The sequence below is a fragment of the Adiantum capillus-veneris genome, chromosome 1 (genome assembly GCF_014529385.1).
Source record: "Adiantum capillus-veneris isolate H3 chromosome 1, ASM1452938v2, whole genome shotgun sequence".
In the NCBI taxonomy this organism is placed as follows: domain Eukaryota; kingdom Viridiplantae; phylum Streptophyta; class Polypodiopsida; order Polypodiales; family Pteridaceae; genus Adiantum; species Adiantum capillus-veneris.
The window spans coordinates 132,617,173-132,689,261 of NC_140931.1; the positions used below are offsets into that span (position 1 = coordinate 132,617,173).

Genomic DNA, 72,089 nt, shown 5'->3' on the forward strand with positions numbered 1-72,089 from the left:
ATGGCTAATTTGGGTGTTGGAATGGACACTGCCAACACTATCTACACTAACAGTCAGAGCGCATTGGCAGGTGCGAGGAACCCAGTTTTTCATGCTCGCACAAAGCACATTGAGGTGCATTACCACTATGTCAGGGAGAGGCTCTCAGCAGGAGAGATCAGCTTGGCTTATGTGCCAACATAGGACAACCTTGCAGATCTTTTCACAAAGGCATTGTCTCGTGAGAAGCTTGAAGCTTTCCGCAAAGCTTTGGGCTTACTCCCTTTTGTGGACTGATCATGTCCTTAGGGCATGGCAGTTCCCTTTTCTCATGTGCCAGCTCTCGTTCACCGCATCACTCGAGGGGGGATTTGTTACCATATACATGTGGTAGTGATGTGTGTGAACACACTAGGACCGTCGGGGCATTTTTTCCCTCTTTAGGAGGTTTTTTCCCACGTGCATTGTATATACGCCCATCACTCTAGGGCTATCCATCTTTCCATTGCACACCAAGTAACACACTCTCTATTGTGTGCCTTGAGCTTCCTTCGTCTTCTCCAAGCTGTGTGTGTTTCTTTGCAACCCTAATTCCAACACATTGGACCACTTTGTCTCCTGGCCAATAGGAATTAGGCAAGCCATTGGGCTGTTGAATGCTTATTGGATCCCTTGGGAGACTGTCCAATAGTCTTCTAAAGAGCTTAATTCTCATTGGTTCTTTTATTAATTGTTTTTAAATTAATTAAACTAGATTTACTCTAGCCTAATTCTCATTGGTCCACCTCCAAGGCCATCCAATAGGTATTGGGTACACCTTGCAGGCATCTGGGCTAGGGAGCTGACATGCGTCCCTCATTCCCTTTGTGTAAAGGGAGCTTGTGTGTGTGTGTGTGTGTGTGTGTGTGTGTGTGTGTGTGTGAGAGAGAGAGAGAGAGAGAGTTTCTCTCTCAAACCCTACTCCCAAGGCTCGCCCCCTCCTATGTAGGGATTGATAAAGACTTTTGGGACACACAGAAAGCATCCAATTCCCCCCATGCTTGACCTTTGGACACAACCTTTGAATTTTGGAACCTTAGCATTTTGGAAGTCTTAATGGGCTTAACCTTAGGGTATTTTAAGCCCATTGTTGCACATGGCTCTTTTGCAAATGGCCCCCCCTTTGGATCCCTATTGTGGCCGGTCTGCTAGCTTAACCAGTATTCTAGCTTTTTCTCCCCTGGCACTTCCCCATATTAAATGATCAGTTTAACATGAGAAAATCATTTAGGAGAATTAGATATGATTATTATGATAGGCTTGCACCCTTAAGTGAATTAAACATGGAGATAATTGAATAAAAATATATATCTTTTGTATTGCGCATAGTATAGGAGGTGGAGCTCACCCGTCAAGCACAAAGTGAGTCTAAGAGCTGAACATTTTTGTCCATGTCCACATGCATATACTTTCAAAGTAGATTTTAGTTTTGATTTCTACGACACCATACTTGTCATCGAAAATAATCCCATCAAGCGGCCTAAGGTTTTACTCTCCCTTTCAAAATTCCTTTCACCCTCAGAATCTCTATTTGAGAAGCACATCAAAAGATAACCTTTTGATGGCTATTTTGGAGCTTGGATGAGCCTACTTAGCAAGTGGCGAAGACAAGTTCTTGGCACGAGTGCACATACACACATAATTTATATATATATATATATATATATATATATATATATAGAGAGAGAGAGAGAGAGAGAGAGAGAGAGGAGCTTGTTTGGGCACGCAGAATAGTATGCTTTGTGGAGCAATTCTTTGGTGATATTCCCCATCATTTTTGATAAAAAAGCATTAATTACTCAGTTTGACCATAGTCCAACCTACTGAGGGCCATGGTGAGGCTTTATTTAGTGGGGGGATTCTCGAATGTTGAGATCCCTTTGATAATACGAGTTTGTTGGAGAACCTCTTTTTGAAGCCTCACCGTAGGTTATGTATAGAGAGGACTAGGTGCTTTTGACACCGTGTCGAAGGTCTATTTGGGTTAGTTCAGAGATTAGTTTATGGACACAGTGCGTTAGTCATACTCTTTATGTGTTAGTCTTTGATTTTGATCATTTTCTTTCTTTTTTAGTTGGAGCCATTGTTTGCGCCAAGAGGATGATGGCTACACAAATACACATTGGAAAGTTCTTGATGCCAAAGCTAGATTCATTATTCCTCTACACCTTGTAGCATTAGTGGATTTCACTATTGTTAGTAAAGCTACTTCTAAAGCTTTATGGGATAAATTGTGTAGTATGCATGACAGCAAGAGCTCCACGAATAATGTTTACTTGATGACGAATCTATTTGAGCTTTGTATGAAAGAAGGTGACACAATTTGTAGACATTTAAATGAGTTTAGTATAGTTTTTAGTCCATTGATGGCACAAAGACTCAATTTTGATAAAGAGGTGCAATGTATTTTCTTGTTATGCTCTCTACCTTTCTCATGGGACACTTTCTACACAGTCATAAGTAACTATGTGCCAATGGCAAGTTGGTCTACAATGATGTAGACGGTAGCCTACTCACTTAAGAGATTCACAGGAAATCCATTGAGCCTACCAAGGGTTGTGATGCATATGTTGCTAGCTCACACAAGCAACGAGGTCGCACTTGGGATCGTGCAAAGTAAAAATTCATATAGAAAATCTTGTGATTCCATGCGCAATGTAGAATGTTATTGTTGCCATAAGAAAGGGCATGTGAAGAAGGGTTGTAGATCATGTAGAGAGACAAGAAGAAGAGTCACAAAAAGAGCAAAGCTAAGCTTGAGGAGGTTAATGTGGTTGAGTTTCCCAAGACCAATGTTTTAGATATTTTGATATTCATAGAAAATCTTAACGTGGATGCTCTATAGATTTGGGTCATTGATTCTAGTGTGAGCTTCCACGTTGCACCACATAGAGATTGGCATGTATCTTATGTAGAAGAAGATTTTATTTGTATAGCCCGAGCTACCGTCTATTGAGTTGTAGGATAGCCGGCTAAGCCATACGAGCCATAAGGGAATAAAGTCTCTAGCATGTTTTTGTTACTTACATGTGTTGAGTTTCAATGACTTTTTCGTATGTAAGTATTGTATTAATGGCAAACATACTATGTCAGTACACTTGTCATTGGGTAGAAAGCATGTTTGAGTCAGTAGAACTTGTACTTAGTGACATATTCGACTCTATGTCGACCAAGTTTCTAAGTGGTTAGCTATTTTATGACATTCAAAGATGATTCTATTAGGAAGGTGTGCGTATATCGTTTGAAACATAAGACGAGGTCTTCTTTGCATTTCATAAGTTTCTCACATTAGTCAAAATTCCTTCAAGCAACTCAAAAGCTTAAGGCGGAGGAGAATATGTTACCAAGGAGTTTACAAACTTCTATGTTGCATGAGGGACGGCAAGTTACTGCATTTTACACACCTGCCCAAAATGAAGTCGATGAAAGAATGAATTGCATGATTTAGGAAAGGGTCACAGCTATGATTCCTATGGCAGACTTGACTTAAGATTTTTGGGTCGAGACTGTATTGAAAGTGGTTCACATTGTAAATAGATTACCTAGTACGCCATTGCATTACCTAATTCTAGATTTGTGGTCAAACAAGAAACCACCCTGTGATTATGCTTCTTTTGTTGCAAGGCATATCTACATGTGACAAAAGAGCTTAGAAGGAAGCTTGAACCAAAGCCACCAAATGTAGCTTCATTAGTTATGGTGCAAATGGAGGGATGGGCTATCGTCTCTGGCACTCACACTCTCGCAAGATCGTTAGAAGTTTAGATGTCATATTCAATGAGTCCAAGATGCATAAGAAGCCTATCAAAGGAGGTAGAGTACAGGAGAGTCACATTCAAAGATGTTACCTCAAATTTGGTCAAATCTTATAAGTCTAGCGAGGAGCCTTCCACTAGCAACGCTTCAGAGAGTTATGACAGCAACAGTCAGGGATGGAAATTGTTGGGGTATAAAGCCCAATGTGGTCGCCCAGGTAAGTGGACGGGCCGCTAGGTATGTACACATATTCTTTTGTAAAAACCTAATAAGAACTCACTATGCTCTACACATTACAGTAGAGCGAGTTCACCATATCGTCGTGCTCTTCTTCTCGCACTCTCTCTTGCGTCGCACTTTCGCTCGTACTCCGGAAGTGTGACGCGAGAGAGAGTGCGAGAATAAGAGCACGACGATATTGTGAACTCGCTCTACTCTAATGTGTAGAGCATAGTGAGTTCTTATTAGGTTTTTACAAAAGAATATGTGTACATACTTGGCGGCCCCGCCCACTTACCTGGGCGACCACATTGGGCTTTATACCCCAACAACCTCCCACTTAAAGTCCAATGTGGTACTTTAAGTGTGAGAGAAGCTACTATACAAGCTAATATACAAAAGATGTAGAGAAGTGATGTACTACCCTACACCTAACTGCTTGCGAAAATGCGCAAAGATCTCTGAGGGAAGTCCTTTTGTAAGTAGATCAACAGGATTTTCTGTGGTGTGAACTTTGACAACCTGAAGTTGCTTATCCTCGAGCATTTCCCTGATGAAATGATACTTCACATCCACATGATTTGTCTTTGAGTGATAAACTGGATTGCGAGCCAATTGTATAGCACTTTGACTATCACAATACAACACATGTATCTCTTCTTTGATTCCCAAATCTATTACTAGTCGATTAAGCCAAATTGATTCTTTGCATGCCTTTGATGCTGCAACATATTCAGCCTCTGTAGTAGATTGAGTAACACAATCTTGTAATCTAGAACTCCATGATACTGCTCCACCAGCCAATGTAAAGACATACCCTGAGGTAGACCTTCGGTTGTCTAAGTCACCTGCATAATCTGAGTCTGTAAAACCCTTTACACTTAGCTCCTGACTCCCGTAGCATATGCGCATACTCTTTGTAGCTTTCAGGTATCTCAATATTCCTTTCACTGCCTCCCAATGTTTCTTGCCTGGGTTTGACATGTATCGACTTACTACTCCCACTGCAAATGCAATGTCTGGGCGAGTAGCAATCATTGCATACATCAAACTACCCACTGCAGATGCATATGGAATCTTATCCATTTCATCCTGTTCTTCCTCAGACACAGGACAATCTTGTTTGCTAAGTTTCACATATGGTGGCAATGGAACACTCAAAGTCTTTCCCTTCTCCATATTGAAACATTGCAAAATTTTGTCAATATACTCTGTTTGAGATAACCAAATCAACTTCTTTGATTTGTCTCTCTCAATGCGCATACCAAGTATATGACTTGCCTCACCCATGTCTTTCATGTCAAACGATTTTGCCATCTTTGACTTCAAAGCTGAAATTTCTTCCAAGTGCTTGCTAGCAATCAACATGTCATCCACATACAAAATAAGGATCAACCAACTGCCATCTTTAGCCTTCTTTGTATATAGACAGTGATTGAACTCACTATGTTTGTAGCCTTGAGAAAGCATAAACTTGTGGAACTTATGGTACCATGCCCTCGGTGATTGTTTTAAGCCATAAAGACTCTTTAACAAGTGGCATACCAAATCTTCCTTGCCTTTCTCAACAAACCCTTATGGCTGCTGCATGTAAATTTCCACATCTAAATCACCATGCAAGAACGCTGTCTTGACATCCATTTGGTGCAACACCAAATCTAATATGGCAACCAATGCAAGAAAGCATCTCAATGTAGTCATCTTGACCACCGGAGAGAAGACTTCATCAAAGTCAATGCCTTGTTCTTGCTTAAAGCCCTTGGCAACAAGCCTTGCTTTGTACTTTGACTGAATATCATGAGCGGTGATCTTATACCTGTAAACCCATTTACAAGGTAGAGCCTTTTTGCCCTATGGTAATTTAACTAGCTTCCATGTCTGGTTTTTATGCAGATCTGTCATCTCTAACTGCATGGCCAATTGCCAATTCTTGGTGTCCTTCATTTGCACTGCTTCCTTGTAACATGAAGGCTCATTGCAATCAGTCAACATGACATAGTTCATACATGGAACAAACCTATCAAGAGGTCGCGTGATACGTCCAGATCTACGCACAATAGGTGGCTCTGGCTCAGCCACAACCTGTGGTTCCACTCTATCCTGTCCTTGCTCCTCTTGATCCCTGACATTTTGTCTTGCACGTGCAGGTCCATCTTCTTGGAAGACAACTCTTCTAATCTCCTCAACTCTCGGGTTTAGAATGATATTTGGCTTCATTAAAGTGAACATCATTGCTGCGGATAACCTTTCTGGATTCGGGATCCAAAGTCTGTACCCCATCTCACCAGAATTACCATAGCCTAGAAAGATGCACTTTCTACTCTTTGGCTCAAGTTTGTTCCTAAATTCCTTTGGAACATGAGTATATGCCTCACAGCCAAAGACTCTGAGATGCTTGTATGAGGGCATTTTGCCTGACAATACCATCTCTGCCACTGAATCCTTCTGCAAAACCTTGCTAGGAGATCTATTTATAAGATGAACAGCTGTTGATATAGCTTCAGCCCACAACCCATTTGGCAGTTGTGCATTAGACAACATACTTCTGACCTTCTGTTGTATGGTCCTATTCATCCTCTCAGCAACACGATTATGAGGAGGATTGTACGGAGCAGTAAGTTCACGTTTTATACCTTTTGACTCACAAAAGTCCTGAAAGGCCTTTGAAACATACTCTCCACCATTGTCAGTGCGTAAGCATTTAAGCTCCTTGCCACTCTGATTCTAGAACCCTTGGAGTAAATTCTGGAGGACTTTACATGATTTATGTATCAAATGGCTTAGTACTGACACTACTTGGTATACTCTACATATACTTGCAAAATTAGAGATCTCACAACTAAATTATTTATTGTGCAAGGTAGGAAATATAACTACAATTAGATGTAAATAGCTTGTTCACTTGGCAACACTAGATAGATTGAATGGAGATGAATTTTTCATTACTTTGCTTAACCCAAATGATGTTGGGAATTTACGTACAACACAACTTCAACAACTAGGCTACAATCCTGGTAACAAAAAACTACTTGTAGTCTTTCCCACTTACAAAGCACACAAAGATAAATTTAGATGGATCTCAGATGCCTCAAATGGAATTTATACAAAAATTACAGATTTCATGACTAAATGTCTTAATTTAATCCTCATAGAACTAGAACACCATTGTGCTTGATATTAATTACAATCCATTTTTGATCATCAAGCATAGTATCGAGTTATTCTTAAACCTCCCATAACAAATTACGCATGTCTATACAACAGACGTTACGCAATGCTATGAAAATATTCTCATTTTTGGACCTATAGGATTGCTCTTTATTTTAGAAGAGCTGATTGGTCTCGCCTTTAAATATAGAGCAAAAAAGAATTATTTTGCTATTTCACTCATTAAGGAACCAACCTAGGTTAGAAAATACACACACACACAAACCCGTTTCACTTTAACCAAATAGAATCAATACTACATCTCCATTGGCTTCTCAACAATAGCATTATTTGGAGTGGAATGTTTTAAACAACAAAAGGGAATTCCTTTGGGATTCTCATGTTCACCGGTATTGTGTAATTTGGCTTACTTTGAATAGAAATGGTATATCAGACAGTTGCATAACTTTGAAACACAAAAAATAACTCACACAATTCATGCATACCCCAAGATATATGGGATTCTCTTGTTCACCGGTACTGTGTAATCCGGCTTACTTTGAATACAAATGGTATATCAGACAATTACATAATTGTGAAACATAGAAAAAATTGACACAATTCATGCATACCGCAAGATATATGGATGATATTATTAGCTTAAACAATAGACTTTATAAAGAAAAACTTATGGACATTTATCCCCTTCATGTGCTTAAAATTGAAGATATTGCTAACACAATTATTTCTTTAAATGAGGAACCCTTTACAGCTAGTACAATAAAAATTACGGTACTAGAACCATATACAAGGGACTTTACAACAAGATATAGTTGGAAAAGAGATAAATTTCAATTCACTACTATTGAATTTCTTAAAGAAAAGTAATCTCCTTTATAAAAATGAGATAAATACTTGGTTGGAAATTCTATACCTCATAATGTACTCAACTAGTGACTCCTTCATAGCATTTGAAGAAATCTCTAAATTGATAAACAAGTTTATACACAATGGGTTTCTAAAACCTAAAATAATGAACACCATTATTCAATCTCTTAATAACAATGAATGGCCTAGAACTAAAGCCAACACAAATACAATCATCACTCTGATGAGGCAATAGGCTCCACTTTATGGGTCTACTATCTCATAGAGTGAGTTGGGCAGGAACACACACACACACACACACACATACACACACACACACACACACACACACACACACACACACACACACACACACACACACACACACACACACACACTCTTGTCACTGTTGTAGTGGCTTACTCATAGATCAATGTCCCTAACTATTCATATACCCTATACTGGGATACTCCTATCTTAGACCTTTAAACCGGATACCCTATAGTTGGATACTCCCATCTCAAACCTTTAAATTTTAGCACTAATTGTGACTTGACCCTATCTTCTGGGTGGCCATCCACTTGATGCTTAAAAAATCTCCAAATCTCTCCCCTCCTATGGGCCAAACCCCTTCCTATACCGTCTCAACATAAATACAATGCTATGGTTTATATTCAGCAATGGGAACTCACCCCTAAACTCACTTTGTGAGTTGCTATTTGTCTTGGGTAGGAACTCACCCTAAAAACCCATTTTCAAAGGGTAAATTACCCTTGGCATATTATGTACACACTTTAAGGACGATCCTTATCCCAAGAAATGAAAAACTTGGTTCCTCCAAAAAATAACTCATTTTTTGTACCCACTCCCTGCATACCCCGCCCCACGTCGTGGCTGTGTTGTCTCCTTCCCCCTTTGTGCATATCTCTGTCTCCTTGCATGGTAGCATCTATGCTCTGTACCCGAGTTGGTCTTGCATGCTGGTGATCCCCCCTATGCCAATGCTATGGCAACACACACAACTTCATGCCTTTGTCTACATACCCTTGAGCTCTTGTATACTTTACAGATTCTCTAGCTGGAGTCTCTACAGAGCTTGAGGTGCTCTTGCTGGCAAGGGCTTTGTTGGTCTCAATGGTGATGAACTAGACTCCACTGGCTAATGAGTCCCCTACTTAACCAAGGTGAGGATTCTCCAATACCCTCACTTAGCCTTGGTATACATATTGCTGTCTATATCCTTGAAGAGATGATTGTTGACTCGCAGCCAGCTATAAGTGCTAATGTCGATATGCATCTACCCATCAGATAAGTGAGAGCCAATCATCATACCCCTAGCTAGGAAGAGACCATATCAGAAAGGATACTAGAGAGGTGAGCTAATATTCAATATCAAGCATCAGGTCATAGCCAGGCAAAAAAGTTGCAGCCATAGCCTTGTGTATAGCTAAAGTCAAAAATAGTTCAAGATTTCATTCTTATGAGTAAGAAGCTCAATCCATAATGAAATCAGAGCTAAGACCAACTTAAGCCATTAATTAGAAGGTTACATCAGCAGGAAGGCCAAACATCAACATTATTACCCGTAAGGGAGTAAGTGTATTTAAAAAACCTGAAACCAACCATAGGGTAGAGCATGTCAAACCTTTATACTTTAATAGAATAAACTATAAAGGTGTAGAATGTATTCAATTTAAAAGGGCTAGTGCAAGTTTTTGGTAATAAAAGAAGATCCCAATAGTCAATATAAATAAATTCCATCAGTAATTTCAACATTTTATACTACGTCATACTCAAAAGTGTCCGGCCACAATCAACATTATACATAGTTTCAATGGTTTCTATTAATAATTTATTGAGCAACATAGTTATAAAGAACCAATTTTTTTTAAAAACGAGAAAGGTCGGTTGATATCAATAATCCCATCCAGGATTAGCATCTCATATTACCAGGTTTTCAAAATCATCGAGCGTAGGTATTGACCCATAGGAAATCGAGGCCACATTTGAGGCATAAATATCCCAATAAAGTCAATAAACATTGTATGCTCATAGCCATCAGGCATCATCATCTTATGCCCATCATCATCTTCTGAAAAAGATGCCCCTATATTTGGTTAGATTAATTTTGTACAACAAAAATAGACTAGAAAGAAATGCGGAGAATTTTTTTAATCCATCAGTTAAATGTCCCACTGTCTCAATAGTAAAAACTGATAAAATACCAATATTGATTTTATAACATCATATCATTAAAGTATTATGCATACTCAGCTACAATGAAATCAACAAGATGTATCCTGCATTTCTTTAGAAAATTGCAGTTCTCCGCTACCATATCATTCATCTTAGTAAACCAAAACCTTAAATTTCCTTCTACATCAACAATAAGAAAATGGCTACCCAAATCAATCAACAATTACTTGGAGCAAGAGTTGTAGATCACAACATACTTATCAAGAGCATCTCTTATCTTCAAGGGCGACGACAAAAATCCCATAAAAAAATGGGACAACAACAACACTTCATCAAAATGGAAAATTAAAGAATGGCCTACAACAACAAGCAAGCGAGCTATCCACAACAATCATACGTAGCTCACACCGTGCTTCAACATTGGCTACCTATTGCAATCAACTCAAATTAAGGTAGATCACATTTGTGCTGGTTATGGTCTAAAAATTTGAAATGCTATCGATTCCTACTAGCCTTTTGAAGTCTTTATATTGAGAGCATTTCTAATGGATAGAGCCCCATATTTGTGAAAGTCTGGTGGTATCTATTGATAATGATTACTAATAGTTTCTTTGTATTGTTATGTTCCAAGCATAGGAACTCCCACATTTGTAGGAGTTGTTGATTTATAAAAATATTCTACAAAATTGGTAGATTTTAATGACATTCAATGAAGCTTTCAATATGGATTGCCTAGTTAATCAAGGCTAGTGCACCTGAATTTTACATGGCTATGCTAAGATTTCTTAAAAATTGACATAAATGATAGTCTTTTATGAGGTGCATGGCTATACTTTAAGCCCTAATTTAAGCATATTGATCGTACAAAAGCACTTACAATAAGATTTTTGGCTTAATACACTATAGTGTAATAATGATTCTACTCAGTTTAATATATGGATTAGCTACCTGGGCTGTATATAGAAATGATGCCACTACCTACTGGCCTTTGATGTCGATACTTGCTGAGCTTTTTTTACTGCGAGTTGAGAAAGACCAATGATACTTATGGTTACAAATGACTTTTTGAGCTATAGAACTCCCAGAATTGTATAAGTGATGCTTTTTAGAATTGGTTTATAAGTGCTTAATGAAATCCAACACCATAATGAAAGATCACTCAAAATAGAATTCAATAGACTTAATTTATTTGGTAATGGTTTTACCACTTAAATAAGAAGGCGGTTATGACTTTCTGATCCGCATAAAGAGTAAAATATATATTGTTTTGTAGTAAGAAAGTTGCATAACTTACCTGGTGGTTCTTTCTGACACTTTGATTAGAAGGGGTGGTGGCCTTCTTATCACAATGAATAATATTTAAAAATTAAGGCACTTTTGACACTTGAATCAAAAGGGATGGTGGCCTTCTTATCATTATCAAAACATATGGATTACATTTTTTTAGATTATATACTTAAATTCTTTTAAGGGATCTTTCAGACACTTGGATAAGAAGACGTGGTGGCCTTTGTGATCATGTTGAATAACTCTAAAATCAAGGGGAACTTTTGACACTTGGATCATAAGGGGTTGTGGCCTTTTGATCACTATCAAAACATATGGATATACACTTCATCTGGATGATATATTTACTCTTTGATGAGTTGTTAGTCTCCTAAATACTTTGCACTATTTGTTACTCTTAAAATGATAGTAGGTTTAAGTAAAAAAGTTTTCAAGTAGGACTGGATAGCAGCTGATAGGTTCATTGACATCTCTAATACGTATTCAAGGCTAAAAAGTATGTTGACTTGTTTATATGGATGTAGGTGTGGACTCTATCTTTACTTAGGAGCATTTTGGCTTAGCTGCTATTCGGCACTAAAGAACTTGGCTTCCCTTACTTCAAAACTATATTTCTTTATCTCATGTATAAAGGAATGATACTTCATTCTCACTTTGATGTAAAAAAATGAATTTGAGAATGAGTCATTTTGTTACCATATACATGTGGTAGTGATGTGTGTGAACACACTAGGACCGCCGAGGCATTTTTTCCCTCTTTAGGAGGTTTTTTCCCCCGTTGTTTGTATATACGCCCATCACTCTAGGGCTATCTATCTTTTCATTGCACACTAAGTAATACACTCTCTATTGTGTGCCTTGAGCTTCCTTCATCTTCTCCAAGATGTGTGCATTTCTCTGCAACCCTAATTCCAACAATTGGTATCAGAGTAGGTTGCGTCCTCTCGGGCGTAGTCGCCAGAAGCTCCAGCACACGCCTGCTCATTTTATCCGATTTTAGTGAGCTTTGGCGAGCGTTCTCAAATATCTGATTCGGGCTCATTTCGGCCTCCGTTTCTAATACAGGCAGTTTTGCACAGGCTATTTTGTCATTTTGTGCAAAATTTCTGTCAATGCCGTTTTTTGCATAACAGGTGCCTTACAGTCTTCTATGGTTTGTGCTATATAGCACATGTTGTTCCCGCTTTGTTTCTCCTATTTTCAGGCAGTCTTCATATCAGGTGCAACATTTACCATGGCTGACAACAACATAGATGTGTTCAAGATGTTTGTTGCTGAGGACAGGTTGGATGGGGACAATTACCCTTTGTGGCCTTATATGATGCAACATGTTCTTGTAATAAAGACAAGCCACCCAAGGGACAAGTGTGAAAGAAAAGGAATCAAATGTGCTAAAGTGTTCATCCACTTTGTATACAAGTGATTATTACAATCATTTTACATCTTTAATTCACTTCAATTTCTATTGAGCATTAACTTTTATATTGTATATTGATTCCATTTTATTCTATCAACTACAGTTATAGTTTTCTTCTTCCCTGTAGTTTGGTTTGTTTATTACTATTTTTAAATCAAGTTTTTTGTGAAAGCAGCTTGCAATTTTTAAGAGAAACATTTTTTGTAGCACTTCTCCACTTTTATACAATTATCTTTGGGATGTCACTCTTGATGATGGAACTTTTTTGAAGAGGCATCTCTAAAATTCTTCTTTAAAATCCCCTTTGAGGTCCGAGTTACATTTCCTGTTTTCTTTGATTTAAACATTTCGTTCCTCAACAAAAAAATAAGAATATCTAAAATCTCTTTCTAATAATGTAATATTAGTGGTACAACTTTTTCAAAACTATGTTTACAACTATGATTTCTAAACATCCAAAGTGATGGTCTAAAGGTTCCTACCTTAATATGTTTTCATGCCAACATAATTCCATTACTTTCTTGGATATCGAGCAAGGGTGTAAGCACACTTCCTCTTTTCTCAGCCCTCCCTGTTGTTTCCAATAGAATAAGCAATAGCAGTTAGCCTAGGTGCTTCATGTAGCAACTCTAGGGATCATACTTCTATTATCCAACAATCCAAAGGAAATTGTGTCAAAGTCACCGAATGTACTACCTAGTCCATCAAGGCATTGCAAATATCCACCACAAAATACGCACACATCTTTATATTATTACCAAGCCACCCTAATCGAAAACTTTGTGAAAGAAAATCATGTGCCAAGAGTAGCCAGAGGATACATCCACTTTTGGATCGTTCTTGTCTCTTGATAAAGAAATGCGCCAAGTCGCTTAGACATCCTCGACAACTCATTTCAAAGACATACTTGACAACCTACTCTACTAATCTAACTTCCAAAAACAATTCCTAGCATTATAGATATCACCAACGCTTATTTTTGGCACGCTAAAGGCCTTAGTGCACTATGCGTGAAGGTAGTTCAATTTTCATTGCTTGAGAAGTGTCCCAAGGAGGCTTAAAAGTTTGTAAATCAAAAAAATCATGGTCTTTTAAATCTTATTTTCTAAAGTTGCATTCACCTTTTTGGATTAAAAAGTATATCCATAAGAGTTTGATCCCATGATCCATGATGTAAAGTATTGATAAAGGGTCCTTTGATTTTCGGACTTCATTAAGATTTATTTCACTAATTAGTTTTTTTTGGTTTAATAAATTTATCGTTTCCTATAAAAAAACATTAAAATTATTTTTTCGTTTTTATTTTACCTCCTTATTTTGATTTGTTTCAAAATGTTGATGTGCAATCTGCCCTTTTCACATTATTTAAGTGGGACCCTTTGTAATATACAAACCGTTTGTGATCATATATGTATAATAGATAATAAATTTTATATTAAAACACAATAAAAATTCCATGTGATTGTAGGCACATTTTAAACTTAGTCCTGAGAGAAAAAACAGTCACTTACGGAAATCGCAAGATGTATGGTCAAAAGTTAAGCTTTGCCGCATTCTTTTTGGCTTCAGGCCATCATGTGTGCCACTTATGTACTAAACAGGTGTCCTACGTAAGCTTTGCAACCTATTACTGATGCAGATGTACATGATGTACTTGATGAGGAAAGGGCTGAAAATGAGCAGGCTAAAGGTATGCCAAATGGCTAGTGCACACTTTGCGTGACGGTAAATTGGATGCACCTTTATCTAGTCGTACTCATTCAAGCTCTCGCCATCCATCTTATGCATCAGATTCTTATGCTTTGGCTGTGTCTAGCTTACATGATGTTGAGGAGCCTCTGTGTTTTGATGAAGCACAAAATTCAAAAAATTGGATAGCTGCCATGCAATCAGAATATGATGCACTTATAGAAAATGACACATGGACTTTATGTGATTTGCCTCCTGGCAAAAAGGCCATTGGTACGAAGTGGGTTTACAAGTTGAAACACAAGCCGGATGGTGGAGATCGATCACCATAAGGCTCGACTTGTTGCAAAGGGTTATGCACAGCAAAAAGGCATAGATTATGAAGAGACTTTTTCTCCCACTTGTCGTATGACTACTGTGCGTTTTCTTTTTGCATTGGTAGCTCATTTTGGTTGGAATGTACATCAATCAAACATTGTTACTGCTTTCTTGAATGGTGACACATTTGAGGAAGTTTATGTAACGCAGCCTCGCGGTTTTGTCATAAAAGGACAACAGGACAAAGTGTGCAATTGTAAGAAGGCTTTGTATGGGTTGAAGCAATCTCCTCGTGCTTGGTATGAGAAAGATGACACTCATTTGGTCAAACGAGGTTTTCGTAACAGTCCAACAGAAAGCACATTGTATGTAAAGCATGAGGGTGATGTACTTCTCATTGTGGTTCTTTATGTCGATGATTTTTTTATCACTGGACCAAATGAGAGACATATTGTTGAATTTAAGGCTGATTTGAATGCTACTTTCAAGATGAAAGATTTGGGCTGTTGCATCATTACTTGGGTATACAGTTTAAGCAGTGTAATGGTGGTATTGCCTCGTGTCAGAAAAGTTACATAGAGACATTGCTATGTAAGTTTGGACTTGAGGATTGCAAACCTATTGCCGCTCCCATGGAAACACATTTGAAGTTGAGTCTACAAGATGTTGGCGATCCTGATGATGTCACTCTTTACCAAACTGCTCTTGGCTGCCTCATTTATGTATGCAACACGAGGCCGGATATTCAGTTTGCAGTCTCACAGGTCAGCAGATTTATGGATAGCCCAGGGTCTAAGCATTGGCAGGCTGTCAAGAGGATTTTCCACTACCTTAGTGGCACTTTACATCTTGGCTTGTTTTATCTCAAGGGGGGATCATTGTCGCCCGACTTACATGCTTTTTTGGACTCAGATTGGGCTGGTTGTTTTGACACGCGAGTGTCCACAAGTGGTTTTTGTTTCATGCTTGGCAGTTCATGTATATCATGGTTGAGCATAAAGCAACCTACTGTGGCCACTTCGAGTTGTGAGGTTGAGTACAGGGCAGTCTTCATAGCTACGGTTAAGTGTGTATGGCTGAGATGCCTTATTGGTTGATTTGGGTGTTGGACAAGTACAATTGGGGGCCACAACTATATTGGCCCCCTTACCTTAAGAGAATAATTGCGTGTGTGTTGTTTGCTTTCTTGTTGTTTTTTTGTAAGGCGGGGGGGGGGGGGGGGGGGGGGGGGGGACATAAAGTTAGACCTTGTTCTTTTCTTTTTTCTTAATAGCATAACTCACAATTGTGAGTGACTTATATTGAGCAGCCAAAAAAATTACAAGGTTTTGTCATGCTCATGTTAAGCCATGACGAATCAAATTACAATGGCTATTAGGGTAGCCACTCCTACCGATGGCCAAGGTTTGCCCCCTTCCTGGGTATTCCGTCTGCTGACAACAAGGCACAAGTAGTCCTAGACCAATCCTCCGAGTGATGCTTGTGCCCAAGTGCCCATATTAGCACTTTGCTTTCCTGTATAATTTTTGCGAAGCTTGCCACCTCAAATCCTCCTTCAAAAACACGGCGGTTCCTTGTTTGCCATACATTATGAAAGAAGAAGTATCTGACAACGTGGGTGCCGATGAGGAGTGGAGGACTACCCGAGTTTGTACCTCCAAAGCATAGGTCAGTCTTGAAAAACCTAATTTTCCATGTTCTCTGGACCCACTTGCATACTTTCCCTGCGAGGCCTTTTATAGCTGGGTAGTCCATGAAAAGATGGGCCAGATCCTCGCTAGTCAACCGGCACCCCAAGCATAGATTTGACCCAATCCCTCTCTCCTGAATCTTCACCCCCGTCGGTAGAGCACCCCAAATAATCTTCCATAAGAAAGCCTTCATGTACTGTGGAACCTTTGGCTTCCATATGTTCTCCATGACGTGCTCCCACCTTTCCTCCGACCTTGGTTCTTCTTAACCGTGACATTGCGCAAGTCGCGTACTAGAGGGAAAGAATAGAGAGCCCTTCAAATCATAACACTAGTGGCAGTCCCTCCCTTCCACCATCATATGTCAATATAATTAAAGGAAATCGTTTCATTTTTAATACAGAGGGGTGCTCACTTTTATAATTGCGTCTCAAGTAGTCCTATTTTTTAAGTTCTTCCATTTCTTTACTTTAGCCGTTTGTTTATTTTGGCTTGCTAAAATATTCCTTAAGGAGAGGGGATAAGCTGTCAATGCGAGTTCTAGCAAACAAGGTGAGGGCTTTTCTTTAAGCACACCACACCCATTATGCTTCAACCCCTGCAATGTGCCAGTGTGTGCACACATGGTTGTAAAATTATGTTGGGTTCACATTGAGCCGGCGGAAGAGACCCTCCAAAAGTAGCTTTTCCGGGTGGTAGAGTTACATAATGCACACTTCTGCGACCCATTTGTTCACATAGAGGGTGGAAGAAAGAGACACTCGATTTTCTTGCATCGGCTTGTATGAACATTGGGCGGCGGCGGCGGAACAAAGAGTGAAAGGTAGAAGCATTTAACATTTTCATCAATAAAGCATAGTACAAACCATAGCATAAAAATTATTAAATTGAATGCAATTGTTACAAAAGCTCTAACTTGAAGATGATGATGAATCTGCTTCCTCGAAAGCCTCATTTACAAAAAATTCTTGGACATTCATCCGTGCATGTTCTTTGTACATTTCCTTTGCAATAATGTCCCTCCTCTTGGACCCTACTCCAAGGTCATTGGAACCTCCTTCATCGCTGCCTTGTGCACGCTCCATAGCCTCCTCTATTCCGACATCCTGTGTTGCCATAAGCTCCATCATGGATGTAGCACCTGCTCTTCGATCCTCTGTCGCACGTCCACCGTGACCCACCAATTCTGCTTCCGCCTCCCTCACCCACTCCATATCAAAATATTCCCCATGGAAAATACAAAGGTTGTGAAGCACAAGACAAGCTATTACAAGATCTGGCACATAGTGTAGATTCATGTCACATCTTTTTAACAAAATTCTAAACCTTGCCTTCAACATTCCAAAAGCTCTCTCAACTGGCATCCTTGATTGAATGAAATTCAAGTAGTACTTGAGACGTGACAACCCTTCCTTGCACCCTTTGAAAGACACTAGCATATATGGCCATGCCGGATAAGCGCAATCACCAACTAGATAGTAGTTGCCTCATTCCCCTTTTGCACATCTTTGACCTAGATCACTTCTAGTGAAATTCAAGGAGTCATGCACTGACCGGACCATCCAGCATCAAAATTCCATACTGAACAATTAGCAGATATGATTCGTTGCAGCAAAATAGAGTGGAAACCTTTTCGATTGAAGTAGTCGACATGGTTGTCCCTTGGTGAAATGATGGGAATGTGGGAACCATCTATCGCACCAACAACAAAGGGGATTCCTCTTGCTACTTCAAACTCACGTGCGAATGTCGCAAGTCGAGAGCTTGAAGGCCATCTGATGTACATATCCCTAAGGTCAGATTTCACGATTGGAAAAATCCAATACAATTCCACAAGATGCACTTTTGGCACATCCATAAGTGTCATCAAGGCCCAAGAGTCCATCGCCAGTAGCAAGTCTGGTAAGAGCGATGGCTACTCTATCTTCTATTGGCAAAGTCTTGCGAAAGTTTGTGAATTTCTTCTGCATGAAAGGTGCAAGCTTCCCATGAAGGTAATTGAAGGTTTCTTTGATGACCCTTAGATGGCGCTTGAACATGCTAGCATTGTAAGCACTTAGGAGATAGCATCGGACAAAGCCTTGTGGACGTGGGTATGCCCACGCTCGCCGTCGTTCATGGCCCCAGCTTCGGTTGGCGATCTTCTTGAGGCTTACAGATCGTGCCATGCTCTCGCAAACATGCTACCAAGTTTGCATTATAGACTCATCATTGGGAAAGCTAGGCTCCTTTAGCAATTCATAAATGGCTAAAGAACACAACCATGCACAATAGAGAGCCATTTGCTTGGATATAGCCATTGAATCTTGCAATCGTTGAAAGAGTACAAGATATTTAGTTCACGGTCTACTATAATTTATTGTAGTTTTTTCAGACTTTGAAACCTTGAAACATTTTCATACACTTCGGAAGCACAACAATAAAATCTGCAAGCTTTGGACGCTTTGACAAATTACAACAAAACTCTGAAAAAACATAGAAGATGCGAAACATGGAAAGCCTAAAACTACTTGTTACCCCCCCAGACTCCTTCAAAAAATCACTCATAGTCATGCGCATAGCAACTAGTATATTGAGCCTCTCCTTCTCCAAGGCAATATTCTGGCTAGCGGTATCCTTGAGATGCTCCAAGAGAAGTTTCCCTGTACCAGCCATCTCGGCCAAGGACCCCTCGTACTTCGGAGCGACTTTTCGGCTTGAGGACATGGTGGGTTGGGACTTCTCTTGATGTGGGGAGGGGTTTTCTTCTAAGGTGTCACTAGTTGTTGGGGTAACATTCTCCATTGTTGATGAAGAAGTGTGGCTAACAGGAGTAATAGTGGCTCTGGTGTGGTAGTATTCATCCACTATGTTGAACCATTTGCATATATGCCTCCTATCATTACCAGAAATTGAATCATGGGCTTTACCCTGACGGTATTGTTGCAATACTGCTTGCTACTTTTTGCGTAACTTTCACTATCTTTATCAAAGTCAGGGTAGGTGGCGGCTAGTTTAGTAAATATGGCTCTGTTGTAGTATTCATCCACTAGTTGAACCATTTGCATATATGCCTCCTATCATTACCAGAAATTGAATCATGGGCTTTACCCTGACGGTATTGTTGCAATACTGCTTGCTACTTTTTGCGTAACTTTCACTATCTTTATCAAAGTCAGGGTAGGTGGCGGCTAGTTTAGTAGCCACCTTTGCCCATAAATTAATCACTTGCTTCCCCGGATTATTGAACTCCTCATTCATGCCCCCCCGGATATGAATGAGTTGGTCCACCCACCAATCTTTCCACTTTCTTTTCTTGTTGTCGCCGTCATCATTATCTTCCAAGTCGATGGTCCTCTTCTTCTTTGAGGCTTTTGGCTTCTTTGTTGCGGTTTGGATTTGTAGCACAACCTCCTCGTTGGTGACTTCTTTGCTCTTCGAGGATTTGGCACGGCTTGCCTTGGGTTGAGAAGCTCGCATGGGATTAGGGGTCTGGTTGGGTGATGGAGCGGATGCCACATGATCGTGGGCACACTCCACATTGGAGTTTGGACTAGTGGCACTCAAAGGGGGCGAGGGACGAGAAGGGTTTGTAGCCATAGGAGAATGTGAGCTATGAGGATTTAGAGAAGGAGAGGCATGAGGTGGTGGAATTTGAGATCCATAATTCGGGGGTTTAAACATAAAGGGAGAATTAGGAGACATGGAGGGAGAGTTCATCATGGCTTGGTAGCCATGAGGTGGCATATGGAAAGAAGGGTTGGGAAATGGATAGAAAGTGGATTGAGAAAATGGAGGTTGGGAGAGAATAGGGTCGTCATCTTCCCATTGGGAGTCGAAAAAATTAGGAGAAATATGAACCTTGCATGGGCCTTGTAAGGAATCCTAAGTTTTAGGGATTAAAGCTAATGTTGTGTGGGGTTTAGGGGCCAAGGAAATTGAAGAAGGTAGTTTTGAGTAGGCTTTTCTGTCCTTTTTTTTAGACAAATGTAGGATGTGGACTTAAGGGGTTACTTTCTCTCTCTAGCTTTTTTTAAAGTGAAGGAAGCATAGGGGTGTGACCACATCAGCAAAAACGTGGGTCACTAAGAGTCAAAATTTGATTTTTTTTAATAAAATTCATTTTTACTTGTTTTTTACTCAAAACTCCCTCCCAACATATATACATATCGAAAAATCATTTTTTGACCCATTTTTTAACCCACAAGCTTAGAAAGTCCATTTTTTCAAAATTCTTTGTTTCCAAAAGGTAAAAAACATTTTGTTCTCTCCTCCTCCTCCCTCCTCCCTCCTCTCTCCCCCTCTCCTCTCCTCCTCCCCCTACCTTCCCCCCTCCTCCCCAACCCCCCCCCCCCCCCCCCCCCCCCCCCTCCCTCCTTCTCTCCTCCCATCTTCCTCAACCTCGCTACCCCTCCCCCTCTATCTTTTCATCATTTGCTTTCTCACTCAACAGCTTCCATGGTGCTCACGGACATCAGAAATGGTTTGTTTCCACCACCACGTACTCCGCACACCAAAAGCATATATATACGCTTACCCACGGCATTTGCACCGAAGACAGCTAGTGAGGGTGATCAAATGTCATCACCCGAACGTCGTACTGCTTGTGAGACCAATGTTGACATTTGGGTGGATGGCCATTTCTACCCTTACGATCCTATAAACCACTTCCAGTCATCGTTTAATAACCTTTTCACATTTCTTCAATTTCTTGGGAGGGGAGAAGCAGGCTTGTTATGCTATTGCAAGTGGTTGTGTATGGGTGCAGGTGCTTCTTTGCATATGTGGATGCACGAATGTCAAGCTCTTCACCTCAAGACGATGGCATTACCGGAGAGTGTTGCCTCTTCGGAGAGGGTGGTTGAAACTCTTGAATAACAAATGCAAGAAAAGGAGTCCCACATCCAAAAGCTTACCAACACCATCACATACTTGAAAGAAACACCCCTTGGTGCAAGGGAACACAAACGCACGTATTCATCCATTGAAACTCTTGCACATTCGTGAGGAGCACGCAAACGACGAGTTACAGCCACAAGGTGATTTGGTCTTTACTTGCATGATGCATTCTTACTTCACACTATTTTCTAACATTTATGTTTATTTGTTGCTAGAAACTTCATCCAGGAGGCATGCAGTGTAACAAGCCAAGATGATCGAGTCAAACTTCTCACTAGTTGTCTCAATACCCAAGATGTGATTTCTATCTTACAATCACCTGGAGGTAAGAACATTAAGGATGCAGTCACCAAGGACTTTATGCGTAAATTGAGAAATGTGGTTACTGATCATGATGTTCAACAAGCTTGTGATGAGGCTCGAATTAACAGCAAAGCCTATCAGGCTATTTTCCAACTCCTAAAGGATGCCCTCAAAGAGCATGGCATTGTGGAAAACCTATTTCCCGTTCCTCACAAGGTCAAGCTTGGAAAGAAGGCCACAAACAAAGATGTGTTCTCCCGCATTGGGATATACCTACACATTGAGGACACAATGCCAACTTCCATTTATGCTTCGTGTGCAACAAAGACAAGGGGAAAAGGTAAGAAACAATCCATAAGACCTTTGGAGAGAGTGGCTAAGTGTCACTCTAATGAACGAGACCCTTCTGCAAACCAAGCGAAGGGATTCAGTCGAGCCATCTCCCACCCCATCTTTTAGCGTGCAATCAGAGAAAGACATTTGGTGGTTGGGTGCTATTGAGGTGCCCAAAGAGACCAATGGAGTACTTTCATGGATTTTTGAGAGAACTCCATGGATCACAGAAGTAATACACTCCCAAATTGCAGGTCAGAAGTTGGAGATTGAGGGTTTTGGTAGTTATGATGTGGAGTGGCACTTAGGTGGGGATTTGAAGACCATAAAGTGTTTGCTTGGCTGCAAACAAGGGGCTTCTTCTCTCATTCCTTGTCCATTTTTCTCTCGAGGGTACAAACCTAATGGACAAAAATCACATAAGAGCACTACAAAGGTCGGTTCCATGCTTCCATGGCAAGGGCATGGAGAACAAGGGTTAGATTGTCATGATGTCGGAGATGATGGTAGAGAATGGGAACCGTCTATTCTGAGATTTCCCATGCTCAATGCCTCAGAACGTGATCAAAAGGACCATGCTTGGAGTCCAATCTTTCCATTTCCTCTATCGAATGTACATTATAGGCATTCATGCACATTTTTGATAGGCTATTGAAGCTCCACATTGACTACCTTTCACAATGAAACCGTTGGAAAAGTCCCAGGAAGCGATCGAAAGAGTGGAGGTACTCTTGAATTACATTGGCTGTCACGGTGGAAATCTGTCTATCATTGCTGCAAAGAACACAGGGGAGGCCCATGAAATTGCTCAACAAGTGTCAATGAGTGGACAAAAAGCTACACACGTTTTGAAGAAAGTTTCCCAAGAAAATCCAAGTCGATATGATGCTCAAAACAGCTCCAACCAGCAGGCAGGTAAACTTTGGGAGCTTTGGAAGGAGTTATGCAAAGCTACTACTGACAATGATTCAAATGGCGAGCTTGAGAACAAGCGTAAGCAAGTTTGGGCACATTTTGATAAAATGGTCAAGCTTATGGGCCTTAATAGCACAACAGAAGAACAACGCCAATCATTTCAAGAAGCCTTGGCAGATTTTACCAAGGTCTTCACCCTTTCTTGGGGTGAAAATAACATCACACATTACATGGTAAGCCATTTTACATCGTGTATTTATTACAAGGGATTGTTTTTATTAAATAATGTGGATCGTTTACTCATGTGAACAACATATCTTGTTTGCGCATGGTGCATTTTTTATGCAGAAGTATGGATCGCTTGAAATTTTTAGCACTCAAGGCATGGAGAAGTCCCATTATCGAGCAAGGGGAGTATACTTCAAAAATACTCGACATGGTGGTGGAATGGTGCAATCCAATTATTTGCAGGAGATGTTCAACTAGTTTTTTTGCACAACATTTGCTCGTAAGCTCACAATGGAGCGTGCGTGACAATCCAAGATTGCTATTGAAGTGTGAAAATGGAGTCGTCAAGAGCATAGCAACAAGTGGCAAATGTCGCAAGGTCCCACCAAGCATGCTGCATGGCGACGATGCAGAGTGCGACAAGGATCAAAGTGGATACTACGCGAGTCACTAAACGTGAACGCAGGGTCCAACTCTTAGCGACATGTTTATTTTAAAAAAATAGTTTTTTTTTCCAAAATTAGTGTGAATAGGGCCCTTTTTAAATGGGCCCTTATAAATATTGCATGCTCTCATAAACCACTCATTTATTAAGAACAGGTGAGCTCTTACCATACAAAATGGCGTGCACTAAACAAACCGCGAAAGAGAATCCGCCTGCCAACAAAAACACTCTCCAAGGATGTGAGAAGCCAGCATGACTTAAAGGCACAAGAAAACGGCCACGAACACCCGGCCGTTCCAGAAACTCTTCTGGCAGTGGGCATGGTAGTAGGGCACCAGAGTCATCGAGGGCTGTTGAATCTCCACATTCTCAAGATATAACACCTAGAAAAAGAATGAAGCAAGGTATCCAGCGCTGGAGAGAAGAACAGGGCCAGCAAACAACAGAGTCCGATAGGGAGGAGGCGTCGCGCCACCAATCACAAGCAGGACCATCGAGGACTCGGGTGGTCCATACAGACACTGAATCAGAGAGTTAGCCACCATGGCTGCGAGATAATATACCGCGCACACACCGGGTGGCCGTTGGGGGTAAGACACTACCTCGAGGCCAAGGATCTCTCCCCACACCACAAGATCGGTAGGCAAGGGAAGAGGATGAATCAGAAGAGGCTGCAAAACCAGCCCCTAATCATGTAAACAGGCGCAAGTCTAGTTTTTTCAAGAAGCCTAAACGCCGCTAGCCCGCAAATGTGCAAGTGCCCCCAAGACAACCGCAGTAGCGCCGAAAAATATCAAGGGCATTTGCAAAAATCCACCACTACCAGAAGACTACGAAGCTTTTGATTCGACGCGCCCCCTTTGCTCGCACAGTGAAGGAGGTCCTTCAAAGCTATGGAAATCAGTATAGAATGCAAGCAATAGCGCTAGAGGCTATTCAAGAAGCTGCAGAGGTCCACATCATTTCAGTGTTGGAAGATACCAACCTATGCGCCATCCATGCAAAGCGAGTGACAATACAGCCAAAAGATATGCAGCTTGCATGTCGATTGCAACGAGACTTCGAGCATTAGCCGAAGTTACCCCTCTTTTTGTATTGCACACCCTTATCTTTGTAATGTTTTGACTTTCCAATGACAATATGATCAACAGTTGTGTCTACTATGTCTATTATCTTTGTAATGAGATGACTTTGCAATTTCAAGTTCTGTTTATCCGTAAGATATCAAAAAAGTTAACATATTGTGAAACCAGGTGTCTATGCAACAATAAAATAGGTTTTTCAAATGTCCAATGTAATTGGGCCTTTTGGTGCAGTTAATGAATTGCTTTCAGTTAATTTATATATTTTAAGTGTCCTAGGAGGTAGAGATGCCTACCAAGAGCAAAAAAAAGGCTGTCCACAAGGGCGTGCAAATGGCCCATCCACCAGTTTTGGATGGGCCATTTGCGCCCCTTGTGGCCAGCCTTTTTTGAGCACCTGGTAGGCTTATTTACCCCCCAGGATACTTAAAAAACACAAATTTACTAGAAGCAATTGGTTTTGCATCATCAATTTAGATGGAGCCTTGTGGCCACCCTTTTTTTGGCCATTTCAAGCTTTGAATTCCCCATAGGATATCAAAAAAGTTAACATATTGTGAAACCAAGTGTCTATGCAACATTAATTTGGATTTTTCAATTGTCCAATGTAATTGGGCTTTTTGGTGCAGGGGTGTACTAGGTAGAGCTAAAGCAGGTGCTAGTGTGCTGGAAACTTAAATTCAAAATTGATTTCACCTTTTTTAGTGTCCTTGAGTGTTAACATATGTTGAAATTGCCATAAAAAGGGTGGCCACAAGGCTCCATCTAAATTAATGATACAAAACCAATTGCTTTCAATAAATTTGTGTTTTTTAAGTATCCTAGGGGGTAGATAAGCCTACCATGTGCCCAAAAAAAGGCTAGCCACAAGGGCGCGCAAATGGCCCAACTAAAACTGGTGGATGGGCCATTTGCGCGCCCTTGTGGCCAGCCTTTTTTTTGCTCCTTGTAGGCATCTCTACCCCCTAGGATACTTAAAATACATAAATTAACTAAAAAGAATTGGTTCTGCATCATTACTTTAGAGAAACCACTACTCACTCAAATGTGTTTTATACTTTCCCCAGTATCATGTGTATCCAACTTCCGTTGTGTTGTTACTTCAAGCAAAAAAGACAGCTTATTGAAACATATCACCAATTACAACAATTTTCAAGATTGACAAATCACATTTAGAAGAATTTGCAAGATAGAGAGACAATTCCAAATATTTTTTATTACTTCCAAAACGGTGATTTTACATCATGTATCTGAGGAGTTCATAATTTTCTTGACCATTTCCTGGCGCCTATTTTGCGTGTAAGGCAACTCCCCAGTCAAGAGGGACTGTGCTATGGCCTTTGGGTCAGTTGAGCCAATGGAAGCATGTATCCCTATCTGGGCAAGCACTTTACCACGAAAGCCAGTGCCAAACGCTGTGCATACAAGGGATCTACGCACTAGGAACACTTGATGCGCAGTTTGAGCAATGGTGCTCAAACACAAAAACTTGCTCAAAGCTTTCAACGACCAAGTCATAAAATGGGCTTGGGGAGTAAATTCATCATGGATAATGGCCACATCGCCAGGGGGGAGTTGTCCTAGGTAATACGCAAGGGAGGCTTGAGGTCCAAAGCCCGTCCGCTTGCCACCCATCCTTGCAGCAAAATCATCAAGCTCCATGACGTCCTGTCATAAACCGATGAAGGTTGAGAAAAAAGACAATGAAGGATAAAATAGTAACATGAAAATTAGGATACAGTTTACCTCCTCCTTATCGGCCTCCTCCTTGTTGCCCTTTACATCCAAGTCAATGCTCCCATGCACCGCGGCTACAAGCTTTGGATCATCAGATGGGAGGTTGCATAATGGCATAGGCATCCTAGCAGCCTCAACCTTGGCTTGCGTGGCTTGGAATTCTTCCTTAGCTACGTGCAACTGCTCTGCTGCCAGGACCTCCGCACATACAACTGCAATAGTGTCAGCAACAGAGTCTCCAACTGGCAAGAGCTTGCTTTCTAGGGCATCTGGCGTATTGTCTAAGGGACATTTGGTGTTGTTGCATAGCACGCTCAAGCATTCATCCATGCGCAGGCCAAATGATTTCTCCAAATCATGCATAAACACATACTCCTCCCCATCCACTACCACTGAGGAGAAGCGGCCAACACTATCTACACTGACAGTCAGAGCGCATTGGCAGTTGCGAGGAACCCAATTTTTCATGCTCACACAAAGCACATTGAGGTGCATTACCACTATGTCAGGAAGAGGCTCTCAGCAGGAGAGATCGGCTTGGCTTATGTCCCAACACAGGACAACCTTGCAGACCTTTCACAAAGGCATTGTCTTGTGAGAAGCTTGAAGCTTTCCGCAAAGCTTTGGGCTTACTCTCCTTTGTGGACTAATCATGTCCTCAGGGCATGGCAGTTCCCTTTACTCATGTGCCAGCTCTCGTTCACCACATCACTCCAGGGGAGATTTGTTACCATATACATGTGGTAGTGATGTGTGTGAACACACTAGGACCACAGGGCATTGTTTCCCTCTTTAGGAGGTTTTTTTCCCCCCTGAGCATTGTATATACGCCCATCACTCTAGGGCTATCCATCTTTCCATTGCACACTAAGTAACACACTCTCTATTGTGTGCCTTGAGCTTCCTTCATCTTCTCCAAGCTATGTGCGTTTCTCTGCAACCCTAATTCCAGCAATGTGACCCACTATTCCATGCCTTCCTTTATAGAAAAAGGAAACAAATTTCAATCGTTTCTAAGAGTGGATTAGCCCTATGAAATTTGTTGGGTTGTGATTGAGTAGCACTTTGCTAGAGAACTAAGAACTCTTAGATTTCATCTTTTGGGTCCAAGTCATGTAAGTTTCTACTAGCACTTGAGGACTTGAGAAATTATATACATACTCTTCATTGCAATGCCTAGGAATAAATTGTATTTAAAAAAAAGGTTGATTACTATAAAACAAGCATTGCTAAAATGTAAGTGCAATAGTTTAACAAAAAGGATACTTCTTGTTGACACTTTTACCACTCGTTCTATAAATACAACTTCAACAGATTGTGTTAGGAGAGTGAATTCACTCTAAACCTTGGACACAAACTTTGTTTTGTCTATAGCAGATGTTGAGTGTTGTAAGCATCCATTTCTACATGAAAATGATAGAGTTACCGGATAAATTTTGTTGAATCCCTCACCATCCCTAATTTCATTACGTTAATGAGTGCACGACTCTTACCCCATCAATAAACCACGTTAATCTAAGGTAGTGATGACTAGATTAGCTATTGGGACAAGGTCCTAGGGTAGGCCAAAGTATAGGTGCTAAGTTTAGGGGTCTCCTAAAGATAGCAGCTACAAGACCCTATAAGAGGAGGTTGTTGGGACGAGAGTAGCACATGAGTTAACCTGGTTTCTCAATGGTATCAAAACTCATGGACGATTCGGAACACGAGAACAACTGCCAATGCTATTTCATTAGGGAAAGTTTGAGGTCACTTTTTTGCCTTTTAACATTTAGGGAGAGAGTGCCCTAGGCCTTTGAGGGGAGTGCCTAATCTTCTTTTCAGAAATTTCTTTTGAGTTTCTAAAATGAATTTTAGATGAGCCACAATCTGAGGTAACTGTCAAGTATATGGTCCTTTTACCTAAAAAAGGCCTCTTTCATTGACCCAAAAGATTTTTTGAATCTTCTCACGGCCTTCTTTTCCCTCCTTTTCTCACCCCTATTTGTCTCACCTCCTCTTCCCTCCTCTTTCTGTTGTCCTCTCTTCACCTTCATTTGCTATGCATCCTATTTGCCTTGAGCAATGGAGTCCACCTGATCTAAATGCTCTAGCACATCCATTGAAACCATCACCACTTATGACACATTAAATGAACACAACCAATGGATCCCAAAATCCATAACCAAGGGTATTTAGATTATAATACAACAAAGCAGGAGAAGAAAAGCCTCATCCAAAGCCCCATCCTTTTCATGTCGGAAAGGAGGAGAAGGAACTTTACCTTCAACCCGAAAGCTCAAATATATTCTGCACAAAGCTAACTATAAGTGGTTCACACTTCTCTTCTTGTTTGTACTATGCCACAAAGTTAATTGTAAGTGGTTCACACTTCTCTTCTTATTTGTGGTTCTCTTATTGTTTGTACTATGCCATAGAGCTAAAAGTAAGTGGTTCAATATACACAATAGATTATTTTCACTTTGCTTTGGTTCTTTCGTGTTTCTCTACTTAATTTTAATAATTTGTGATTTCTCTATACTATTCTTATTACATACCTGTATCCCTCAAGTATAGAGGAATGGCAACTAGTGGAATATATCATAGATATTTTAGATGTTTAGCATGGATTCATTGGTAAAGAGCTTTACAAAGGAAGAACTCATGGTTCGTTGGTAGAAAAATATATAATTTTTTTAATGATCATTTTTATGTCCCACCAAAATCTATGAAGGATTAAGGCACTGTCACCAAGGTCGCACTGCCTAGTGCTATAAGTGGAGAGTGGCCACTACCAAGATCGGTAACAAATGAAAGCTATAGGTACAAGATCTTTTATGATATCCAAAAATGTTTAAAGTCCAACATTGCAAGTAAGCAGACTAGAGTTTCAATTTTTATGCCCATCATTGTATTTGTGGATTTCTTTCCCAACGTTGATGTGAAAGTGTTTAGAACAATGATGTTGGTTAAGTGCTTAGACAATAGAAATGTGTTAGAATTTTTGGATGAAGGTTGGAGTCAAACAACAGTGAATGGGATTGTCTACAAAGTACAATCTCACTCCATTACCTGTAAATATATGATCCATAAAAACTTCATTATTTCTTTTTTTTGTAGTTGATGGCATCATGTGGGGGGGGGGGAGGGAGGACTTGGTCCCTTTATATCAGAACATGGATGATTTTAATGAGAACCCCATTCAGGACAATTAATTCAGTGCTATAGGATATGCTAAGAGCATATGTTACCAAAACGCAATCTGATTGAAAATATTATCTCCCTATTCTAGAGTTTTCTTATAATAGTGCAAATCATGTGACACTTGTTTTTATTCCATTCATGCTTATGTATGGTTTTCAACCTAAGTCACTAGTTACGGTGGGGTAACCAAAGACAAACGAAATCATATGGTCAAACCAAATGAATTTCACGAAGCTTGAGGGCCACATTGGCATTTAAGAAAGGCTCTGATGTATGAATACACAATGAACACTTGGCAACATTGAAGATAAGAACCAAGTGCTCACTGTGCCAAGTGAACCAAGATTTACACAACTAGGAGATAGATTTACCTGTAACTTTTGCTTTTCACATAGCTGAAAAGAAGGTATGAAAAAGAAGGTTTCTTTTCTTATGGAGAAACTTGTGTGACATATTCTTACTTTTCCTATTTTTTAATATAGATTACAGGTCCCAAGGAATATTGAGAATAATTTTTTACGCCAAGGAGTGTCTGAAGGGGTAGTACATCTTCTTCCAAGCTAAATCTTGCTCCCTATTTTATACAAATGATGGTTCTCTTCTTGTAGCAGATTGACATTTTGTACAATTTTTCTATATCAATGATAAATGAAATTTTGGTTCAGATGTTTCATCTTGTTGATCTTTATTTTTATTTGTTTTATTGTTTGATTTGTCAAATGTCTTATCTTGTCTAATGTCAATGTCATCAATATTGTATGCGTTCACAACACTATAAATAGGCCAACCCGGCTTAGGTTTGTCACCCTTACAATGAGCAATAGGTTAAGAAATATAAATTAGGATTTTGGCTCCTCTTCCTCACTTCCTGTGAGCAAGAAGGAGAAGATCCCATGAACAGGAGAAGGAAGAGGTGGAAGAAAAGAAAGAGGTAGATCTTGAGCCAGCTTTTATTATCTCCACTTATTTGAAAGAACTCCCCCCATGTTTGGCAGATTACTTAGGCCTCGTATGGGTAGGGTTGGAGGATGGTATCGATTATGGTTTGGGCCTTGACATATTTTTGTCAAGACAACTGGACTAGGAAAAACATGCAGACACACATGCAAGGGCTGCCACAATTACAATAGAAACTGAAAGACTATATTGGGAGCTACACGAGAGATGTCAGTGAAAGTTATAAGATTTACATCATGCTCTCAAGGAGAGAATTTGTAATGTTTTCTCTTTACAAAAAAATATATGAGTATGAAATGTTTACAAAATGATCTCAAGTAGAGTATGTAATGCTCTCAAGTAGATAGTATGTATTGTTCTCAAGTAAATAGTATGTAATGTTGTCAAGTAGATAGTATGTAATGTTCTCAATATGTATTGCTTTGTTATTTACAAAATATTAATCCACAAAATACTTTTGGGGGTTCTAGGAGATTTAGGACTCTTCTTGTGTTGGCCTCCTTTGTTCTACTTGGGATCTTTCTCAGTGTTTTTGGCTCATATTCTCTCTTTTTTCCCTCCTTAGGCTCTGTCTCTTTGGTTATCTCTCTTTGGTTGTCTTTTCTAGTTCTCTTCCTTATTGGGCTTTGGCTCTTTTGGTGCTTTTTGCTTATCTTCATCCTTGGGCTTGGTTCTTTTCATGTCCTCTGCTTATTTTTTGTCTCCTTCTTTTGCGCCTCTTTAACATGTGTTTGTGTTTTTCTAGGGCTCTTTCTGGGGGCAACGGGCTTCTTTGCCTTATTCTCTTCCTTTGGAACCTCCTTGGGCTTCTATTCCTCTGCATTTGCTCTTTTTGGTGGATCTTCCTTGTCCTTTGTGGTGCATGGCCTCTTTCTTTGGCTTGTTTGGCCCTTTGGGAGCTTGGGTGTTGTTGTGGGTAGAGCCATCTAAACACTGATCATGTATCTAATCAACTTTTCTACCCCCACCGAATGGTTGGTGTAGCAATCTCTATTGATCTAGCAAAGAAAGATTAGTGTGTTAACTCTCAAAAACATTTCAAGTAACAAATATATTTATATGGTCAAATTTTTACCCAAATATTAGTTTTTGGGTTGCAATAGGTGTAGTTAACCACTAGCTTTGCATTTGTTTTCACTCTCCATCCACATGAGAAAGCCTCCTTCTACAAGGGTGGCTACACAAACAAAAGGAACAAAACAAATACACTATCTAAAAATATATTTACTTACAACCTAATAGGACCATACCTTCACATTTAAGATTTGCATGTCATCCATGAGCTTTGTGATGGGAGGGCATTGCTCGATTGTCTCTATTAGCCTTGAGACAGCCCTATTTAGAACCAAAACAATGTTACAAGATAATTGAAAGTGGAGCACTGGCTAAAGTATTGGACAATTACACTTACACCCTAGCCATTCCATGGTTCCCTCAAGAGAGTTCAATATGTATTTATCAGTGATATTAATTACAATAAGACTCCAGTGTTGGGGTATAGGCGCATGTGCCTTGCCCGACCTCCTAGAGTCTGGGCGCCCACTGACTTGTAAACCTTATACATAGCATAAGTGTATAGGGGGCTCCTCACTCTTTTGAGTCTCCCCACCCACATCGTGTGTGTGTCTCCTTCTCTCTCTCTCTCACTCTCCGTCTGTGGTGCTCCCCGATCCCCTTCAATTGGTATCAGAGCTATGGTGACCGCGGAGAGCACGACGGCTTTGAGAGCTTCGAGGCGATAGCTCGCTCGCTCTCGACGGTAGAGTTCGATCGCGGAGTTTCACGGAGAGCGATTTTATCTTGAGGAGCATTGTCTTTGGAGCTTAGGAGCTTGGTGTGGTCAAGCTTGGTCGAGGAGGCGGTTGCGGCTTCCTTGGTGAGAGGAGCTTTTGAGCTCAGTGGAGCTCGTTAGAGAAGTGCTCGGCGGAGGAGAGCTTGACATTCGAGTGCTTGGATGCTGTTGTGGCAGAGCTCTTGCGTTGGAGCTTGCATTGAGAGGACATTGCATCACGCAGAGTGGAGCAGGAGCAGGTTCAAGACTGTGTGCAGCTCGTTTTTGCCATTTTAGGGCTCTAAAACGCAGTAGCTCCGTCATACAGAGTCAGATCTACATGATCCAAGAGTTTAGTTCAAGGTTTTGGCACGCTCCGGATGCGATGGTGATGTCTATTTGCTGAAATTATGCTTTAAATTACAGCAAGTATAGCAGCAGGTTTATTTGTGTACTTTCGGGTCCCAAAAACACTGTTTTTGGTATATCTCACACACATGGAGTATTTTCTGCAGCAACCAGCAAATTCATAGGTGTACATAGGTTTTTGGATATGCATTTGTCCAAAGAGCCACTCATGCGAGAGTGAGCTATGTTGCCATGGTCTTGGCGGTTTATGTATGCCATATATGGATTTGTGTATTTGTTTATGGCTGAGATTATTTGAGATTTGGCTCAATTTATAGAAGAAACTCTGTTTTTATCCAGGTTCTCGCCATAGCTTCTACGTATCCATAGGTTGCTCTTTGACAGTTTAGTGGTTGAGTTTACTCCCACTTTGACAGGTGATTTTCAGTCATCATTTGGTTGGAGTTTGGAGTCACTTGTGTGCCGTATTTCGCATTGTGCATAGCGACAGATCTTGCAAGGTTTTGCGAAATGTCGCTATAGTTATCTGGCAGACATTTGGTCATCGATTGAAAGGTATTTTGGCAGCAATCATCACTCACATGTATGTCATTTGAGGTGCCCTTGAGTGGTACTCCAGCAAGAGCGGGTATGCTCATATGTATGACTTTGTGAGGTGATTCCGGTCGAGTTTATTCCCGGATTGGCCATTGTGGCATATATTATTGTCTCTTTGAGGTTTACTGTTGAGATTTTTCTCCAGTTACAAAGGAGACTCTACCAAAATTTTGTCTGATATTTATGCGGATTCGAGTCATATTGGCTTGTGATTTTGTGCAAGGTTTTGCACGGTTATTGGTGCAACTTTGCATCAGATTTTACAGCCATATTTGCAGACTTTTGTTGATGCGATTCGAGCCAGTTTAGGGCTGATTTGGTTGACATTTGCTACTCATTGTTGGTTGCTCTTTTGCGAGCATTATGGCTGATTTTTCATTTGACTTCCAGCGTTATGGTCTGACACAGTTTGATGGTGCAAATTTTGTTGCTTGGAAGGAGCATATGCTTGTTGCATTGGCGGATTTGGGGCAGGATAAACCCTTGCGTGGTTTATTGGCGAAGCCCAAGTCTATGCATGATGATGATTGGTAGGATCTTGATGAGTTAGCAATGTCTACGATTCGTTTGCATCTGGTTGAGTCTGTTGACTGGCAGGTCTCGAGGGAGACTACAACTCATGCTTTATGGCAGAGTTTACATGCTATGTACGCGACATCCATGTCTACAGGGGAGTCTAGTCCCACTTCTATGTCCATGGGAGAGATTGGTCCCACACGCAAGTCTCGACGGCATAGAGACTTGACATGTTGGCATTGTGGACATAGAGGGAACATTAGGCGTCGATGTTTCAGGCGTTTGAGACAACGGAGTCGACAGATGCGTGATGCAGATTTGGGCATGACAGATGCTAGTGAGATCAGTACGGTGGTTACTCAGTATGCTTGTGATGGCGATGTCACATTTACATCTAGCTTGTCTTCAGACGATCTTATGTCTACGGATTGCATATCGGATTGCACATTGTCTTCACATTGGTTACTAGATTCAGATGCTACTTTCCATGTCACGTCGCATCGTGAGTGGTTTAGCACATTTTCTAGTGGGAGACTTGGTTGTGTGCACATGGCTGATGGTGTTGTGTATGACATTGAGGGTGCAAGAGACGTATGTTTGTCCTTGTCCAGTGGTATGAGATTTACCCTGCGTCATGTGCGTTATGTGCCAAATCTGAGATGGGATTTGATCTCGATTGGTCAGCTTAGAGATTGTGGATGTCAGATTTTGCTACTAGAGCGAGATTTTGTGATGCATTTGGGTTCGCTAGTGATTGCGAGAGGTGCCAGGAGTGGTACAGGTTACCCATTGCGTGTGGATCACGCGAGAGACGGTGTTGTCTCTGTGATCACGCTGCCAGGTAGAGAGCAGGCGAGTCTCTTTTGCTTGTGGGTTTTAGGATGCTTTGCATGGAGTGCAGAGCAGTGACCTTGTTGTGCGAGATACTTCTATGCAGGATAGACAGGTAGAGCGGTCTTGCTCTAGTGAGTCACGACAGGAGGACGTTGTGCAAGAGTCTATGCATACGGAGTTAGAGCATGGGAGCTCTCGTGAGTCACAACAGATTGAGTGGTCATGTTTGCAGTGGATGATTGCAGAGGAGGCTGAGATGTCAGCGATTATGTTGTCATTCCTTTCTATGCTCGACAGTGAGCATGGGGATATAGTTGTGCAGGATATGTCTTCCAGCAGACACCTAGAGCAGTTGGTTTGCTCTGAGGTTGCACGACAGGTTGATGCGTCTTTTGCGGACAGTCAGGAGATGCATGTGGCTGACACGCCTCGTCAATCAGAGATGCCTATTGCCAGGGATATATATGTTGATGCATGCTCCGTAGAGCTAGCAGGGTCCGCTAGCATTGCATCGGCATTCGGTGGTCTCATGTATGAGATGTTGATCTTGAGACCGGATATCGCAGCTGCAGTGGGAGCATTTGCAGTTGGGGTTTTCAGTCGTTTGTTGACTGATGATGGCATAGTGCACGAGGGAGATATGCAGGTATTGCGTACATACTTGCAGTACGTGTGCGGTACGTCTGGTGGTGTATGGACTTACACGGGAGCAGGACAACCGGATGCACACGATCACAGCCAGCCAGTGGGCATCGGTTGAGAGCGATTTTCTCTCGCCTTTTGTAGTCTTTAGACTAGGTTCCCTTGCTTAAAGGCATAGTCGCCTTTAAGTGGGAGGTTGTTGGGGTATAGGCGCATGTGCCTTGCCTGACCGCCCAGAGTCTGGGCGCCCACTGACTTGTAAACCTTATACATAGCATAAGTGTATAGGGGGCTTCTCACTCTTTTGAGTCTCCCCACCCACATCGTGTGTGTGTCTCCTTCTCTCTCTCTCACTCTCCGTCTGTGGTGCTCCCCGATCCCCTTCATCCAGTGTGAGTTGTGGCAGCACCTCTGGACATTATCAAAATCCTCCAAGATGAAAATCTCAAAATGACCTAGGGTTGCAACAGAACATACCTTTCATGGTAGAGATAGAGAAGGAGCTCACAAGTCTCAAAATCAATATTGGCTAGCCAATTCCTAACAAACTTATAGTCATCCATCAATAATCTACAAATAAATTCAAAGAATACTTATTAACTATCAACAATCTAAAAAAACACATATAGAATATTGATGGCTAGGAAAACCACAGATGCCAAAATAATATGGTCATTGATCTCTTTTTGTCAGTCTTTGAGAAAGTCAACAGACTCAGCATCCATGAAAATATTCTTTGAAGAAGGTCATCCTCTAAGAAGGCAGCCACCATGAACTGAGCTTCAATCTCCCTAAGTTCCTTTGTTTCTAGCTCCTCCCTGTCAACTTTAAGCTCCTTCCCTTCTTCCAAAAAATCCTCCTCCTCTCTGATTCCCTCAATCTTCTTTTCAGGCTCTTTTTGCTTTCTCAATGGCGTATGTTGATGGTGAAGGTTTTCTCATCTTGAAGAGGTATTGATTCGTCAATATTGATGAATTTGTACCTTAATCTCCTCAAGACAATCATATCTTTGTCCATAAGTATGACCCTATGAGAGTGGATTGCACATATGTATGCATCTTGAAAGAGATCAATTAAAAAGTCCTCAAAAGCCTCCTGCATACATGCCAAGGCACCTCTTGTCCACCTCAATCTTAAATTTCTCTACTATTTGCTTACCGAGCCTTTGAAATGGAAGTGTGTCAGAGCCTTCTATGCTCTCCTGATCTTCCTCAAGCATATCACCTTTTGAGAGAATCTTCTTTTCTTTACAGGTGAGAGTTTCATACCAAGTCTCTTTTTGGTTGGTTGCTTGGAAGATGCAACTCCTTTATCTCCCTTTGAGCTCTCACCTTTATCTCCTTTAGATATCTCACCTTTGTCTCCTAGTTTAATATCTTCTGGTGCTCCTTTATCATCTCTTGATTTGACACCTTCTCTAGGAATCTTACCTGCAATTTGTTTGGTCCTTGCGATATAAAGATTATACGTAAAAGAAAGAAAATATAGATCCACTTTAGTTTCTCTTTCAAAATTGATACACTATCTTAAACTTACTCTTCGTTCGCTTGAAGAAAACAAAACCTCACAAAGCTACACCAAAAATTGAGGTTATGTCCTCCCTATGCAAAAACAGAGTAGTCGTCGCCTACTATATTTTCGCTTAAGGAGGACACCAAAAAAAAAAAAACTTGGGGCCTAAATAATAGCACTCCGAGAATCCAAGGATATAAGAATCCAAGAATACACTACCTTATTGATGCATATGGTGAAGGGGCTAGTGTTATGGATCAATAGTTAGACATCATGGGGTTTTCTACAGCGAGATCATTTTGATATGATGCATGCAATGCACAATTCGCAATCTTCGAGAATGTTGGAAAGCAAACCGCTTGCATCGTTCAGATTTACACAAGGCCCACATAAGCCAAACTGGGAGGAATTTGAAGAACTGTTGCAACTACGGGCCAATAGTATGGGGAATGCGAACCTAGGCATGTGCAACAAGATCACGACACTTAAACCACCAAGCTAACATGGTGGAAGTGGAAATCATTTCCAAGTGACACATTATTTGGGTTTAACAAAAGTACAATTGGGGGCCACAACTATATTGCCCCCCTGACCTTAAGAGAATGTTTGGGCGTGTGTTGTTTGCTTTTTGGCATGCCCAAAGGGCAAAGGCTATAGAAATGCGTTCTCTTTTGGCTGACTAAAATAGAAAAAAAATTGAGTTATATTTTCAAACATTTTTTGATAGGCAAAAAATACTGATTGGTTGAAATAAGATAGTGGGCACTCATTTAGATGAACAGTGTGTAAATCTAATGATGGACATAGATTTTTAATTGGTTGAAATCACAAGGAATAATCATTACAAATAGGCCTACAAGCAGAGGGTCGTAATAAGAATGAGTATTTAATAAAGCAACTTGGGATAATTAGTATTACCTGGTAAAAAAATAAAGCGACTTTGATAATGAGTGCAAATTAAAAAAGTAGATCTCCTTCCTCATAGAATTGAGAAGGTGCTAGCACGCCCAACCTCCGCATCCCTCCCCTCATCAACTTGCCTGCGTTGAGCTCTAACTCCGTAGTCCATCACACCTCCTGCGTTGCGCACACGCTCGAGCTTAGCTTCGTTCGCCATCCCCGTTTTCTCACTGCCCACTGTGAACTGCCCATTGCCTCTCGAGCCTCACACATCTCGAAATAAGCAAGTGTGAGAAGCTGGAGAGAGTGGATCTCTCTGCTGGCCTCTCGAGCCTCACACATCTTGAAATAAGGCACTGTGAGAAGCTGGAGAGAGTGGATCTCTTTGCTGGCCTCTCGAGCCTCACACATCTCAAAATACGGTACTGTGTAAGCGTTGTGGAGGTCAAGCTTGGCTTGCAGGTTGTGCCCAACCTGCGCTCACTTGTGGTTTATAATTGAGCAGAGCCATGTGTTTTGAGAGGTGTTGAGGAATTGAAGCTGCCAGAGGAATTGAGAGTGAGTTGTTGTTCCATGGTGCGGCAGAGTGGGCCTTAATGGCTCAGTGGTTTGACTCGCTTGGAGGTTCTTGAGCTTAAGCAGTATGCAACTGCATGGAAGCAACAAAGAGCTTCGGATTACAAAAGTGAGGGATTAGAGGAACTAAGGTCTTTGGTGCATCTACAAATTTGGTCGGCTGGCTGAACTGCTCCTATCAACCTTGCAGACCTTACGAATGTGGTGAACTTGACTATGCAGGGAATGGTGTCCTGGGAGGGCCTGGATAATTATTTGAGGAAATTGGAAACACTTGAGTTGCATTCTTCAGATGATATAATGTTGGGAGTGTGCATCAGATGAGGATGATGATGACAGTGCAGAAAAATTACAGAAGTGGGTGTCCCCCCTACAGCTTAGCTGAGGCCCGTGTGTTGAGTATTTTTCCACAGAATCTCACAAAGCTGAAGTTGTCCTGCCTTAAGCACCTCATACGCCTGGATGTCATTGGCCGCCTTGTCTATCTTAATAGCCTTTGCTTGGATGCATGCCCCATGTTGGAAGAGCTACCTTCCTTGCATGCCCTACAGGAAATGGGATCGCTCGAAATAACAGAACGTGTGAAGCTCAAAGGTGTGAGGGGCTGTGATGAGATGAGAAAGCTATGGGTGGCGCAGTTCCAAAGATGTGAAAGCATGGAGCAGCTAGTCAAGGACATCCATGCGCTCCCGTGCAGCCACCCGCACTTGAGGAGGCTTTCCTTACTTCCTTCGAGCGATGCAGGTTCGCAAGGAATAGAGAGTTCATGCTGGATTGGGCAGACGTGTCTGGGATGCTGTGTGTGGCTGTGCTGAGGCAGTTCCTATGGGAAATTGGGAATACTATTCTCAAGAGGTAATTAGTAAAGCTGCAGCAATAGCGTCTGGTAATTTTGTGTGTGTGTGTGTGTGTGTGTGTGTGTGTGTGAGAGAGAACAATGGTTGGTAATTATGATGCAGGTGTCGAGGATGGAGGAAAAGGAGGAGGGGGGGCTGAAGGAGGTGATGTTGTCATGCTTGCTGAAGTCGCTCCCCGTCGATCAGCACGGTTGCATTGATTTGAGTTCTCTGGAGGGAATGGACTGGCAGATCCTCGTCCATAAAGCACACGGGGCCAACTTGAGGGATCGACGGCAGGGGCGAGATCCACCGTCGATTAAATATCCAGGAAAACAAAATTTTAAGGTTCCCAGCTGGCCGTCGCACCTTGAACCCGGGACCTTCCCCGCACACTTTGTAGCTCTATCCATCCCACCTATCCATCATTGCAGATGTACATAAATCTTGCCCCCCCCCCCCCTCGCTGCGGAGATCCGGCGGCCCAAATCGCGCACCCCTGCCGTGAACGTGCCCCTGTCGTCGATCCCTTGAGTTGGGACCCGTGTCAAATATAAACGAGGCTGGCAGATGTCTTTGTACAGTCTTAACACATGGGAAAAGCGTGGCGGAATTGCAGAGATGTTGGGAACTGGGAAGAGTATTTTCCATTTATTCTTCCAGGCGATACCCAGATTCGAACTGGGGAATTGAGGATTTGAGGAACCGTAGAATGAGGAAGACAAGCTCACGACTTAATGAAGACGTGGCTGCTGCAGAGTTGGTTGACCAACACCTCCCCGCCTAGAAGAACACAACGAGGAGCAATTACGTCATCCGCTTCCAATGGGCACCAGAATTTGCAAAACACAATTTTGGGGACTATCAACCGGAAACGATGACGGCTTCTACCTAGCAAAAGGAGGGCTGCACACAAATAACACACAGGTGGGGTCTGGCTATGGCGTATACTCAAGGGAAAAGGACGGGGAAGCAAACATGATGCAGGAGAGAACAAAGGACTGTTTAAGGCAGAGAATCTAGAAGCTAAAAGCATATGGGAAAGGCAGGGCTAGCTATGTGCTACAGCGATAGAGGTAGAGGTGGTTATTTTGGCTCCACAGTCATTCCTTGGGACTGTCTTGCCTTCATCTCCACACACCTCCTGCCCTCCCCTCTCTTCTGCCTAACAGTCTTCCCATCCACACGTGTGCGTCCTTGCTTCCCTCTTCTATTGGAAATCCCTCAACATCGTCCTCCTTGTCGTCGCCAAGCTGGATGCAACCAAGTGAAAGCATTCTCCGTCTGCGTACTACCCTGCATGATAATGCCCTATTGGTGCATCAAGCACAGTTGGACGAGGTTGGGCTAAGTAGAGCTGTCGTGCATTGTGAGGGATTTGAGGAGAACTATGAGGGCGATGGGGCAACAATGAGAAGGTAGTCAGGTGAGGCGTCGCTTTAGAATGCCAAAGGAAGGCCTCTATAAGGAGGGGTAGCTCCAACCTCCAACTATTGGCTACAGAACTCAAGACAATAGTCTAAAGCAGGAAATGTGACGTGGTCCCACGGGTAGAACCTAAGTGGCGCTATACAATACCCGTAGCAAGATGTCTGGAGTAGCAGGAGAGACAATGGGAGCACATACATATGCATGCAGTTTGGAAGGGGAAAGTGACGATGCAGCCTGGCCGTTCTTGATTCCATGGCAACCTCCTTAGTAATCATCCCCTCCTGTCATGCAAGTGTGGAGATTCCTTTTTCTTGCTTGGATTCTAGGATTCTAGCCACTCTGCCTGCAAGTGTGGAGATTCCCTTTTTCTTGCTTGGATTGTAGCCACTCTGCCTGCATTGCCATACATAATCTTGGCCCCCAACCTAGAGAGAGAGAGAGAGAGAGAGAGAATGAGGTTGCTCGAATGATGGTCGTCGACTGTCGGCAGCGTCAACGGAGCTCATCGACGATGGTGGGAAAACACAGGCAAGAGGAGAGAGCCGAGAGCTTGAGAGAGAGAGAGAGAGAGAGAGAGAGAGAGTATGGCACATGGGAGAGGGAACCGTTAGAGAGAGATAGCAAGTGGGAGACTGGGGATGATTTGATGCACCTTTGGATCCATTGTCTCGATGACAGGTGCTGATTGCCACCGGGAGTGAGGGCAAAGTTGGTGAGAGAAAGTGAAGGGAAGGAAATAAAATAGTTTTTCTTTTGTGCAATCTATTGCCCTATTTAAACTAGGCCTATGCTAACTTCTTTTCAAAAACTTATGAAACCTAGGTACGAGAAACTTTTGAGGTAAATTGATTAAATTATAAAATTTTGCACAAATTCTTTAAACTTAATAGATTTTTTTGTTCATAAATATAAAATTTAAAAATAAATTTCAAATTTTGCAGGTGGGATTACACTAAAACTAGGTTTTTTGTGAGTTTTCGAATCACTACCTTCCCTTTTCTCTCATGCTCTTCACGTGCCAACCTCTGACAACTACAACGACCCCTTCCTACTCTTTTTCTTGTTGTTGGGTCACCCTCTTCACTGCTTTTCTTCTCCCAAGTCCCACGTTCACACAACATGTCTTCCTACATTTTAGAGATGAAAATATCCCAATTTTGAGATGTAAATGGATTTTTGAAATGTTAATTTCTTAACTGTGAGATGTAAAGGCATTTTTGAGAATTTAATACCGCAAATTTGGCAATAATGTCATTGCAATTGCAGTTTTGAACATGTGCTTCATTGTTTTTAAAAAGATTGCAATGGTGCTCTTTACCTTCCGTTGCTCTTCTCAAGGGCAGGCCTTGTGATTTTATCACTTGTTTGTTTTTGTTTTTTTGTAAGAAGGGGGCGGCGGGGCGCACATCGCGCGAGTCACGTACTAGAGGGCAAGAATAGAGAGCCCTTCAAATCATAACACTAGTGGCAATCCCTCCCTTCCACCATCGTATGTCAATATAATTAAAGGAAATCGTTTCATTTTTAATAGAGGGGTGCTCACTTTTATAATTGCGTCTCAAAGTAGTCCTATTTTTTAAGTTCTTCCATTTCTTTACTTTAGCCGTTTGTTTATTTTTCGCTTGCTAAAACATTCATTAAGGAGAGAGGACAGGCTGCCAATGCGAGTTCTAGCAAACAAGGTGAGGGCTTTGCTTTAAGCACAACACACCCATTATGCTTCAACCCCTGCAATGTGCCAGTGTGTGGACACATGGTTGTAAAATTACGTTGGGTTCACATTCAGGCGACGGAAGAGACCCTCCAAAAGTAGCTTTTCCGGGTGGTAGAGTTACATAATGCACACTTCCGCCACCCATTTGTTCACATAGAGGGTGAAAGAAAAAGTCACTCGATTTTCTTCCGTCGGTTTGTGTGAACATTGGGCGGCGGCATAACAAAGAGTGAAAAGTAGAAGCATTTAACATTTGCATCAATAAAGCATAGTACAAACCATAGCATAAAAATTATTAAATTGAATACATTTGTTACAAAAGCTCTAACTTGAAGATGATGATGAATCTACTTCCTGGAAAGCCTCATTTCCAAAAAAATCTTGGATGTTCATCCTCGCATGTTCTTTGTACATTGCCTTTGCAATAATGCCCCTCCTCTTGGAGCCTACTCCAAGGTCATTGGAACCTCCTTCATCGCTGCCTTGTGCACGCTCCATAGCCTCCTCTATTCCGACATCCTGTGTTGCCATAAGCTCCATCATGGATGTAGCACCTGCTCTTCGATCCTCTGCCGCACGTCCACCGTGACCCGCCAATTCTGCTTCTACCTCCCTCACCCACTCCATATCAAAAGATTCCCCATGGAAAATACAAAGGTGGTGAAGCACAAAACAAGCTGCTACAAGATTTGGCACATAGCGTAGATTCATGTCACATCTTTTTAACAAAATTCTAAACCTTGCCTTCAACATTCCAAAAGCTCTCTCAACTGGCATCCTTGTACTTGATTGAATGAAATTCAAGTAGTACTTGAGACGTGACAGCCCTTCCTTGCACCCTTTGAAACGCACTACCATATATGGCCATGCCGGATAAGCGCAATCACCAACTAGACAGTAGTTCCCTAGTTCCCCTTTTACACATCTTTGACCTAGTGAAATTCAAGGAGTCATGTATTGCTTCGGCCCATCCAACATTAAAATTCCATATTGAACAATTAGCTGTAGCAAAATAGAGTGGAAACCTTTTCGATTGAAGTAATCGACATGGTTGTCCCTTGGTGCAATGATGGGAATGTGGGGAACCATCTATCGCACCAACAACAAAGGGGATTCCTCTTGCTACTTCAAACTCACGCGCCAATGTCGCAAGTCGAGAGCTTGAAGGCCATCTGATGTACATATCCCTAAGGCCAGATTTCACGATTGCCTTGGAAAAATCCAATACAATTCCACAAGATGTACTTTTGGCACATCCATAAGTGTCACCAAGGCCCAAGAGTCCATCGCCAGTAGCAAGTCTGGTAAGAGCGATGGCTACTCTATCTTCTATTGGCAAAGTCTTGCGAAAGTTTGTGAATTTCTTCTGCATGAAAGGTGCAAGCTTCCCACGAAGGTAATTGAAGGTTTCTTTGCTGACCCTTAGATGGCGCTTGAACATGCTAGCATTGTAAGCACTTAGGAGATAGCATCGGACAAAGCCTTGTGGACGTGGGTATGCCCACGCTCGCCGTCGTTCATGGCCCCAGCTTCGGTTGGCGATCTTCTTGAGGCTTACAGATCGTGCCATGCTCTCGCAAACATGCTACCAAGTTTGCATTATAGACTCATCATTGCGAAAGCTAGGCTCTTTTAGCAATTCATAAATGGCTAAAGAACACAACCATGCACAATAGAGAGCCATTTGCTTGGATATAGCCATTGAATCCTGCAATCGTTGAAAGGGTACAAGATATTTAGTTCACGGTCTACTATAATTTATTGTAGTTTTTTCAGACTTTGAAACCTTGAAACATTTTCATACACTTCGGAAGCATAACAATAAAATCTGCAAGCTTTGGACGCTTTGACAAATTACAACAAAACTCTGAAAAAACATAGAAGATGCGAAACATGGAAAGCCTAAAACTACTTGTTACCCCCCCAGACTCCTTCAAAAAATCACTCATAGTCATGCGCATAGCAGCTAGTATATTGAGCCTCTCCTTCTCCAAGGCAATATTCTGGCTAGCGGTATCCTTGAGATGCTCCAAGAGAAGTTTCCCTGTACCAGCCATCTCGGCCAAGGACTCCTCGTACTTCGGAGCAACTTTTCGGCTTGAGGACATGGTGGGTTGGGTCTTCTCTTGATGTGGGGAGGGGTTTTCTTCTAAGGTGTCACCAGTTGTTGGGGTAACATTCTCCATTGTTGATGAAGAAGCGTGGCTAACAGGAGTAACAGTGGCTCTGGTGTGGTAGTATTAATCCACTATGTCAAACCATTTGCCTATATGCCTCCTATCATTACCAGAAATTGAACTATAGGCTTTATCCTGATGGTATTGTTGCAATATTGCTTGCTACTTTTTGCTGCAACTTTCACTATCTTTATCAAACTCAGGGTAGGTGGCGGCTTGTTTAGTAGCCACCTTTGCCCATAAATTAATCCCTTGATTCCCGGGATTATTGAACTCCTCATTCATGCCCCCTCGAATATGAATGACTTGGTCCACCCACCAATCTGTCCACTTTCTTTTCTTGTTGTCGCCGTCATCATTATCTTCCAAGTCGATGGTCCTCTTCTTCTTCGAGGCTTTGGGCTTCTTTGTTGCGGTTCGGTTTTGTAGCACAACCTCCTCGTTGGTGACTTCTTTTCTCTTCGACGATTTGGCACGGCTTGCCTTGGGTTGAGAAGCTCGCATTGGATTAGGGGTCGGGTTGGGTGATGGAGTTGAAGCCACATGATCGGGGGCACACTCCATATTGGAGTTAGGACTAGTGACACTCAAAGGGGTCGAGGGATGAGAAGGGTTTGTAGCCATAGGAGAATGTGAGCTATGAGCATTTAGAGAAGGAGAGGCATAAGGTGGTGGAATTTGAGATCCATAATTCGAGGGTTTAAACATAAAGGGAGAATTAGGAGAGATGGAGGGAGAGTTTATAATGGCTTGGTAGCCATGAGGTGGCATATGGAAAGAAGGGTCGGGAAATGGATAGAAAGTGGATTAAGAAAATGGAGGTTGGGAGAGAATAGGATCGTCATCTTGCTGTTGGGAGTCAAAAACATTAGGAGAAATATGAACCTTGCATAGGCCTTGTAAGGAATCCTAATTTTTAGGGATTAAGCCTAATGTTGTGTGGGGTTTAGGGGGCAAGGGCATTGAAGAAGGTAGTTTTGAGTCAGCTTTTCTATCCTTTTTTTAAGACAAATGTAGGATATGGACCTAAGGGGTTACTTTCTCTCTCTAGCTTTTTTTAAAGTGAAGGAAGCATAGGGGTGTGACCACATCAGCAAAAACGTGGGTCACTAAGAGTCAAGATTTGACTTTTTTTTTTAAATTCATTTTTATTTATTTCTTAACTTAAAACTCTCTACCAACATATATACATATCCAAAATTCATTTTTTGACCCATTTTTTAATCCACAAGCTTAGAAAGTCCATTTTTTCAAAAATCTTTTTCCCCAAAAAGTAAAAAACACTTTGTGCTCCCCTCCTCCTCCCTCCCTCCTCTCTCCCTCTCCTCTCCCTCCATGCCCCTACCTTCGTCCTCCTCCCCAATCTCTCCCTCCCCCCCCTCCCTCCTTCTCTCCTCCCATCTTCCTCAACCTCCCTACCCCTCCCCCTCTATCTTTTCATCATTTTCTTTCTCACGCAACAGCTTCCATGGTGCTCACGGACATCACAAATGGCTTGCTTCCACCACCACGTACTCCGCACACCAAAAGCATACATATTCGCTTACCCACGGCATTTGCACCGAAGACCGCTAGTGAGGGTGATCAAAAGTCATCACAGGAATGTCGCACCGCTTGTGAGACCAATGTTGAAATTTGGATGGATGGCCATTTGTACCCTTACGATCCTATAAGCCTCTTCCATCCATCGTTTAATAGCCTTTTCACATTTCTTCAATTTCTTGGGAGGGGAGAAGCAGGCTTGTTACGCTATTGCAAGCGGTTGTGTATGGGTGCAGGTGCTTCTTTGCATATGTGGATACACGAATGTCAAGCTCTTCACCTCAAGACAACCGCATTACAAAAGAGTGTTGCCTCTTCGGAGACGGTGGTTAAAACTCTTGAACAAAAAATGTAACAAAAGGAATCCCACATCCAGAAGCTTACCAACACCATCACATACTTGAAAGAAACACCCCTTGGTGCAAGGAAACGCAAACGCACGTATTCATCCATTGAAACTCTTGCACATTCAGGAGGAGCACACAAACGACCAGTTACAGCCACAAGGTGACTTGGTCTTTACTTGCATGATGCATTCTTACTTCACACTATTTTCTAACATTTATGTTTATTTGTTGCTAGAAAATTCATCCAGGAGGCATGAGGTGGAACAAGCCAAGATGATCCAGTCAACCTTCTCACTAGTTGTCTCAATACCCAGGATGTGATTTCTATCTTACAATCACCTGGAGGTAATCACATTAAGGATGCAGTCACCAAGGACCTTATACGTAAATTGAGAAATGTGGTTAGTGATGATGATGTGCAACAAGCTTGTGATGAGGCTGGAATCAGCACCAAAGTCTATCACGCTATTTTTCAACTCCTAAAGGATGCCCTCAAAGAGCATGGCATTGTGGAAAACCTATTTCCCGTTCCTCACAAGGTCAAGCTCGCAAAGAAGGCCACAAACGAAGCTGTGTTCTTCCGCATTGGGACATACCTACACATTGAGGACACAATGCCAATTTCCATTTATGCTTCGTGCGCAACAAAGACAAGGGGAAAAGGTAAGAGACAATCCATAAGACCTTCGGAGAAGGGCTTTCCTTACACAATGTGGAACAATATTTTTGTGGATCTTAGAAGGCTTCAAGAAGCCATGCTTAGGTTTTACGAGTTACCTGAAGAAGGTGACACACTTTACTTTTTTCTTTGGTATTGTTCTTATCATAGACTCTAAAGTTTAAGGTCTTGGCACTATTTATTTTGTAGTGCTTGGCACAAAAGTCGCTTTTGTGTGAAACTCGATGAGTGTCAAATAGTGAAAGGCCGAAGGTTAGAGAGGCTAAGTGTCACTCTAATGAACGAGGCCCTTCTGCAAACCAAGCGATGGGATTCAGTCGAGCCATCTCCCACCCCATGTTTTAGCGTGTAATCAGAGAAAGATATTTGGTGGTTGGGTGGTATTGAGGTGCCCAAAGAGACCAATGGAGTACTTTCGTAGATTTTTGAGAGAACTCCATGGATCACAGAAGTAATATACTCCCAAATTGCAGGTCAGAAGTTGGAGATTGAGGGTTTTGGTAGTTATGATATGGAGTGTCACTTAGGTGGGTATTTGAAGACCATAAAGTGTTTGCTTGGCTGCAAACAAGGGGCTTCTTCTCTCATGCCTTGTCCATTTTGCACTCGAGGGTACAAACCTAATGGACAAAAATCACATAAGAGCACTGGAAAGGTCGGTTCCATGCTTCCATGGCAAGGGCATGGAGAACAAGGGTTAGATTGTCATGATGTCGGAGATGAAGGTAGAGAATGGGAACCGTCTATTCTGAGATGTCCCATGCTCAATGCCCCATACCATGATCAAAAGGACCACGCTTGGAATCCAATCTTTCCATTTCCTCTATTGAATGTACATTTTTGTACATTACACGCATTCATGCGCATTTTTCATAGGCTATTGAAGCTCCACATTGACTATGCTTTCACAATGAAACCGTTGGGAAAGTCCCCGGAAGCGATCGAAAGAGTGGAGGTACACTTGAATTCCATTGGCAGTCACGGTGGAAATGTGTCTATTGTTGCTGCAAAGAACACAGGGAAGGCCCATGAAATTGCTCAACAAGTGTCAATGAGTGGACAAAAAGCTACACACTTTTTGAAGAAAGTTTCCCACGGAAAGCCAAGTCGACATGATGCTCAAAACAGCTCCAACCAGCAGGCACGTAACCTTTGGGAGCTTTGGAAGGAGTTATGCAAAGCTACTACTGACAATGATTCAAATGGCGAGCTTGCAAACAAACATAAGCAAGTTTGGGCACATTTTGATAAAATGGTCAAGCTTATGGGCCTTAACAGCACAACAGGAGAACAACTCCAATCATTTCAAGAAGCCTTGGCAGATTTTACCAAGGTCTTCACCCTTGCTTGGGGTGAAAATAACATCACACATTACATGGTAAGCCATTTTACATCGTGTATTTATTACAAGGGATTGTTTTTATTAAATAATGTGGATCGTTTACTCTTGTGAACAACATATCTTGTTTGCGCACGGTGCATTTTTTATGCACAAGTATGGATCGCTTGAAATTTTTAGCACTCAAGGCATGGAGAAGTCCCATTATCGAGCAAGGAGAGTGTACTTCAAAAATACTCGACATGGTGGTGGAATGGTGCAATCCAATTATTTGGAGGAGATGTTCAACTGGTTTTTTCGCACAACATTTGTTCGTAATCTCACAATGGAGCGTGCGCGACAATCCAAGATTGCTATTGAAGTGCGGAAATGGAGTCGTCAAGAGCATAGCAAAAAGTAGCAAATGTCACAAGGTCCCACCAAGCATGCTGCATGGCGGCGATGTAGAATGCGACAAGGATCAAAGTGGATACTGCGCGAGTCATTTAACGTGAATGCAAGGTCCAACTCTTAGCGACATGTTTATTTAAAAAAATAATAGTTTTTTGTTTCAAAATTAGTGTGAACAGGGCCCTTTTTAAATGGGCCCTTATAAATATGGCATGCTCTCATAAACCATTCATTTCTTAAGAACGGGTGAGCTCTTACCATACGAAATGGCGCGCACCAAACAAACCACGAAAGAGCATCCGCCTGCCAACAAAAAGACCCTCCAAGGATGTGAGAAGCCGGCAGGGCTTAAAGGCACAAGAAAACGGCCACGAACACCTGGCCGTTCCAGGAACTCTTCTAACAGTGGACATGGTAGTAGGGCACCAGAGTCATGGAGGGCTGTTGAATCCCCACATCCTCAAGATATAACACCTAGAAAAAGAATGAAGCAACGTGCCCAGCGTTGGAGAGAAGAACAGGGCCAGCAAATAGCAAAGTCCGATAGGGAGGAGCCATCGGACCACCAATCACAAGCAGGACCATCCAGGACTTGGGTGGTCCATACAGATACTGAATCAGAGAATGAGCCACCATGGAAAAAAAAAGAGGAGATCATCTCTATGTGCCAACAAGAGGCTTCACTTTGCTATAGTATACACACTATTTAACCAATAGTAAGCACGCCGGTGTGGACTTCACAAGGAAGAGCACTTTCTCTAAATTTTGAAAGTAAGCCTTTTGTTGCTTCTCCCTTTACTTGATAGAACTAGCGATTTTAGAGGGCTTCCCTAGGCATCTCTAAAAGTAATCGTAAAAGGCTCTCAGAAATGGGAGTGTGTCAACGAGTGCTAGTAGTTGGAAGAGTCATAGCCTATGAGTTCAAGGTGGTGGGTTCAACACCCCTTGACTTCTCGAAAACATGTTGTAGCCCTTAGGCGTGTTGCCGATGTGGTTTGGGCAAGCTTTTCCGGTTGCAAAGTCTCACCTTAAGAGTCGAGCTACCTCCACCTACGAGGGTTGGGTTTATGTGTTGTAATTTCAAAGTTGTTGGTAATTCTCTACTAGAAAAAAAAAAGAGTGTGCTCCATACCGCTTCCTAGTTTTTTTGAGACACCCTTGTTCACAAAAATTGGTGGTACTCTATGAAGACCGCTCAAAAACATATTCTAGCCCTTAAGGTGTGTTTCCCATGTTGTTTGGCCAAATTTTATCCGGCTAAGAAGACTCGCCCTAAGAGTCAGACTGCCTCCACCTACGAGGGTAGGGTGTGTATGTGTGTTGTAATTTCAAAGTTCTAGGTAATTCTCTATGTTTTTGGTTTTTTTAAAGGACAGGTATTAATTGTGAAGACTTTAATGGAAATGGCCTATGAACTTTGAGAGTAGCGGAATTAGGAAATTAGATAAAGCACTTTTGTGAGATTACTTTGTGAACATAGTGGTGAACTTAATTGATGGTAGCAACATAAACATGGTACTTAGTTAACTTGGCATGAACAATAGTTTTGCGAGAGAGAGAGAGAGAGAGAGAGAGAGAGAGAGAGAGAGAGTTTAGAGAACATGACAACAATTGAGGACCGCATTTATGTAGAGCCGGTCCCCTCTCCAATAGGCACTTGTATTATAATTTCTCCCATCAAGAGTGTAATGGAATTAGCCTATTCAACTTGAGAATAGCGGAAATTAATGAGAATACTTTCGAAAAATAACTTTGTGAGCATAGCTGGTAGACATAATTGAAGATAGCAACATAATCATAGCAATTAGTTAACTTGGCATGATCAATACTTTTGCAAGAGAGAGAATTTAGAGAACATGACAACAGTTGAGGACCGGATTTATATGGAGCCGGTCCCCCCTCCAATAGGCATTTGTATTATGATTTCTCCCATTAAGAGAGACTTGTTACAATACATTCTTTGTGTTCCTTGTGACCTAGGTGATGCAATGAAGATGGAAAGCTTCATGCATCACAATCATAGCATAACATGAACTTGAAGAAAGCTTTAATTGTCCCAAGCCTCAGTCCCAAGACCTCAAACACCTTCGAAGGTGGAGAGAGCTAGCAGGGAATGAGGGTAGGAAAGAGGAAGAAGAAACATTTCATAGGAGAAAGAACTAGTTCCTCACTTATCATACTCTTGTTGCTAGCATACATAATAGCATAGTAATGAAGAAGAAGGAGATGACAAGCTCAAGCATTGAAGCATGGCTCTTGGTTGGATTTGCACTCCATAGCCAAGAGTGTTGGTGTAGGCTCTCAACCTCTACTTGCTTGGAGAGGGAGCTCTTGCACTTTGCATAGCACACAATGAGAGTGATTGTGAGTGTGTGTGGGTGAGTATACCCCTCAAGCAAGCCCCTAGCTAGCTTGGGTCGACCCCCCCTTGTAGCTCATGCTTGAAGCTCATTGGACCCTCCCATGCCTAGCGAATCATGAGCAGGAGGCATTACAAGCAGTAGGGGTAGCCTTGAGACAAGTGTCCCCCTTTCCTTTTTGAGAGAGAGGGCTAGATAAATGCTAAAACAATTAGATAATTCATGTAATTTATCATTGGACCCCTTTGAAGCTTAGCCAATAGGCTTCAAGCAACACATGAAGTTAACATGGGTAGGGGCCTGACATGTGTCCTTGCTGCCTCTTCAAGTTGGGACTTCCCTTGTGTGTGTGAGTGGGTGTTCTCTCTCTAGCCCCTAGGAAAAGGGCTCGCCCCCCCTCTTGTAGGAATGCTTTTGACTTTAGGTGATCAAGCACCTTACTCACCAAGCATGACAAAGCACTTGAACTAGGGGGTGTTCCCACAAGCATCTCAGGCAAGCTTCTCAAGGCACTTCAAGTACCTTAATCATGCAGCAAGTCAAGCACCTCAAGCATGGAGCTAGTCAAGCACCTCAAGAATCTTAATCAAGCACCTCAAGCATGACAAACACCTCAAGCACGACAAGCACCTCAAGCAGGACAAGCACCTCGAGCTTGGGCCGGGTTCCCACCTCAAGCTCAACCCTAGCTTACCTAAGGTCAAAGGACTTTTACACACATTTATTGGAGGTCTTCAATGAAGCTAACCCTAAGGTCTTATGCTCCATTGGTTAGCCTTGCTCTTTGATAGACCATCTCCCTTTTGGGCCCCTTTCCCATTGGCCCCGTGTTGAGATAGATCTATAAGCACATATCTATATCTTAACACTTGTTCCCATTTATTCTCCCACAGTAAGTGATCAATTTAATATGAGAAAATCATTTGGGTTGGCTAGATATTAGATTTTATGACATTACCTCTCTCTTGAAATCATAGTCGTCCTCGACTATGAGGTAGAAGAGATAAAGTCTTAGTCATTAGTCAATCGTACGTAGCGGGTAAAGGATCCCTTTTTACCCTACGACATCTTTCCAAGATGGATGACTAATCCATTTGGTGCTTGGGAGACATAGCTGCCGCAAGCATGTCTGCTCTTTAGTCCATTTCATTCTCCCAAAGTAGAGTGACAAATTCTACTTGGTGTTTGAGAGACGTCGTCATCACAAACATGATTCTAAACATGCATACTAGTTAAATTTGTGCACAATTAAAAAGAGGACTAGTCATATAAGACAAAAACATGAGTCATTTAAAAGAAATTTATACATTTGCTTACTCTAATGTAGCATTGTAAGCATTGACAAGGTTCATACTATCCTTAAGTTGTACTCCTTGCATCCATTTAGCATCTTCAAAAGGATAATTTTTGAACTTAATAAGATACCGTCGGATTATCTTACCATGTCATAGTACCTTGTCTTCATGCCGAAGGACAGCTTCGGGTTGTAGCACCTCTTCTTGGTCTTCGATTTCGGGAGGGTCTTCAATAATTGGTTCAATTGGTGGCTCTCCTTTGTAGGGCTTAAGTAAGCTTACATGAAAGGCATTGTGTATAAGCCAATGGTTGGGCAACTTGAGTTGATAAGCCGTCTCATTGATAGGATTCAAGATTTGGAAAGGACCATAGTATCTTTTTGCTAGTTTAGCATAATACTTTTGATGGCCCGTAGGATTTTTGCCCGTCGTTTGCCTTGAACATTAAGGCTCTTCTGTGCTTATCAGCAACAGCTTTTTGCCTTTGTTGAGAGATGGCTATAGCCTCCCTAATCTTTTGAAAAGATTCTTGTAGGTCACGGCTATACTCATCGGCGGCGAAGATCTTCCCATGTACTTTCAGAAGCAAGGGACTTTTAGGTCTTCCCTCTATGATCTCGAAAGGTGCTTTCCCCGTAGAAGTATGTACAGTATTATTGTAGGCATACTCTACTAGCGGTAAATACTTTTCCCATTGTGAGAGTTGATCTACTTCGGTAACATAAGTTTTGAGTAGATCGAGTATCGTAAGATTGGCTATCTCACTTTGGCCATCCGTTTGTGGGTGATAGGCCGAAGAGAAATTCAATCTTGTTCCTATATTTTCAAAGAGAACTTTCCAGAAATTACTGGTCATTCTAGGATCTCTATCTGACACGATGGATGTGGGTAATCCATGGTGCTTGAAAATCTGAGATATGAAGAGAGTTGCCATTTGGTGTGCCTTAATAGTCTTTTTGACAGAAATGAAATGTGCTTGCTTTCTAAACGTGTCAACTATTGTCCATATTCCTGTATTCCCATGGATAGACTTGGGCAATCCAAAGATGAAATCCATGGATATACTCTCCCATGGTGAATTTGGAATAGGCAATGGCTGGTGTAATCCAGGTTGCTTCCCTCTATCATACTTGGTCTTTTGGCATACTACACATTTTGAAACATACTCTCGTATGTCCACTTTCATGGTAGGCCAATAGAAATACGTCTCTACTCCTCGGAGAGTAGGTTGAATACCTCTATGCCCTGCATATGGAGGAGCATGGGATTCATACATAACCTTCTCACGAAGGGAATGAGTAACACATAGCCTATTTCCGTGGAGAAGATAACCATCCTGCAAGGTGAATGGTTCCTCTTTCTTCCCCAAAGCAAGGGCTGGCATTATGTCTCTAAAGTCAGGGTCAGTAGCATACTCATCTATCATAGAGGATAGATCATTGTGAGTAGCTATAGACACCGCATTAAATTTTGGTCGTCGTGAAAGTGCATCGGCAACTTGATTGTGCTTACCAGCTATGTGAGCAATATGGAAATTAAATTGCGAAAGAAAATTTGCCCACCGCATTTGTTTGTCGGAAAGCTTGGTTTGTGTCATGAAATACTTGAGACTTTGGTGGTCGGTTCGTAGGATAAATGGAGTCCCCAATAGGTAGTGCTTCCATGTGTCTAGGGCATGTAGAACAGCTAAAATCTCTTTCTCATAAATGCCCAAGACTCGTTCATGACCATTGAGCCTTCGGCTCTCATATGCTATGGCATGCCCTTCTTGAAGCAAAACTGCTCCAAGGCAATCACCACAAGCATCACATTGGACCTCAAATGGCTTTGAGAGATCTGGAAGCACAAGGACTGGTTGGGAAGTAAGCTTCTCTTTGAGTTTTTCAAAAGCATTTTGCTCCTTAGCAGTCCATACAAACTTAACGTTCTTCTTAGTTAAGTCGTGTAGTGGTCCTGCTACTTGAGAGAATTTTGCTATGAAGCGTCTATAGTATGCACACATACCAATAAAGCTTCTTAGCTCATGTAGATTTCTTGGGTTAGGCCATGCTTTTATCACCTCTAACTTTGATGGATCCATTTGGATACCATCTTTAGAGATAATATGACCTAAGTATTGAATCTCTTGAAGGAAGAATTGGCTTTTCTTTTGGTTGAGATAAAGCTTGTTCTCCCTCAATGCTTGAAAAATCACTTGGAGATGCTGCTTATGTTCCTCCAAAGACTTTGAGTAGATGATGATATCATCAAAGAACACTCCAGTGAATTTTTGATATGGTCTAAAAATTTTCTCCATCAAACGATTGTACGTAGCTGGTGCATTAGTCAAGCCAAAAGGCATGACTAGATATTCATAAAGACCAAACGTTGTGCGAAACGTGGTCTTTAAGATATCTTCATCCACTATCCTTATTTGATGATAGCCACTCTTAAGGTCAATCCTACTGAAGTAGGTAGAGCCTTGTAGCTTATCAAACAGATCTTCTACCCGAGGTACGGGAAATCTGTTTTTGATAGTGATATGGTTTAGTGCTCGATAGTCCACACACATACGGTATGTACCATCTTTCTTTTGCACTAAAAGGACTGGAGAACAAAAGGGAGAGGAACTAGGCCTCACCATCCCTTTGTCTACCAGCTCTTGTACTTGCCTCATGATCTCCTCTTGTTGAGCTTGTGAGACTCGATAAGGAGGCTTGTTAGGTGGTGAGCTTTCAGGAAGGAGCTCAATACGATGGTCATCATCCCCTCGTTTTGGAGGTAAGTCCATAGGGATATCATCGATGAACACATCTTGGAATCCTTTTAGAAAATTAGACAAGTCTAACTCTTCTTGATTCCTATCATTTACATTTGATGAAACATTAGTATCTTTTGGAGACTCTTTGACAAAAATCATGTACGCAGAAACTGATCTCTTCATTGACTTATCAAAAGAAAGAGGATTTACAAGTGGAATAGTGCGACCACGCTCACTAGCATCTATATACATGTTCTTTCCCCTGTAAGTGAAGTAAATTCTCCTTTCAGGGAACTTCATGTTGGCAACCATGCGATCAAACCATGGTGCCCCTAGGATAACATCCTGACGTTGGAGAGGAGAGATGAAGAAGTCTTCTTTGTCGACATAGCTTTGGACATGAAGCCTCAACTTCCCAATCAAGGGAGTAACGGAGGCTTGTTGTCCCTTGAAAGCTGCATCAGTGACTACTATATCTCCCATCTCAAAAGCTTGAATGCCCAACTTGGTGGCCAACTCTATTGATATGAAGTTAAGAGTAGAGCCAGGGTCAAACAAGATGAAGGCATCATGCTCTCTTACCTTTCCCCAAGCATAGGAGAGTGATGATCCTTTGCAATGAGCATCCTCTTTTGGAGCTTCGATGGTGGAAGCTCTAGGAGTCTCATTGCGAGCATTCTTCTTGGGGCAAGAACGATAGCCATGTCCTTGCTCTCCACACTTGAAACACTTATGGTCCTTGCGAAAAGCTTCAAGCTCTTCAGGAGAGAGTTTGTTTTTACCTTTGTAAACTCCCTTCTCCTTGGACCGATTGTTGTTGTTGTTGTTGTTGTTGTTGTTGTTGTTGTTGTTGTTGTTGTTGTTGTTGGAAGTGCCTTGGGAATTATTTTGAGCATTGGATTTCCCCTTTGCATCGTTTTTATCTTTGTTTTCCATGGGCTTGACATTACGTCTAGCCCCTTGATGGAAATTGATGCGTGAAGCAACCATGGTGTGGTGGATTACTTCGTTAATAGTACCGGGCCGTTGAGAGTTGATGTATTCGGCCATCTCTTCAGGTAATCCCGCACAGAATTGCTGTCTTTGCTCAACAAAGTCTATCTTTTGAAAGACAGTAGCTTTGAGATGTAAATCCCAAAACTTGTCTACATACTTGTTGATAGACTCATGAGAGAGAAGCTTCAAACCGCGCCATTCGGTGAGAACTTTATCTTTAGTATCGCTTGGCAGAAATTGCTTCATGATGGAAACTCGTAGAGTTTTCCATGTCTTTGGGGCTTCTCCATTGCCACGAAGGCTAGCCCACCATTGACGAGCTGATTTTTGGAAGTGCATAGCTACATGACGTAGCTTGGAGGACTCTGTGAAGCCCTCGTCCCCAAAGGCCGCGTCAAATTGTTGGATGAAGGCCAAGACTTTGTCGGTAGCACCAAAGGTGCCATCGTAGGTGAGAAAAGAGATACTCTTTCCTCCCTCGTTGAACTTCTTTAGCTTTTGTGACCTTCACCATGTAGGAAATGATTTGCGATGTCCTCCCCTCTTGTATTCTCTAGGAGAATAGCCATAACTTTCATCGGAAGAGGAGGAAGGTGAAGAAGAAGGAGAAGAGGGTGACCTCTTCCTAGCCCTTTTCTTCCTTTGTTTCCTCTCTTTCCTTTCAGAGTGATGAGGAGAAGGACTATGGGTTGCTCTTTTCCTCTTGGGAGGAGTAGGCGATCGTCTAGACCGCCTTCTTCGTGGAGCCACATCTTCAGAAGAACTTAGACTTTCATTGCTTTCTTTCTCTTTGGATTCTTCCTCTCGAATGGGAGAGAGTCTTCTTTTGGGGGTCTCTTCAAGAGGCCTCCTAAGCTCTCTCTCCTCTTGGAGAGGAAGGGAAATTCCATAGGCACGAAGTTGTTGAGTAACTTCGGCTTGCAAGGTAGGGTTGCCCATAGCTTGTTGCAACCTAGTCACAAGATAATTCACAAACATGGGAGCATCATCATTAGCACCTTCATGTGCAAAATCAAAGCTATCAATGTTCATTCTACTCTCTTGATTATTGTCAGCCATGTTAACGAAATTTTATGTATGTACTTAGTGTATGCTTTGACAATTCAAAACCTTAGTTGCCACTCCTCTTAGCCTTTGAAAATTGGCTCTTAAGTATCTACACCCACGGCTCAAAGTGGTTAATTATAGAGAGTAGAGGAGTAGGTCTAACATAGCAGAGTTGCCAAGGGCTAGCTCCTTTCGGACTTCTTATGGCTCAATAATGGTAAAGCCGTAGGCAAGTCTAAAAAGACTCCATTATTAAGTCCAAAGCTCCCGAGGTGTGCACCATCCCACACATAGTGGGCTTAACAAAACCGATATTAGATCCCAGTTCAATTACCCTATTATATTTAACAACATCAACCATTTATAGGCTACTTAAGGACCTCTCTTCTTAAGCAAGAAAAGAGAAACCAAATGCTCTGATACCAATGTAATGGAATTAGCCTATTCAACTTGAGAATAGCGGAAAATAATGAGAATGCTTTCGAGAAATAACTTTGTGAGCATAGCGGGTAGACATAATTGAAGATAGCAACATAATCATAGCAATTAGTTAACTTGGCATGATCAATACTTTTGCAAGAGAGAGAATTTAGAGAACATGACAACAGTTGAGGACCGGATTTATGTGGAGCCATTCCCCCCTCCAATAGGCATTTGTATTATGATTTCTCCCATTAAGAGAGACTTGTTACAATACATTCTTTGTGTTCCTTGTGACCTAGGTGATGCAATGAAGATGGAAAGCTTCATGCATCACAATCATAGCATAACATGAACTTGAAGAAAGCTTTAATTGTCCCAAGCCTCAGTCCCAAGACCTCAAACACCTTCGAAGGTGGAGAGAGCTAGCAGGGAATGAGGGTAGGAAAGAGGAAGAAGAAACATTTCATAGGAGAAAGAACTAGTTCCTCACTTATCATACTCTTGTTGCTAGCATACATAATAGCATAGTAATGAAGAAGAAGGAGATGACAAGCTCAAGCATTGAAGCATGGCTCTTGGTTGGATTTGCACTCCATAGCCAAGAGTGTTGGTGTAGGCTCTCAACCTCTACTTGCTTGGAGAGGGAGCTCTTGCACTTTGCATAGCACACAATGAGAGTGATTGTGAGTGTGTGTGGGTGAGTATACCCCTCAAGCAAGCCCCTAGCTAGCTTGGGTCGACCCCCCCTTGTAGCTCATGCTTGAAGCTCATTGGACCCTCCCATGCCTAGCGAATCATGAGCAGGAGGCATTACAAGCAGTAGGGGTAGCCTTGAGACAAGTGTCCCCCTTTCCTTTTTGAGAGAGAGGGCTAGATAAATGCTAAAACAATTAGATAATTCATGTAATTTATCATTGGACCCCTTTGAAGCTTAGCCAATAGGCTTCAAGCAACACATGAAGTTAACATGGGTAGGGGCCTGACATGTGTCCTTGCTGCCTCTTCAAGTTGGGACTTCCCTTGTGTGTGTGAGTGGGTGTTCTCTCTCTAGCCCCTAGGAAAAGGGCTCGCCCCCCCTCTTGTAGGAATGCTTTTGAATTTAGGTGATCAAGCACCTTACTCACCAAGCATGACAAAGCACTTGAACTAGGGGGTGTTCCCACAAGCATCTCAGGCAAGCTTCTCAAGGCACTTCAAGTACCTTAATCATGCAGCAAGTCAAGCACCTCAAGCATGGAGCCAGTCAAGCACCTCAAGCATCTTAATCAAGCACCTCAAGCATGACAAACACCTCAAGCACGACAAGCACCTCAAGCAGGACAAGCACCTCGAGCTTGGGCCGGGTTCCCACCTCAAGCTCAGCCCTAGCTTACCTAAGGTCAAAGGACTTTTACACACATTTATTGGAGGTCTTCAATGAAGCTAACCCTAAGGTCTTATGCTCCATTGGTTAGCCTTGCTCTTTGATAGACCATCTCCCTTTTGGGCCCCTTTACCATTGGCCCCGTGTTGAGATAGATCTATAAGCACATATCTATATCTTAACACTTGTTCCCGTTTATTCTCCCACATTAAGTGATCAATTTAATATGAGAAAATCATTTGGGTTGGTTAGATATTAGATTTTATGACAAAGAGAGACTTGGTACAATACAATCTTTGTGTTCCTTGTGACGTAGGTGATGCAATGAAGATGGAAAACTTCATGCATCACGAGCATAACATAAACTTTGTAGAAAGCATTAACTATTCAAAGCCTTAGTCCCAAGGCCTCAAGCACCTTCGAAGGTGGAGAGAACTAGCAGGAAATGAGGGTAGGGAAGAGAGTAATGAACGTGGAGAAGATGGCAACCTTAAGCATTGAAGCATGGATCTTGGTTGGATTTGCATTCCATAGCCAAGAGTGTTGGTGTAGGCACTCAACTTCTCAACAACCTTGGAGAAGGAGGTGGAGTTCCTCTACTTTCACCAAGTGAGAATACTTAAAAAATGAGTGTGTGAGAGGTGTATACCTCCCAAGCATATCCCTTGCTCGCTTTGGGCGAGCCCCCCCCCCCCCTCTTTTGCTCAAGCTTGAAGCTTATTGGACCCCTCTCCCCCTAGGCAATCACATGCACCATGCATTTCAAGCACATGGGTAGTCTTTGAACAAGTGCCCTCCATATTTCTTTGAGAGAGAGAGCTTGAAAATATCTAGATATTTGTTGAATTGACCTAGAAGCTCATTGGACCCCTCTTTAGCCCAGCCGATAGAATTCAAGCACACCAAGTGGCTAAGCATAGGGAGAGTCTGACATGTGTCTATGTGCCCCTTTAGAAAGGGGGTGCCCTTTGGGTGAGTGGGAGGTTAAGTCAAAGATTTTCCTAACTTTGGGGCTTTCCTCTCCTTTTTAGGGTCTCTTTTTTACTCAAGCACCTTACCCCCCATGCATCGGAAGCTTCTCAAGCACCTTCCTCATCAAGTATGACAAGCACCTTAGTCATCAAGCACGACAAGCACCTCAGGCACCTTAGCCATCAAGCATGACAAGCCCTCAAACTTAGGTCGGGTTCCCACCTCAAGCTCAATCGTAGCTTTCGTAAGGTCAAAGGACTTTTAACACTAACCATTGGAGTTCTTTAATGAAGCTAACTCTAAGGTCTTTTAAGCTCCATTAGCTAGCCTTGCTCTTTGACAGACCATCTCTCATTTGGACCCCTTTACCATTGGCCCCGTGTTGAGATAGATCCGTAAGCACGTGTCTATAGTTCAACCCTTGTTCCCGCTTATTATCCCACAGTAAATGGTCAGTTTAATATGAGAAAATCATTTGGGTTGGTTAGATATTAGATTTTACGACAAGACTACTACAGTTTTGTTTGGATCTTTAGTGTCTATTTGGGCCTTTGCTCCAATTAGCGAGATTCATCTCCTTCGTTGCACCCATGAAGTAGATATCGGGGTTGGCATTGGCACCCCTTGACACATTGTACATAACACTTTAGTGTCTTTAGGTCTCCCCCATGTCCCATTCAACCTTGTACCTACCAAAACTCTCAACATCTAGCTTCTCTCCAGTTTGTTGAGTTTTGATTATTGCAGGGATACTAATGTGGTGGAATATTCAATTCAACACATTGAAATCTTCATTATCAACCTCAAAAGCACCCAACCACCAAATATTCTTGTTTGACTGCACACTAAAATTTTTAGGTCTTTTCTCCCCTGTATGGTACAAAGAGCTCAATTATTGCTACTCTCTCAAGCTTTCTACCCTTCACAATTTCACTCTCATCTTATTTAATAACAAAAATAGCTTACCTATTCACCTTAGTATGTTAAAGTCATAGAATTTTATCATTACCCTCTGGAAAGTTCTCAAGTCAAAAAATAGACTATTGAAAGAGTTAAACGTGAGATTCTTGGAAGATTATTTTGAGCCTGGTTTATTGAACAATTGATGGCTTTGGAAGCAAGGACCCCTTCACTGTCGACTTAGATATCTATTGATGAGCTTGAATAGTTTTTGGTAACCTACCCTACTAATTCTAACTTTGTCCATAGTGCCTTGAACTTCATCTTTGTCCAAAGTAGAACTTCGCAAAAATCCATTGATGCATTTTCGCCCGCCAACCCTAAAACTTCATTCAATAGGTTGCCAGTAACAACATGTGGAATCAATTCCCAAAATGATTATGATACACCTCTCATGTTTCCTTGTGAATAGTCTAGATGAACTAAAGACTAAGGTAAACATAAAGTCTATAGCATCCAAAGATAATGATGATTGAAAGTTCTTTACCTTCTTCTTTCTTTTTTGAAGTTGATGATTAAGAGAATCCGTAAACTGTAGTAGCAAATGGTTATTCAGCTTCACAATGTCTCTCTCTCCTTCAAGATTTTGTGTGTTGCCTAATAGGCCTTTCATACCATCTTCTACAAATCTCATCAATGAAGAACATTTGAAAAATGGTGGGATACATTTGGTGATGGTTCTATGGGATGCAATCTACCACTACTAATAGGTGAATACACTTCTTTTGTTCTAATATTGATGCTTCTATTGAAGGAGGGTGAGTTTCAGAAAGCCTATTGTTTTTCTTGAGAGGGAAAAATTCATCTTCCAACTCAACATGGTGATGATAGATCCCTCTTTTAGCATAATTCATGGAGATGATATGGAGAAGATGGTGCAGAGAAAGATGTAAAAGAAGGAATGAGCAAAGAGAAGTTTGAAATTTGAACCAAAAGAGAAAAATGATGCATTGGAAAGGAGAATTTTTTAAAAAAGGACACTTTCCCAAGAGATTTGAAAACGACACTACATTTGAAGCCCCAGAAAGTGACATCCCGTGCACCTAATAAAAATATAACCTTTCTCTCAATTTTGGATTCTAAAATTTCTTACAGGGTAAATTTTGTTACCATATACATGTGATAGTGATGTGCGTGAACACACTTAGGACCGGCGGGATATTTTTTTCCTCTTTAGAAAATTATTCCCACGTGCATTGTATATATCCCCATTCATTCTAGGGCTATCCATCTTTCCATTGCACACTAAGTAATACACTCTATGTTGTGTGCTTTGAGCTTCCTTCGTCTTCTCCAAGCTGTGTGTTTTTCTGCAACCCTATTTCCAACAATTGGTATCACATCAGGTTGCATCCTCCCGGGCTTAGTGCTAGAAGCTCCAACATAAGCCTGCTCTCTTTCTCCAATTTCAGCGAGCTTAAGCAAGCGTTCACAAATCGATAAAAAATTCAAGTATACTTAGGCAGTATTGCACATGCTATTTTTTCATTTTGTGCAAAATTTTTGTGATTGCCGTTTTCTTCATAACAGGTCCCTTACAATCTTCTACGGTTTGTGCTTATATAGCACATGTTGTTCTCGCTTTGTTTCTCCTCTTATCATATAGTTTTCACATCATGTGCAGCATTTACCATGGTTGGCAACAACACAAATGTGTTCAAGATGTTTACTGTTGAGGACAGATTGGATGGGGACAATTATCCTATGTGGGCTTACATGATGCAGCATGTTCTTGTGTCAAAGGGCGTCTGGAATATTGTGCAGGGTATTGATGTACGTCCTGGTTCTAAGGATGTAGGCGATGTTGAGGATGTTGTAGGTCTTGCTGCAAGAATTGCTACTGTTAGAGTTGTTTTGCATACAGTAGAACAAACTTGTTGGGATATAAAGGATGCGCAGGCTCATGCATTGATAACGTTGTCTGTGAAGCGCACCATTACTCCTCACATTCGTTCAATAAAATCTGCAAAATAGGCTTGGGATATTCTGATTGGTCTTTATGCAAGCTGCAATGAGGCAAAATTTTCATTGTTGCGTAAAGAGCTGGAGTCGAAGATTATGCATGAGCAACTTCTTTCTACAGGTGAAGTCATTTCAGATTGTTTCCTTGTGCAGACTATTCTTGATGCCTTGTCAGACTCTTATCATACTTTTGCTAGTACTTGGGAGACTTATGACCCAAGGAAATCCTGAAGTTGTGAAGTTTGATGCATAAGTTACATTGATGTTGCAAGAGTCACTTTCCAAAAAAAAAAACAGGACCACACAGCGTGCAATTAAACAGGCTTTTATCGCTACTCAAAGTAAGGGTGGTAACAGCAATGTAGCCACTTCTTATGGTTCTTCTGCGAGTGGAAAATCACAGTTATTCATGCTTTCACTGGTAATAATTTGTCTAGAAATTCTGGTGATAAAGGCAAAAAGAAGATGCGTTGCCATTATTGTAAATCTATTGATCACTTGATTAAGCAATGTCCTAAGTGAAGGCCAAAGAGGCTAAGAAGAACGAGGGTGGTTCCACTGCAAGTGTTGGAACCACTACAAATACAGCTACTGTTGACTCTTCTGTGAAAGGAGACTGTGATGATATTGATGTTGATGCAGAATGGGCTTATAGTACAGAGTGTACCTATAATCCTATTGTCCATGATGCAATTATCTGACATCGTGAATCGTTCACCTCTTTTAACTCTATCCCTTATGAAAATTTTTTCTTTTGTACCAACAATGCCTCTTATGCAATTCAGGGAGTTGCAAAGATTGTGCTTACTGCTGAAAATGGCAATTATTTCACACTTTTTGATGCACTTTATATATCTGAGATCAAGAAGAATCTTTCGTCTATATGTACACTTGCTAGACTTCGACTTGTAGTCAAGCTTGTGGATGACACATGTACAATATATGATCATAGTTTTGGTGATGGAATTGTTCCATCTTACATATTATATCGTGGCCTGTTTAAGCTCACTTTGTATGACAAGTGTGGGCAGAATTTTGACAAATGGAATTGTGAATTCTAAGGCTATTTCACATGCAAAACTTTGGCACACACGTTTTGGGTATCTGAATTTTGCTAATTTGCTGCGTTTGCAAAAACTTGATATGGTTAGTTGCTTCTTTGCCATCTCTTGAAGCACCTGTCAAACATGTTTGTGAAGGCTTGTTTTGGGTAAAATGCAGCGTTCTAAGTTTCCGAACTCCGTCCTTGAAAAATTATCTTTACTTTGTAACTTTCATTAATGTTTACTTCAGGCACGCATGGGTATTTTCGCTTAAAGCGAAGTCCGAAGTTTTTATGCGCTTTAAATAATTTCTGGCTATGGCTGAAAATGTCTCGAAATGTACTATGGACACCCTCCATTCCGATCGAGGGGGAGTATTCTCATGAATTTAATACATTTTCTGGCTAGTCGTGGGATAAAACATCTATGTACAGTGCTTTATACGCCTCAGCAAAATGGTGTTGTTGAAAGGAGAAATAGGTTACTTACAGAAAGCACAATGTATCGTCAAAAATCAAGCTTTACAGGTAAAATAGGTTCCTTACAGAAATGGCACAATGTATCGTCAAAAATCAAGCTTTACTGCATTCTTTTTTACTTGAGACTACGTTGTGTGCCACTTATGTACTAAAAAGGTATCCTGCAAAAGCTTTGCAGTTTATTACTCCATATGAAGCACGGCATGATAGAAAGCCTTCTATTGAGCACATGCATGTTTTTGGTTGTTAAGTAAACGCAAAAAATTGGATGATCAGCCAGTTAAATGTATATTTGTTGGTTATAGAGGTTAAAGCAAAGATTACAAGTTGTATCATCCGCAAACAAAGCATATCTTCGTCTTAGGGGATGTTATGTTTGTGAAAGATTCTGTTTGATCCTTGTGACAATAATTTTAGCTCACAAGACATTTATGACACTTTGTTGCCTCTTTTTAGTGGTGGAAATTTGAATGCAGATTCCAATGAGGCAAATGTACAACGCAAGGGGTTTGTGAAAATGTTACAAATCAGCCTATTACTAATGCAGATGTACATGATGTACTTTATGGGGTAAGGGCTAAGAATAAGCATGCTAGAGGTATGCCTAAATAGCTCGTGCATACTTTGCGTGACATTAAATTGGATGCACCTTTGTCTGTCAAGCTGTAGTCGTTCAAGTTCTCGTTATTCATCTTATACGTCGGATATTATGCTTTGGCCATGTCTAGCTTATTAGCTTATTACATGATGCTGAGGAACCACTTATCTTATGATGAAGCACAAAATTCAAAAAATTGGATGGTTATCATTCAATCTGCATATGATGCACTTATAGAAAATGACACATGGACTTTATGTGATTCGCCTCCTAATTAACAAGCTATTGGTACATAGTGAGTTTACTAGTTGAAACGCAAGCCGGATGGTGACATTGATCGCTATAAGGCTCGGCTTGTTGCAAAGGTTATGCAAAACAAAAAGGCATAGATTATAAAGAGACTTTTGCTCCCACTTGTCGTATGAGTAGTGCGCGTTTTCTATGTGCATTGACAACTCGTTTTGGTTAGATGTACATCACGCAGACATTATTATTTCTTTCTTGAATGGTGACATATTTGAGGAAGTTTATATAATGCAAACTCACGGTTTTGTGAGAAGGACAAGAGGATAAGGTGTGCAAATGTAACAAAGCTTTGTACGAGTTGAAGCAATCTTCTTGTGCTTGGTATGAAAAGGCTGACATTCATTTGGTGAAACAAGACTTTCGTAATAGTCCAACAAAAAGCACATTGTATGTAAAGCGTGAGGGTGATGTACTTCTTATTGTGGTTCTCTATGTAGATGATTTGTTGATCACTGGACCAAATGGGAGACATATGGCTGAATTTAACACTGATTTGAATGATACTTTCAAGATGAAAGATTTGGAGTTGTTGCATCATTACTTGGGTATACAATTTACGCAGTGTGATGGTGGTATTTCCTTGTGTCAAAGAAGTTACATAGAAACATTGCTATGTAAGTTTAGACTTGAAGATTGCAAACCTATTGCTAGTCCCATGGAAACATGTTTGAAATTGAGTCTTCATGATGCTGGTGATTTTATAGACGTCACTCTTTACCAAACTGATATTGGATGCCGCATTTGCAACTCAAGACTGGATATTTAGTTTGCAATCTCACATGTCAACAAATTTATGCATGGTCCACTATCTAATTTATGCATAGCCCACTATCCGGCAGGCTATCAACGAGGATTTTCTACTACTTGATGGCACTCTACACCTTGGCTTGTTTTATCCCAAGGGGAGATCATTGCCGCCAGACTTGCATGCTTTTTCAAACTCGGCTTAGGCTAGTTGTTTTGACACGCGAGTGTCCACAAGTGGTTTTTGTTACATGCTTGAAAGTTCATGGTTGAGCAAGAAACAACCTACTGTGCCCACTTCAAGTTGTGATATTGAGTATACAACAGTCTTCACATCTACGGTTTAAGTGTGTATGGCTCAGACGTCTTATGGTTGATTTGGGTGTTGGACAAAACATTGCCGACATGACAGTCCGAAAGCATTGGCAACTGCCAACAACCCAATTTTTCATGCTCGCACAAAGCACATTAAGTGCATTACCACTAAGCAAGGGAGAGGCTCTCCGCAGGAGATATCAGCTTGGCTTATGTACCAACACAAGACAACCTTACAAATCTACTATCCTGTGGACCTAACACTTCCTTTTACTCTTCCATGCTAACCCTCATTCCCCGCATCAATGATTAAGGGGGATTTGTTACCATATACATCTAGTAATGATGTGTGAACACATTTAGGACCGCCGGGGCATTTTTTTCTTCGTTAGGATGTTTTTTCCCCCGAGCATTGTATGTACATCTATTCATTCTAGGATTGTCCATCTTCCCATTGCATTCTAAGTAATACCTCTCTGTTGTGTGCATTGGCCTTCGTCTTCTCCAAGCTGTGTGTTTTACTACAACCCTCATTCCAACAAATGTTGCATTCTAAGTAATACCTCTCTGTTGTGTGCCTTGGCCTTCCTCTTCTCCAAGCTGTGTGTTTTCCTACAACCCTAATTCCAACAAATTTGAGACCTCAAACTTTACCTATGCTAGCATCATCACCATCACCAAAAGAGCCCATTTGTAGCGCAAGTGGCTCCTTCAAGGCGCCCAAGCAATGTCACTCAAGATTTGAAGAGGGCAACACACAATTTTTTTCCTCCTCGCATCCTCTTTTGGGTGAATTTTTTGCCATACCCATAGTAAAGGTGTTATAGAAGCTACTCCCTTTGAAGGGTTTACAAACAACTCAAGTGCACTCAAGCAACTGATGGCTAAGATTTGGAAAAATTTCTCACATTTCAATTCTTTATTAATTCCAAGTTCTAGTGTTTAGAGAAGCTAACCTAGCAAGAGATGCTTCAGACAAGTGGTTGATCATTTTCAAAGTTGCCAACACTCCGTTAAGAGCAACGTCTTCCTATACACTAGAACTTGTGGTGTTAATTTGCTCCTTGAATTTAGCAATATGAAGGGGCAGCTTTCTTTACGTGAGAAGTATTTGTATACCAACTTTTTCCCTTATATTATGAGTGGAGAGAAAGATAACCAGTAAACATTTGCCCCTTTCTGCAGCTTGATTGCCCATTCTCATCTCTATATATCAACAATTTCAATTTAAGTGTTGCTTACAAGCTTCTATCGAGACTAGAATTAAAATAAGTTAAAATAAAAATATTATTGAAACTACAAATACAAAGTGGGACTCAGTTCTAAGTGTGTAGATGCAAGTTGTGTGCCGCTTTAAGACGAGCAAGTAGCTACCCAAAATTCGTCTCATGGGCAAGTTTCGTTTTATGTCTTGAAAATTTACTGTTACGTGACATTAAAACATTTCTTGAGTGGATTTGGGTACTACTTGATTGTTTGCAATGGGGGGTCTAAGTCCATGTAGTTAAAAGTCACAAGTGAACAAAGTCAAATAAAATCCAATTGAATTACTCAAAAACATTAGCCAATGTGGGAGACAACACAAACATGCAATGCAAACATTATAATATAGAGCCAACTACTTCATGGTAAGATACCTTAACCATCACACAATAAACCGGTATGAAAAAAGAGCAGGAAAGAAACAAAATTAAGAAAGATGGACAGAAAATTGTGCATTGTTTCACGGATGGACGTTCATTCAAAGTCTAAGCTCACTTTTGATTCTGAATAGTCATACTCCAAGAAGTCAAAAATGCAAGGAGTCAAAAATGAACATTCATCTTTCCACTATGACATACCTGCTAACCCTCCAAGCGTTCAAAATTCAACCCCCATTAGTAATGGTAGACTACACTACAAATAGAAAAGCCTGTCTGACACCATTGATATACAAGAATGCAAAGCACGTCACGATCTCACCTGACCATTGCCCAAAAAGCAAGGATCTATGAATCATAAGGTATGAACAGGCCAATTTTCAAAGGATTGCCAACAAGGCCGGCTGCTGGAACACCTCGTTTTGACTCTTACCACGAAAGCCAAGGGAGACGTTCCAATTTCAAGAGCAACCTGAGAGACACACACATAAAAACATGGCACACTCCCTACGCAGGCATTATCCTGTTCAGGTGCAAAGGGACTATCTCAGCCTGCTCTTGTCTGCAAATAATGCAAACAGAACAAGCACCCCTGGTGCCGCCAAATCAGAAACCAAACTTTATTTCAACAAGAAAAAAAACCAAAGACTTGAAAAAGTCAAATATAACAGTTTAACAAGCTTGAACAAATTATGAAACATCTGCCCCTCAGCCTGCGCCAGCAGCCAATTGACACCGACAGTATGTAGCAAATGGCCCCTCTGCCAAAGAACACTAGAACAAGAGCCAGTCATCTGATAGATCAAATTGACTCTTCGATTCCAATGATCTGCAAAACTTCATAAATGAGAATGCATGTTTATCACAGAACTACTCAAAATACAACTCTAAGGGATAGAACTATGAATCTACCTGGCTTCATTCTCAATTGAGGCCCGCTGTGCTAGAATCCCTGACCATGCTAATGTAGCTTTCTGGTAGGTATATCTCCCCACCAACCTCTCCCCATTGCTCACCACTAACTGTCTTCTTCGCAGCCAAAAACTCTGCACTCATCTCATCCATACCATGCTTTATAGCAGTTTCTGCATCGCCATAACCATGCTCTGCCGCATACTTGCGAACATCTTCTGTTATCTTCATAGAGCAGAACTTTGGACCACACATTGAACAAAAATGTGCCACCTTCGCACCATCAGCAGGAAGAGTCTCATCATGAAAAGCCTGGGCAGTGACTGGATCTAGAGAGAGCGCAAATTGATCACGCCAACGGAACTCAAACCTAGCTTTGCTTAAGGCGTCATCCCATGCTCTGGCATAAGGATGTTGCTTTGCTAAGTCGGCAGCATGTGCAGCTATCTTGTAGGCAATGACACCAGCTTTGACATCATCTCTGTTAGGCAAACCAAGATGTTCCTTAGGAGTCACATAGCACAAAAGTGCTGTACCAAGAGCCCCAATGTTAGCAGCACCAATAGCAGAAGTGATGTGATCATAACCAGGGGCAATATCGGTGGTCAAGGGCCCAAGGGTGTAGAATGGAGCCTCACTACACCAATCCAATTGCTTTTCCATGTTTTCAGGAATCTTATGAAGAGGGATATGCCCGGGGCCTTCATTCATAACTTGAACGTCCTTCTCCCAAGCTCGCCTTGTAAGTTCACCTTGAGTTGCTAGTTCTGAAAATTGAGCCATATCATTGGCATCATAGATTGAGCCTGGCCTGAGACCATCCCCTATGGAGAGGGATATGTCATACTTATTACAGATGTCCAGAATGTCATCCCAATGCTCATATGCAAAATTTTCTTTGTGATAAGTCAAGCACCACTTCGCATGTATAGAACCACCTCTGGACACAATCCCAGTCATCCTCTTCGCAGTTAGAGGTATATAGCGCAGTAGAACCCCTGCATGAATGGTGAAATAATCAACACCTTGCTCCGCTTGCTCAATCAGAGTATCTCGGAACACCTCCCAGGTTAATTTTTCAGCAATCCCATCAACTTTCTCAAGTGCCTGGTAAATAGGGACAGTTCCCACAGGGACTGCTGAGTTGCGTAAAATCCATTCACGCGTCTCATGAATGTGCTTTCCAGTAGATAAATCCATCACGGTATCAGCACCCCACATTGTAGCCCACTGCAACTTCTGCACTTCCTCTTCAACAGAACTTGAAACAGCAGAATTGCCAATGTTGGCATTCACCTTTACTAGAAAGTTCCTACCAACAATCATAGGCTCCAATTCAAGATGCCTTTTGTTAGAAGGAATGATGGCTCTACCTCGAGCCACTTCTGAGCGAACGAAGTCTGGACTCAAGTTCTCTCTAGCAGCACAATACACCATCTCTTCAGTTACAGTTCCTTGCTTAGCATAATGCATTTGTGTGCACCTTTTGTCCCCCCTCTTTTCTCTCCTTTCTATCCATGACTTGCGGAGTTTCGGAAGACCTACATGGCAAAGTCATTGAGCTACAATTTTGAGTGATGCTTAGTTCCATGCAGAAAGAGGCACAAAGGATATACTGCACCTGAATGGGGATTCAAATTCTGCGGTCCACTGGTGTCATAAGTATCAAAAGGGGGTTCCCCACCAGACAGATGCACTCGCCTAAATGGTACATGAAGAACAGAACCTGTAGGTTCATGCACAATTTCCCTAAAAACGAAATTCAAACAGCTAGTCAGCAACCAACAGATACATGCACAACGAAGGTGCATGCAGGTGGCTCAACCCTTGAATCATACAGCCTAAAGCAAAATCAAAATTGCATGCCCCATTCTTACATCCCATGTATACTGGTTTTGCATGCATGCTCATATTCCATTGATTAAAAAAAAACAATATCGGATACCTGCTTTCTTTGGTGCTGTTTGGAAAGCACTCCTCAAAAGAAGGGATGGGAAGAAACTCAGGGGAGGAGGGATCCTTGGTTGTAGCTCGAGTCCGGTTGGGCTTTTCCGAGCCCAAGGATGGCGTGATCACCGCCCTAGCCCCGAGAGCACCATTGTTCACAGTGGCATTTGCAGCACAAGAAACTCTAGATGCTGGGAGCCTAGGGACAAAAGATGAACTCTTGAGATTCTCTACCTTCTCAGACTTTGATTCATGCTTCAGAGCAGCCGTGGTGGAGACTGAAGAAGCGGTAAGAGCAGCCATGCTAACTGTAGGTATGCTATCCACAACCAAATGTAAGTCGTTAAATAAGGAACCTGGAAAAAGAGAAGAAGGCTGCTAGTTTTGGGACTTGTTGGCATGCATCTCATGCACGCAACAGATTGTGCACATGAGTATGCAGACTAGATGTGCATGCATGTGCCATGTTCACTCTATATGCATGCCCATGCATGTGCCAGTTCACTACGTATGCATGTATATGCTCGGTGGAAAGACAAATGGCTATGCGCGTGCACAATCCAATGCGCATATCTTGAGTGGCTTCTCAAGACAACCAGATGTCACTCTCTCTCTCTCTCGCTCTCTCTCTCTCTCTCTCTCTCTCTCTCTCACACACACACACTGTGACACACTTGTCCATGCATGCATGCATGTGGAAACCCACCATTTTGACTTCTTTCTTCTGTTTTTTTGTGGCAATCAAATGCCGGTTTGGTTTCATCTGCTGCAAAGTTCATGCTCAAAAAATCAACAGTATCTCCTACCTGTGATTGGAGAACTTGGAGGTGTCACCTTCGGAGGTGTCAAAAGCACAGGAGCCCACTTGCCCTATTCTGGCTTATTGAGCCTTCTGCGGAAAGGGAATCTTTTATGCAGAGATGGGTCCCTGATGATGAGGACTCTCGCTGACGAATAGGCTACTGGCTTTAGCCTTCTGCAAAGCGAGGTGAGCCCACCAAAGTGAAGGAATCTGGATGGCACGAGTCAAAGAAGCTTGTTTTCTTTCTCCACGGGTCCCACCCAACAATGCACGAATGAATATGAATAAAGCAAGCAGATTCTTCTTCTCGCAAAATATCCTCCATCCCAATGAAAAAGTTGACAGTC

At 41.6% G+C, this 72,089-nt stretch overlaps 3 protein-coding genes and 2 pseudogenes across 4 annotated transcripts; 2 read left to right on the plus strand and 3 right to left on the minus strand.

The window, feature by feature from the left end:
* Positions 1–17,516: 17,516 nt before the first annotated feature.
* Positions 17,517–17,945, minus strand: LOC147465586 (uncharacterized). The gene has a single exon (XM_086511897.1). The coding sequence runs from the start codon at positions 17,943–17,945 to the stop codon at positions 17,517–17,519; it is 429 nt and encodes a 142-aa protein (XP_086368023.1).
* Positions 17,946–21,042: 3,097 nt separating this feature from the next.
* On the plus strand, positions 21,043–24,779 carry LOC147465587 (histone H3 pseudogene; annotated as a pseudogene).
* A 12,729-nt stretch (positions 24,780–37,508) lies between these two features.
* LOC147465588 (uncharacterized) lies at positions 37,509–41,899 on the plus strand (annotated as a pseudogene). Its single transcript, XR_015189283.1, has 2 exons — positions 37,509–39,238; positions 39,343–41,899. The product of XR_015189283.1 is annotated as an uncharacterized LOC147465588 (transcript).
* Positions 41,900–42,688: 789 nt separating this feature from the next.
* LOC147465589 (uncharacterized) lies at positions 42,689–43,190 on the minus strand. Its single transcript, XM_086511904.1, has one exon. The coding sequence runs from the start codon at positions 43,139–43,141 to the stop codon at positions 42,689–42,691; it is 453 nt and encodes a 150-aa protein (XP_086368030.1). The 5' UTR covers positions 43,142–43,190.
* A 25,040-nt stretch (positions 43,191–68,230) lies between these two features.
* Positions 68,231–71,455, minus strand: LOC147465590 (phosphomethylpyrimidine synthase, chloroplastic-like). Its single transcript, XM_086520741.1, has 6 exons — positions 70,939–71,455; positions 70,615–70,742; positions 69,105–70,534; positions 68,994–69,024; positions 68,751–68,910; positions 68,231–68,643 (listed from the first exon to the last, which is right to left on the minus strand). Exons 1-6 carry the CDS (start codon positions 71,241–71,243, stop codon positions 68,589–68,591), a joined length of 2,109 nt encoding a protein of 702 aa, XP_086376867.1. The 5' UTR covers positions 71,244–71,455; the 3' UTR covers positions 68,231–68,588.
* Between the last annotated feature and the right edge of the window lie 634 nt (positions 71,456–72,089).

Coding starts and splice junctions, on each gene's coding strand:
- LOC147465586 (XM_086511897.1), bottom strand. CDS start 17,945: ATGTTGAAGGCAAGGTTTAGAATTTTGTTAAAAAGATGTGACATGAAT.
- LOC147465590 (XM_086520741.1), bottom strand. CDS start 71,243: ATGGCTGCTCTTACCGCTTCTTCAGTCTCCACCACGGCTGCTCTGAAG. Junction 70,535..70,614: donor GAATTTGAATCCCCATTCAG/GTGCAGTATATC, acceptor TTTGCCATGTAG/GTCTTCCGAAACTCCGCAAG. Junction 68,911..68,993: donor TCAATTGAGAATGAAGCCAG/GTAGATTCATAG, acceptor GAAGTTTTGCAG/ATCATTGGAATCGAAGAGTC.
- LOC147465589 (XM_086511904.1), bottom strand. CDS start 43,141: ATGCCAGTTGAGAGAGCTTTTGGAATGTTGAAGGCAAGGTTTAGAATT.